This window comes from Elephas maximus, chromosome 7, assembly GCF_024166365.1.
Source record: "Elephas maximus indicus isolate mEleMax1 chromosome 7, mEleMax1 primary haplotype, whole genome shotgun sequence".
Taxonomy (NCBI): Eukaryota; Metazoa; Chordata; class Mammalia; order Proboscidea; family Elephantidae; genus Elephas; species Elephas maximus.
In genome coordinates, this window is record NC_064825.1 from 119,841,792 (window position 1) to 119,913,880 (window position 72,089).

At 39.5% G+C, this 72,089-nt stretch overlaps 4 protein-coding genes across 4 annotated transcripts; all 4 read right to left on the reverse strand.

Annotated features, from left to right (window-relative positions):
• Positions 1 to 18,061: 18,061 nt before the first annotated feature.
• LOC126080833 (olfactory receptor 5B12-like) lies at positions 18,062 to 19,006 on the reverse strand. The gene has a single exon (XM_049892019.1). It carries the CDS (start codon positions 19,004 to 19,006, stop codon positions 18,062 to 18,064), a length of 945 nt encoding a protein of 314 aa, XP_049747976.1.
• A 13,862-nt stretch (positions 19,007 to 32,868) lies between these two features.
• On the reverse strand, positions 32,869 to 33,795 carry LOC126080596 (olfactory receptor 5B12-like). Its single transcript, XM_049891790.1, has one exon. The coding sequence runs from the start codon at positions 33,793 to 33,795 to the stop codon at positions 32,869 to 32,871; it is 927 nt and encodes a 308-aa protein (XP_049747747.1).
• A 22,520-nt stretch (positions 33,796 to 56,315) lies between these two features.
• LOC126080836 (olfactory receptor 5B12-like) lies at positions 56,316 to 57,257 on the reverse strand. Its single transcript, XM_049892022.1, has one exon. It carries the CDS (start codon positions 57,255 to 57,257, stop codon positions 56,316 to 56,318), a length of 942 nt encoding a protein of 313 aa, XP_049747979.1.
• A 10,604-nt stretch (positions 57,258 to 67,861) lies between these two features.
• Positions 67,862 to 68,806, reverse strand: LOC126080832 (olfactory receptor 5B12-like). Its single transcript, XM_049892018.1, has one exon. It carries the CDS (start codon positions 68,804 to 68,806, stop codon positions 67,862 to 67,864), a length of 945 nt encoding a protein of 314 aa, XP_049747975.1.
• Between the last annotated feature and the right edge of the window lie 3,283 nt (positions 68,807 to 72,089).

Here is a 72,089-nt window from a genome sequence, read left to right on the forward strand (position 1 = left end):
AACATTTTGCTGGAAGTCCTAGCCAGAGTAATTAAGCTAAGGAAATAAAGGGTATCCAGATTGGCGAGGAAGAAGTAAAAGTATCTCTATTTGCAGATGACATGATCTTATACACAGAAAACCCTAAGGAATCCTCCAGAAAACTACTGAAACTAATAGAAGAGCTCAGCAGAGTATCGGGATACAAGATAAACATACAAAAATTGTTTGGATCCCTCTACACCAACAAAAAGAACATCGAAAAGAGGAAATCACCTAATCAATGCCATTTACAGTAACCTCCAAGAAGATACAATACTTAGGAATAAATCTTACCAGAGATGTAAAAGACTTATACAAAGAAAACTACAGTACACTTCTGCAAGAAACCAAAAGAGACTTACATAAGTGGAAGAACATACCTTGCTCGTGGATAGGAAGACTTAACATTATAAAAATGTCTATTCTACCAAAAGCGATCTATACATTTAATGCAATTCCGATCCAAATGCCAAAGACATTCTTTAATGAGATGGAGAAACAAATCACCAACTTCATATGGAAGAGAAAGAGGCCCCGGATAAATAAGGCATTACTGAAAAAGAAGAACAAAGTGGGAGGCCTTACTTTACCTGGTTTCAGAACCTATTATACTGCCACAGTAGTCAAAACAGCCTGGTACTGGTACAGCAACAGACACATGGACCAATCTTCAGGATTTCTGGGACATAGAACAGAAATGTTTTTTAACTTTATAAGAACTACCAAACAGTTTTCTAGAGTGGTTGTACCATTGTCACTCCCATCAGCAATATCTGAGTGGTCCATTTGCTCCACATTCTCACCAGCACTTGGTATTGTCACTCGTAAATTATAGGTGTTTTAGGGCCATGTGGTTGCTTCTTATTGTAGTTATAATGATGACTAATCATGTTGAAAGCTTTCTTATGTGAATATTGGACATTTCTGTATCTTCCTTTATGAAATGTCTGGGCAAGGTTTTGCCCATTTTTATTGGTTTGTTTATCTTTTTACTATTTTTAATTATTTATTTTTTATATATTCTGGGTACAAGTTCTTTTTCAAACACATGTATTGCTAATATTTTTTGCCATTATTGATTATTCATTTTCTCAATGGTGTCATTTGATGATGTATAATTTATTGATTTTTTTTTTTCTTTTGTTGTTAGGCCTTTCTGTGTTATATCTAGAACAGCTTTGCCTCCTCCTAGTAGATATATCCCATGTTCATGGATTGGAAGATCCAATATTGTTAAAATTTTAATTCATCTCAAATTGATCTATAGAATCAATGTAATCTCAATAAAACCACATCAGGTTTTTTGCTTGTTTGTGTTTTTTAAAAACAAATAATCCTAAAATTTATGTGAAAATTCAAAGGATTTATACTACCTAAAGAGTCTTGAAAAACAACATTGTCGGAAGATTTATATTACTCGATTTCAAGACTTACCATAAAGCTACAGTAACCAAGATGGCTAGGTATTGAAGTATAAATAAATATATAAATCAGTGGGACAGAATAGAGTGACTCTTATGTAGTTAATTAATTCTTAAGAAAGCTTCCAAAACAATACCATGAGAAAAAGCAGGTTTTATCCCAAATGCTACTGAAACAACTGAATATCCATATGGAAAAAACTAAACCTTGACTTGCTACCTTACAGCTTACAAAAATATTAATTTGAGATGGATTATAGACTACAAAGTAAACACTGGAATGCTAAATGTTATAGCATAAAACCTAAATTTATTATTTAAGTCTAATTTACCTATGGAAAACATAAATCACTAGATTTTTTTTTTGTGTGTCAAATAAAGGATACAACTTTTAGGAATGCAGCATTTGTAGTAAATAACGATAACAATAAAAACAATTCCAAAGAAATGAAGATTAAAAGAGTTTCTACTGGTTTTCTCCAGAAATATGATTCCTCATACATGGAGTTCAATTTTATTGACATGACTGATGGTGAGGTAGTAAAAACCATAGTGTGTTATTTGCAGAGAAGGCCTGGCTAAGAAAGTAAGAGAGCCATTGAAACATCAGCAATATACAAATCATAAAGAAATAATTTCAAAGAATTCTTTGAAAGAAAAAATATCAAATTAAAAAACTGGCAGAAAAAAAAATTGGACACACAGACACAAAAGCAGAACACCATGTGATAATGGAGGCAGAGATTAGAGTGATACATCTACAAGCCAAGAACAACCAAGAATTGCTGATAACCACTAGAAGGTAGGAAGAGACAAGGAAAGATCCTCCCCTAGAAACTTTAGAGGTACTATGGCTCTGCCAACACCTTGGTTGCAGACTTCTAGCCTCCAGAACTGTGAAAGAATAAATTTCTGTTGTTTCAAGCAAAAAACAAACAAACAAAAAAAAAGAGCCTGACAGAAACAGATGTTCAATATCTTACTCATAAATACCTTATTCATCAATACCTTACTCATAAATATTAGTGCTTTATGGGATTCTTACAAAAGGGAGGATTGCACGTTGTCAGGACTAAAAAAAAAAAAAACTGTGCAATTGTTGAGATATTAGCTAAAGACTGCATCTGAGATATTTGTCTGGAAATGGTGTACCTGTGACCAAAATAGTAGATCAAGGAAGATAGATCTTTTTCCAATAACAGCATACTTTTATGTGTTCAGGAACTGTCTAATAATATGAAAGACCAATTCATAAAAAAAACGTTGGCAAGGAATTTTTCATTGCAACTTGCCAAATGTCCAGATGTTGGTAATATGGAAATTCTTTCAGTACGTATATGGACAATTTAAACATGATGGTGCTATGAAAGATACACTTTTCAGCTCCATTGCCAAGAAACAGAGGTAGCTCAGGTTATATAAAAACATGAAAAACTACATTGCCAACTAAATTGTGAAGACATATGTTTTGAAAGAGACTCTACAAAGACAGGAAACAATATTGGAGTAGTTACCTACGGCATTTTCACCATTATGCAAATTAATGCACTCCTCCAGTCATTAAGAAATTCTTGCTCAAAAAAAAAAAAAAAGTCAGATGAACTAAACAGTGTGCTTGGTAATAGTAAAAATTGGAAATTGGATAAGGGTAGTGTTTTAAATGTGAGATTTTTCTGTTTATAACGTGATAATATGGAAATTGAAGGAGCCCGATGGTTAAACGCTTGGCTGCTAACCAAAAGGTTGGCAGTTCATACCTGCCAGCTCCTCTGGGAGAAAGATGTGGCAGTCTGCCTCCATAAGGATTATAATCTGTCCACTGTGTCCTACAGGTCACTATAAATTCGAAACGACTCAACAGTACACAACAACAATATGGAAATTGATATTAAATGATCACTATTGCCTACTTGATTATACTAGTTACTGAAGGAAAAGTTCTATAGATATTGTTAGAATTGTTGAACAAACTCTTAGTGTTTCTGCAGCAGAAGGAACCAGTTTGATCCTGATTTTTAAAAGATGTGAATTAGACAGCCAATCTTGTTTAGCTGTGTAATATCTTTGATATTTTTAATTTTCTTAATATTTCCATGCAAAGAATGAATACAACATGTTTTTCATGAATGATAAGATCAAAGGGCAAAAACAAAAGTTAAAAGCTTGGCAGATGAGAGTTTCTAAAGATTGTGGTTATGACACACACACACACACACACACACACACACACACACACACACACAAAATCAAGCCTATGGCCATGAAGTCAATTTCAACTCATAGTGACCCTATAGGACAGAGTAGAACTACCTTGTAGGGTTTCCAAGGCTGTAAATCCTTATGGAACCAGACTGCCACATCTTTCTCTGGCAGACAGGCTGTTGGGTTCACACTGCCAACCTTTTGGTTAGCATCTGAGCACTTTAACCACTGTGCCACCAGGACTCCTTCATATACTCCATATTTAAACAGCATTTATCAGTCTAGTCATTGATGAGCTTGCTATTACTCTCTTCGTAAAGCTGTTACCTTATAAAATTGTCCATAAAGAATATTTTGAATTTTATTTTTCATAAAAAAGCGATGCATTGGAAATTCATGAACTGGGAATCCATTTCTTTCATACAAAGGTAATTTAGATTTGACATTTTAGAGAACAAATGATTAGAAATGACTACTGATGAAAGAGTGAAGGTTAATTTTGAAGATGCCGCATCGCTTCTTTAATTTTGGATAAAGGTTTTTAAAATAAATATTCTAAATTTGCTGATGCTGTCTTAACATCTCTTCTTAAATTGCTTTCAATACACATCTAAGAGGTATTTCTACTATAAGTGTTATTAAAACTAAACACAGCAAATACTCTGGGAGTAGCATTGTCACCAGTTCAATCTAGATATACATGTTAACAAACAAGAGGCAAATACATTTGACTCATTAAAAACTTTAAATATATTATATATATATATATATGTATATACACACACATATATATATATCCCTGTGTGGTGCAAACAGTTAAATACTCCACTACTAGCTGAGGGGTTGGTGATTTGAACTCACCCAGAGGCTCAGAAGGCAGGCCTAGAGACCTGTTTCTGAAAGGTCACAGCCTTGAAAACCCTACTCTGCACACATGGAGTAGCCATGTCTTGATGACAATAGTAAATGGAGTTGTTTCCTTAATTTCCTTGTCAGAACGCTCATTGCTGATATATAGAAACCTGAATGATTTTTTTGTGTTGACCTTGAATTCTGTCTGTTTGTTGAATTCACTAATTAGCTGTAGTAACTTTCTTGAATAACCACTTATTTTTGCTTCACTTGTTCCTTATTCTTGTTTTATGAATGTACACCCTCCACTAACTTATGAGCATTTTAGCATATTTGCTATAAAGTTTTCATATTGCTGTATTATTAATTTTCTTTTTGCATACAATATTTATCTTTTCTTGAGCTTGACTTATTGAGTTTCTTGGCTGTATTTCATGGATTTGATTCTCCTATATTTAAGATTCTCCTTTTTATTTGAGAGCTCATCTCGTGTCAGGGTATTTTGTTTTCTCTTACTTGTGTAGGCCCTCTCTGTCTGGTAGTTTTGCAATCTTAATGGCCATAATGCCTGGGGTTCATGTATCTTACATTAGTGATTCACATATTTCAGAAGTGGATGTCTTGGCTCTGTTCTTCATCAAATGGGTGACTCCAGTTCTTTCCTTTCCTTAGGCAAGCAGATGGTTCTGGAGAGAAGCCAAACAGATGTCCATAGATTTCTTTCAGTCTCCACTTATGGGCAGGAGGCACATCCTGATTTCCTGTTTTTTGCAAGGAGCGTATCTCTGGTACTCACTGGTTATATTTGCTCTTGTTTCCCTAGGGATATCGATATCAAGGGCTTCACAGATTATTCTAGTCCCAGAGCTCAACAGATCACAGGGTCATCTCTCACTCACTACTGTGGCTTCCTGCACTTTCTGGACCACAGATATTTGTATATATATATTTTGAGCACAAGTATATATTTCTAAATACAATATATATAATTTCTCTGTGTTTATAGTACTGGAGGGAGACTTTTCTCATTACTTTCTTCTCCAATGGGAATCTTTCTAAAGGAATTTATTTCAGTCCTTAAAGAAAATATTGAAATACACCCAGTAGATTAACTTCTAAATGTTCTAATCCCTAGTATTCTAATCCTTGAATAACAAGGCATTTTTTCAAAAGTATTTGCCTGTGTGATGCTGACACCCACACTCATGACTGAATCAAAAGTGGGCATACACTCTACGTGATGGATTCATCAGAAAACTCCGTAGAAGAGATTTCCACACATTGGAAAAAAGCAATTCCTCTCATGATATGAGTGGAATATTCTGTCATGTACACATGTGCTCAATATCTTCTCTGCATTGCCCTTTCTCTCCTTTTTACCCTCTGCCTCCTTTCTCAAGGAGGAAGTCTTGGATAAGCTACTGATAAAATACACATATGCTACTGCAAAGCACAAATGTCTCTCTCCCATTAGAACATTATGTTGTTGTCGTTGTTAGGTGCCATCCAGTCTGTTCTGACTCACAGTGGCGACCCTATGCACAACAGAATGAAACAATGCTTGGTCCTACACCATCCTCACAATCGTTATGCTTGAGCCCATTGTTGCAGCCACTGTGTCAATCCATCTTGTTGAGGGTCTTCCTCTTTTTCGCTGACCCTCTACCAAGCATGATATCCTTTTCCAGGGACGGATCCCTCCTGATAACATGTCCAAAGCATGTGTGACATAGTTTTGTCATCCTTGCTTCTAAGGAGAATTCTTCTTGTACTTCTTCCAAGAGAGATTTATTTGTTCTTTTGGCAGTCCATGGTCTAGTCAGTGTTCTAGAGCATTAAAAGCATTACAGAGGCATAATTTTATTACCTAGCAAAAGAGAGGAAGATCCTGAACAAGATGGATTGACACAGTGGCTGCAACAATGTGCTCAAGCATAACAGCAATTGTGAGGATGGCACAGGCCTCGGTGGTATTTCATTGTGTTGTATATAGGGTTGCTATGAGTCAGAATCGACTCTATGGCACCGAACAACAACAGCTCACAGAGAACCTTGAGACAAGAAGAGATTATATGCTGTGTTTTTTTTTTTTTTTTAATATGTGTTTCAGAGACAGGTGTCACATAAGATTACCAATATCAGTATTATTTGAAGTTTTTTTTTTTCCATTTATACTTTAGTTCTACTGATGAGAAGTAGCAGTCCTACATAAAAGTCCTCCATATTCAACGTATTTCCTGTACACATCAATCGAATGAAACGATTCTGTCTATGGCTCTGGTTACGTTACAATGTTAAACATGTTTTGGCTGACTGGGCTAAACAAAGGCAGAGAAATTCTGTCCGTGTTGTGGTTTTCCAGAAAGGTCCTTGGACCCATAAAGGTGCCTCTCAGGTGCAGGGAGAACAAAAGCACTTTTCCAGTTTAAAAAGCTCAAGCACTTGCATGAGGGGAGGAAAAAAGGAGGCCCTGAAGTGGAAGAAGACCAGAAGGATGGTTCCTCTGTCTTCATTACTTTTGCAAACAGAATAATAAAAATATGTAACCTTTACTGATTTCTTAAAAGTACACCAGGCACTATACTAAGTGTCTAAACTGTGGTATCTCATTAAACTTCACTGTAACCCTATGAAGCAGGTACTGTCAGTGTGCCCATTTTGCAGAAGAGGAAGCTGAGGCACAGAGAAATTAGTAGAATTCAAACCCATGTTTTTTCCTATTGGGGCATTTGCTCTTATCATTACACTTGTACAACTTAAATATATTTTTTCAGCATGAATTCTTCATGCTGATTGTATGATTTCCACAACTTAGAAGTATTTTAAGCATGTTCACTGTAAAGTTTTCTTTATAGTTGTAAAGATCTCTTTTCTGGATGTTTGTTATTCTAATGAAAAATGATTAGAAAAAAGCGGCCTTGTTCTTGCGATCTGACTTTGCAAGGAATGACACTTCAATATGTGAAGCCCCCATGAGAAGAAAAGCGCCCACTATCATTTTTTTTTATCATTTAGATGGAGCCCTGGTGGTGCAGTGTTTAAGAGCTAAGACATGCTATGGCTGCTAACCGAAAAGTAGGCAGTTTGAATCCATCAGGACTCCTTGGAAACCCTATGGGGCAGTTCTACTCTGTCCTATAGGGTCGTTATGAGTCAGAATTGACTTGGCACCAATTTTTTTTTTTTGAGTCATCTAGATAGGGAATATCTAGCACTATGCCTGGCACACAGTGAGTGCTCTCAGTGGTTGCCAGTTCCCATCCCCTCTGCTTACATTTCTAATCCTCAGGCCAATCGAAATAGACCTTTATGAATAGAGATGTTCCGTAAGAATTTAAGACACCATATTCTGTATTCTCTTGATCAGACTCAAACTGATTGTTTTTATTTCCTGAAATTGCAATGGGCCAGAAATATCTCCAAAAAGTCTGCTGGATGGCAGCTGGGCTTCATCCTGAGATTTAAGCATGAGGTTTAATTGGTGAAAAGATACATGGTGCCTATCTCCACGAGCTGTGGGAGGAAGGAAGGTTGCTCTGGGCACATAGAATGAACAGCTCTTCAATCTTGTGATCAAGCATTAGAACTCCAGCTTGGTGCTGACATATCCACTCATTTCAGTTCCCCTTCCTCTCACACATTCATTCATTATTTGCTCACTCATCTAATCATTTAGTCACTCATTTCCTCATTCATTTTTTATTCAATAAGCATTTAATATCTCCTATAAAAAAAAAAAACAGAGGAGGGGCCAAGATGGCGGACTAGGTGGACGCTACCGCGGATCCCTCTTGCAACAAAGACTCGGAAAAACAAGTGAATCGATCACATACATAACAATCTACGAACTCTGAACAACAAACACAGATTTAGAGACGGAGAACGAACAAATATGGGGAGACTGCGATTGTTTTCAGAGCCAGGAGCCAGCGTACCAGTCAGGTGACCTTCGGAGCCCGATTTGGGGCAGAGCCCAGAGGGGCAGACGGCACAGACAAGGGGCCCAGCCCTAGCCCCCGAACTCATCCCGGGAGGGAGCCCAGCCGGTTGGCGCGGGCGGCGTGGCAGCGCAGCCGGTGGGAGAAGTCCCCGGGAGGCAGTGGCTGGTCTTGGAGCGGGGACAGCAGCGTTCCAGCCGGGACGCGCAGTCGAGGCTCAGGCCCGGGGAGCTGCTCCGCTCTCCTGAGCTGACCCCGGGGGGGGGAGCCCACCCGGTTCGCGGGAGCGGTGCGCAACGCGGCTGGCGGGACGGGGAGTCCCCGGGAGGCAGCGACTGATTTTGGAGACGGGAGTGCACCGTCCCAGTAGGGGAGCCCTAACCTTGGGGGTGGGGCTGACAGCAGAGGATCTGACCGTGAGGCCAGCGGGCCAGACCCCCCGGGGGGCAATCTCCACACAGCCGGTACACATAGGCGACGCACCCTGTGGAAATCTCAGATATAAGAGTCATTCCAAGTAAGACAAACAACTCTGGCTATATTCTGAGGTGCTACAATCCTAGCTCACTGATCCCTCCCCCACCCTCCCCAGGCGGCTCCATTAACATCTGAATAGCCTGAGCCAGAGGGAGAACTCTGATAGGGATCTGACGGCATTTTTTTTTTAGCGGATTTTCTGGAAAAACTAGTTTCCCAGTGATGGCTCGGAGACAGCAGTCCATATCAAACCACATAAAGAAGCAGACCATGACAGCTTCTCCAACCCCCCAAACAAAAGAATCAAAATCTTTCCCAAATGAAGATACAATCCTGGAATTATCAGATGCAGAATATAAAAAACTAATTTACAGAATGCTTCAAGACATCTCAAATGAAATTAGGCTAACTGCAGAAAAAGCCAAGGAACACACTGATAAAACTGTTGAAGAACTCAGAAAGATTATTCAAGAACATAGTGGAAAAATTAATAAGTTGCAAGAATCCATAGAGAGACAGCATGCAGAAATCCAAAAGATTAACAATAAAATTACAGAATTAGACAATGCAATAGGAGGTCAGAGGAGCAGACTCGAACAATTAGAATGCAGACTGGGACATCTGGAGGACCAGGGAATCAACACCAACATAGCTGAAAAAAAATCAGATAAAAGAATTAAAAAAAATGATGAAACCCTAAGAATCATGTGGGACTCTATCAAGAAGGATAACTTGCGAGTGATTGGAGTCCCAGAACAGGGAGGGGGGACAGAAAACACAGAGAAAATAGTTGAAGAACTCCTGACACAAAACTTCCCTGACATCATGAAAGACGAAAGGATATCTATCCAAGATGCTCATTGAACCCCATTTAAGATTGGTCCAAAAAGAAAAACACCAAGACATATTATCATTAAACTCACCAAAACCAAAGATAAACAGAAAATTTGAAAAGCAGTCAGGGAGAAAAGAAAGGTTTCCTTCAAGGGAGAATCAATAAGAATAAGTTCAGACTACTCAGCAGAAACCATGCAGGCAAGAAGGGAATGGGACGACGTATACAGAGCACTGAACGAGAAAAACTGCCAATCAAGGATCATATATCCAGCAAAACTCTCTCTGAAATATGAAGGAGAAATTAAGATATTTACAGATAAACACAAGTTTAGAAAATTTGCAAAAACCAAACCAAGGCTGCAAGAAATGCTAAAAGAGATTGTTCAGTCAGATGACCAATAATATCAGGTACCAGCACAATACAAGGTCACAAAACAGAAAGTCTTGATATCAACTCAAATAGGGAAAGCACAAAAACAAACAAATTAAGATTAATTCTAAAAAATAAATAAATAAAATAAAATAATACACATAACAGGGAATCATGGAAATCAATAGGTAAAAGATCACAATAATAAAAAAGAGGGACTAAATATAGGAGGCATTGAACTGCCAGATGGAGAGTGATACAAGGCGATATAGAACGATACAAGTTAGGGTTTTACTTAGAAAAATAGGGGTAAATAATAAGGTAACCACAAAAAGGAATATCAACTCCATAACTCAAGATAAAAACCAAGAAAAACGTAACGACACAACTAACATAAAGTTAAACATTATGAAAATGAGGATCTCACAATCTACTAAGAAAAATGTCTCAGCACAAAAAAGTATGTGGAAAAATGAAATGGCCAACAACACACATGAAAAGGCATCAAAATGACAGCACTAAAAACTTATTTATCTATAATTACGCTGAATGTAAATGGACTAAATGCACCAATAAAGAGACAGAGAGTAACGGACTGGATAAAGAAACACGATCCATCTATATGCTGCCTACAAGAGACACACTTTAGACTTAGAGACACAAACAAACTAAAACTCAAAGGATGGAAAAAAATATATCAAGCAAACAATAAGCAAAAAAGAAGAGGAGTAGCAATATTAATTTCTGACAAAATAGACTTTAGACTTAAATCCACCACAAAGGATAAAGAAGGACACTACATAATGATAAAAGGGACAATTGATCAGGAAGACATAACCATATTAAATATTTATACACCCAATGACAGGGCTGCAAGATACATAAATCAAATTTTAACAGAACTGAAAAGTGAGATAGACACCTCCACATTTATAGTAGGAGACTTCAACACACCACTTTAGGAGAAGGACAGGACATCCAGTAAGAAGCTCAATAGAGACACGGAAGACCTACTTACAACAATCAACCAACTTGACCTCATTGACTTATACAGAACTCTCCACCCAACTGCTGCAAAATATACTTTTTTTTCTAGCGCACATGGAACATTCTCTAGAATAGACCACATATTAGGTCATAAAATAAATCTTTGCCGAGTCCAAAACATCGAAATATTACAAAGCATCTTCTCAGACCACAAGGCAATAAAACTAGAAATCAATAACAGAAAAACTAGGGAAAAAAAATCAAATACTTGGAAAATGAACAATACCCTGCTGAAAAAAGACTGGGTTATAGAAGACATCAAGGAGGGAATAAGGAAATTCATAGAAAGCAACGAGAATGAAAATACTTCCTATCAAAACCTCTGGGACACAGAAAAAGCAGTGCTCAGAGGCCAATTTATATCGATAAATGCACACATACAAAAAGAAGAAAGAGCCAAAATCAGAGAACTGTCCCGACAACTTGAACAAATAGAAAGTGAGCAACAAAAGAACCCATCAGGCACCAGAAGAAAACAAATAATAAAAATTAGAGCTGAACGAAATGAATTAGAGAACAGAAAAACAATTGAAAGAATTAACAAAGCCAAAAGCTGGTTCTTTGAAAAAATTAACAAAATTGATAAACCATTGGCCAGACTGACTAAAGAAATACAGGAAAGGAAACAAATAACCCGAATAAGAAACGAGAAGGACCGCGTCACAACAGAGCCGAATGAAATGAAAAGAATCATTTCAGATTACTACGAAAAATTGTACTCTAACAAATTTGAAAACCTAGAAGAAATGGATAAATTCTTGGAAAAACACTACCTACCTAAACTAAAACATTCAGAAGTAGAACAACTAAATAGACCCATAACAAAAAAAGAGATTGAAACGGTAATCAAAAAACTTCCAACAAAAATAAGTCCTGGCCCGGACAGCTTCATTGCAGAGTTCTACCAAACTTTCAGTGAAGACTTAACACCACTACTACTGAAGGTATTTCAAAGCATAGAAAAAGACGGAATACTACCCAACACATTCTATGAAGCTACCATCTCCCTGATACCAAAACCAGGTAAAGACATTACAAAAAAAGAAAATTTTAGACCTATATCCCTCATGAACATAGGTGCAAAAATCCTCAACAAAATTCTAGCCAATAGAATCCAACAACACATCAAAAAAATAATTCACCCTGATCAAGTGGGATTTATACCAGGTATGCAAGGCTGGTTTAATATCAGAAAAACCATTAATGTAATCCATCACATAAATAAAACAAAAGACAAAAACCACATGATCTTATCAATTGATGCAGAAAAGGCATTTGACAAAGTCCAACACCCATTTATGATAAAAACTCTTACCAAAATAGGAATTGAAGGAAAATTCCTCAACATAATAAAGGGTATGCAAAGCCAACAGCCAACATCACTCTAAATGGAGAGAACCTGAAAGCATTTCCCTTGAGAACGGGAACCAGACAAGGATGCCCTTTATCACCGCTCTTATTCAACATCGTGCTGGAAGTCCTAGCCAGGGCAATTAGGCTAGACAAAGAAATAAAGGGTATCCGGATTGGCAAGGAGGAAGTAAAGCTATCACTATTTGCAGATGACATGATCGTATACACGGAAAACCCTAAGGAATCCTCCAGAAAACTACTGAAACTAATAGAAGAGTTTGGCAGAGTCTCAGGTTATAAAATAAACATACAAAAATCACTTGGATTCCTCTACATCAACAAAAAGAACACCGAAGAGGAAATAACCAAATCAATACCATTCACAGTAGCACCCAAGAAGATAAGATACTTAGGAATAAATCTTACCAAGGATGTAAAAGAACTATACAAAGAAAACTACAAAGCTCTACTACAAGAAATTCAAAAGGACATACTTAAGTGGAAAAACATACCCTGCTCATGGATAGGAAGACTTAACATAGTAAAAATGTCTATTCTACCAAAGGCCATCTATACATATAACGCACTTCCGATCCAAATTCCAATGTCATATTTTAAGGGGATAGAGAAACAAATCACCAATTTCATATGGAAGGGAAAGAAGCCCCGGATAAGCAAAGCATTACTGAAAAAGAAGAAGAAAGTGGGAGGCCTCACTCTACCTGATTTCAGAACCTATTATACAGCTACAGTAGTCAAAACAGCCTGGTACTGGTACAACAACGGGCACATAGACCAATGGAACAGAATTGAGAATCCAGATATAAATCCATCCATGTATTAGCAGCTGATATTTGACAAAGGACCAGTGTCAGTTAATTGGGGAAAAGATAGTCTTTTTAACAAATGGTGCTGGCATAACCGGATATCCATTTGCAAAAAAATGAAACAGAACCCATACCTCACACCATGCACAAAAACTAACTCCAAGTGGATCAAAGACCTAAACATAAAGACTAAAACGATAAAGATCATGGAAGAAAAAATAGGGACAACCCTAGGAGCCCTAATACAGGGCATAAACAGAATACAAAACATTACCAAAAATGATGAGGAGAAACCAGATAACTGGGAGCTCCTAAAAATCAAACACCTATGCTCATCTAAAGACTTCACCAAAAGAGTAAACAGACCACCTACAGACTGGGAAAGAATTTTCAGCTATGACATCTCAGACCAGCACCTGATCTCTAAAATCTACATGATTCTGTCAAAACTCAACCACAAAAAGACAAACAACCCAATCAAAAAGTGGGCAAAGGATATGAACACACATTTCACTAAAGAAGATATTCAGGCAGCCAACAGATACATGAGAAAATGCTCCCGATCATTAGCCATTAGAGAAATGCAAATTAAAACTATGATGAGATTCCATCTCACACCAACTAGGCTGGCATTAATCCAAAAAACACAAAATAATAAATGTTGGAGAGGCTGCGGAGAGATTGGAACTCTCATACACTGCTGGTGGGAATGTAAAATGGTACAACCACTTTGGAAATCTATCTGGCGTTATCTTAAACAGTTAGAAATAGAACTACCATACAACCCAGAAATCCCACTCCTCGGAATATACCCTAGAGATACAAGAGCCTTCACAGAAACAGATATATGCACACCCATGTTTATTGCAGCTCTGTTTACAATAGCAAAAAGCTGGAAGCAACCAAGGTGTCCGTCAACGGATGAATGGGTAAATAAATTGTGGTATATTCACACAATGGAATACTACGCATTGATAAAGAACAGTGACGAATCTCTGAAACATTTCATAACATGGAGGAACCCGGAAGGCATTATGCTGAGCGAAATGAGTCAGAGGCAAAAGGACAAATATTGTATAAGACCACTATTATAAGATCTTGAGAAATAGTATAAACTGAGAAGAACACATACTTTTGTGGTTACGAAGGGGGGAGGGAGGGAGGGAGGGAGGGAGAGGGCTTTTTATTGATCAATCAGTAGATAAGAACTGCTTTGGGTGAAGGGAAAGACAACACTCAATACAAGGAAGGTCAGCCCAATTGGACTGGACTAAAAGCAAAGAGGTTTCTGGCATAAAATGAATGCTTCAAAGGTCAGCGGAGCAGGGGTGGGGGTCTGGGGAACATGGTTTGAGGGGACTTCTAAGTCAATGGGCAAAATAATTCTATTATGAAAACATTCTGCATCCCACTTTGAATTGTGGCGCCTGGGGTCCTAAATGCCAACAAGCGGCCATCTAAGATACATCAATTGGTCTCAACCCACCTGGAGCAAAGAAGAATGAAGAACACCAAGGTCACATGACAACTAAGAACCCAAGAGACAGAAAGGGTCACATGAACCAGAGACCTACATCATCCTGAGACCAGAAGAACTAGTTGGTGCCCGGCCACAATCGATGACCGCCCTGTCAGGGAGCACAACAGACAACTCCTGAGGGAGCAGGAGATCAGTGGGATGCAGACCCCAAATTCTCATAAAAAGACCATACTTAATGGTCTGACTGCGACTAGAGGAATCCTGGCGGCAATGCTTCCCAGACCTTCTGTTGGCACAGGACAGGAACCATCCCCGAAGACAACTCATCAGACATGAAAGGGACTGGTGGGGCGGGGAGAGATGCTGATGAAGAGTGAGCTAATTAAATCAGGTGGACACTGGAGAGTGTGTTGGCAACTCTTGACTGGAGGGGGGATGGGAAGATAGAGAGAGAGGGAAGATGGCAAAATTGGCATGAAACGAGAGACTGAAAGGGTTGACTCAATAGGGGGAGAGCAAGTGGGAGAAGGGAGTAAGACGTATGTAAACTTACATGTGACAGACTGATTGGAATTGTAAATGTTCACTTGAAGCTTAATAAAAGTTAATTAAAAAAAAAAAAAACAATGGGCCCACGGGTAGCACACATGGTTAAGTGTTTGACTACTAACTAAAAGACTGGAGGTTCAAACTCACCTAGAGGTAGCTCAGAAAGAAATCCCTAGAGATCTGCTTCTGAAAGATTACAGCTATGAAAACCCATAGGGAGCACAGTTCTACTCTGACACACTTGGGTTTGCTGTGAGTTGGAATTGATTCTGCTCAAGAGAAGCAGGTAGTAGTAGTATTTGTTGTTGTTGTTAGGTGCCATTGAGTTCTTTCAACTCATATGACAGAGTAAAACTTCTCATAGGGTTTTCTTGGCTATAATCTTTACGGAATAAGATCACCAGGTCTTTCACCCACAGAGCTGCTAGGTGCATTTGAATTTCCAACCTTTTGATTAGCAGCTGAGCACTTAACCGTGTGCACCACCAGGGCTCCACATAGTCGTAGTAGTCATAGTACTAAACCTGCTGCTGTCGAGTCAATTCCTACTCATAATGACTCTACAGGACAGAGTAGAACTGTCCCATAGGGTTTCAAAGGCTTGAGCTATTTTTGCCTTTCCTGATGCTTGCATTCCTAATAAATAATCCAGAGAGAAACTTCTAGTTGTAAAATTCATTGATCATTTTTACCAAGAAGTGGCAGAAGTGCATTTAACAGGATGTGTTTAAGTTGTTACATTATTCTGTTGCTGTCCAACACAGGGTGTTAAAAAAAAATTCTTTTTGGTGTTAAAAAAAAAAAAAAAAATTAGAGCTGATTAAATCCCTGACTAAATTTTCCTGCTGTGTGTGCTGCTCAACTCCATGTGACTAACACCTCACACCCACCCATCACGACTGGAAAGGCCAGGGCAGGGAGGCTGTCAGGGCACATATACATCTTTTAATATCCCCTTCCTGTTTCTTCTCAGTGAAGCAATGGGACATTTGGGATTTGATGATGGTGAGCACATCAGATTTTAAGGTTTATTCCTAAAAGTGGATGTTCACTGGAGCATGCAAATTTTCCAGCTTGGCTTCTTTATTCAAGTGAAGATTCCCATTATGTAGCAGAAAGCTTCTAGAAAACAAGGATAACAAGCCTTCCCAAATAACGAATGCTTCATTGTAAGTAATGGAAACACATGGACAGAACAGGAGGGCTCCAGGCCCTCCTATATTCCTGTGACAGCCTCAAAAGTTAGAATTGTTTAATATGCTCCTACTTAGAGCTGTGATGAAAGGGTAAGGATTTGGGACAGCTTCGCATTATCAACAATGAAGGAGATTTAGAAAGCTCAAGGAAAATACAAGGTCAATAACATTCAGATTCTGTCATGTTCCTTGCAGCCCTTCTAATGCTTTAATTACAAACATAATTGTGTTATATTGAGAAGTCTAGTGGTCCTTGAAAAAGTGGATTTTTTTAATCTTAATATTGTTTACGCCCACTGCAGTGCATTGTGGACATTCAGCAATTGTTAGCTGAACTAAACTGGAAAGGATGTGTTTTGGAGTCCCAAAGAATTGGGCTCAAATTCTGGGTCTGTCAGCTTCTACCTATGGAATTTCACATCTGAACCTCTTTTTCCTCCTCCCTATGTGGTTGCCCATCTCATAGTTAGTGTGGGAATGGAATAAGACAGCATATGCAAATAATTTAGTAGCCACTAGGTAATAAATGAAGTCTGTGGGTGGCATAAATGGTTAAGCTCTAGGCTATTAACTAAAAGGCTGGTAATTCAAAATTACCCAGAGGCATCTTGGAAGAAAGGCCTGATGACCTGCTTCCAAAAGGTCACAGTCGTGAAAATGCTATGGAGGGCAATTCTACTCTGCAACACAGGGGGTCGCCATGAGCCAGGTAAGCAGCTGAACATTTAACTGTTTGCACCACTCAGATAAGGAACAGATGTGGATACATTTTTGGATGGACGAAACCCTTGCATTCTGAACTTTGTTATCTGAAATTCAGGAACTAAATAGATTTAGATTACATGGCATCCCTCATCACCCAAACTCACCATTGGAATTATTGCTGTATAAGTTCAGGATCCAGGTAGATGTTGACAATTAGGGATAATTCTACAGATTTCTGGGCTCCATCACAGATACACTAAATCAGGTGATCTGGAATTAGTTCCTAGGAATGTGCATTTAAATATTATCTCACAGTGATTTTTTTGAGCACTAATATCTAAGAGCCACAGCTCTATGCTCTGCACAAGAATCACGGAGTTCTTTTGAATTCTGAATTGCAAATGTAATTCCGGAGTCATACACTTATAACGTTTACCTCCAAATCACTTTAGACCAATAGAGTAACACAGTGTGGAATCCTATAGCACTTAGGATAATAATTTTGATGTTAAGGTAGAAGTAGAATCCTATTTCTGGAAAAAGACTTCAAATTTTCTCCAACCTAGTCGTATTACCAAATATGAATAGAACAGACCTCATGTGGGAAGTAATTTCTCAGAGATATTCAAGAAAATAATTAAGCTTACAGCCCCTGAAAACCCTATGGAGTACAGTTCTACGCTGACACACACGGCATTGCCATGAGTTAGAATTGTCTCAATGGTAGCAGGGTAGAGGTCCAATAGAAGCTTTACATGGTTGGCATGCTACTTCTCATTAAGAGGCTCAACCCAATGAAGACTTTACTTTTTCAACAACCTTTTTGAATGCGCTCTTGACTTCCTTGTTCCTCAGGCTGTAAACCAGAGGGTTCAGCATGGGGATGATCATGGTGTAGAACACAGATGCCATTTTGTCTGTGTCCATGGAATGACTGGAACTTGGCTGTAAGTACATGAAGATGATTGTCCCATAGAGGATGGTAACAGTGGTAAGGTGGGAAGCACAGGTGGAAAAGGCCTTCTTTCTTCCCTCAGCTGAGTGCATTCTCAGGATAGCAATAAAAATGAACAGGTAAGAGTTCAAGATAACCAAGAGAGTAAAAAAGACATTGCAAGCTGCCAAGGTGAAGAGTACAATCTCATTTGTGTAGGTATCAGAACAAGAGAGAGCCAGCAGTGGGGGGATGTCACAGAAGAAGTGATTAACCACATTGGAATGACAGAAGGAGAGGTGGAATGTGAAGGCCACATGGATGGAGGATTGCAGGAGTCCACAGACGTAGGAGCCAGTGACCAGTAGAGCACACACAGTACTTGTCATGGTGGTGGTGTAACGTAGGGGTTTACACACTGCTGCGTAGCGGTCAAAGGCCATTGAGGTCAGGAGGAAACTTTCAGTAATAGCAAAGGCTACAAAGAAGAACATCTGGGCAGCACATGCATTGTAGGAGATGATCTTATCTCCTGTGAGGAACCCCACTATCACCTTGGGAGTGACTGCCGAGGCATAAACACAGTCCACCAGGGAGAGGTTACTGAGGAAAAAGTACATGGGGGTGTGGAGACGAGAGTCTAACAGAATGAACACCATCATCCCCAGGTTCCCAACCAGAGTGATGAAGCAAAAGAGTGTGAAGATTAAAAACAAAGGGACCTGCAGCTCTATGGCATCTGTTAGGCCCACAAAAATGAATTCAGTCACTTCTGATAAGTTCTCCATCAACGCCATCGGTGAATCAGCATATGAAGTACCTACGGCTAGATGAGATAACACAAGATAATGCTGTTTGAGCATTACCTTGAGAACTGAAGTGTGGCCAGAGTCTCTCCCCACTAAATCTTTATTTTTCTCAGAGGCTGACGTTTTCCTCTCCCAACTTTACCTGTGCTTTATTTCTGAGGAGGAAGAGTAGAGGGAGGCAGAAGAGTTACTGTTATACTCCCCCAGAGACCGGCACGAGAGAGAAGTCCCTAGGTGGTGCAAACTGTTAATATGCTCGGTTGCTAACTGAAAGGTTGGAAGTTCGAGTCCACCAGAGGCACCTCAGAATAAAGGCCTGGAGATCTATTGCTGAAAAATCAGCCATAGAAAATCTACTCTGACACACGAAGGGGTTGGCATGAATCAGAGTTAACTCACTGGTACCTGGTTTTTTAGAGGCTCCGGATCCCCAACCATGCCACATGCCCCCAGCCATGTCACGGCAGGTTCTGTTGTGCTTACCTCCAGCTCATGGCTTATTGTGGCTGTCATGATTATAGAATGAGAGTCCATCTCAATACAAAAGCTACTTCTGGTCCTTGAATCTTGAATCTTTCACTTCTCCTTGATCAACAATCCTTCACATTCAAGGCAGGCTATGATATGACCCTTGTTTTTAAGGGCAGCCTAGTGGGAAAAACCTGTATACAAACAGGTATGTTAATCATAATGCATTGCCTCAGGAGAGGTATGCCCAGGGTGCTTTGAGCAGAAAGCAGGCATTTTTAGACCAGTTTAGGGGCACAGGAAGACATTCTGGAAATGATACCTTCTGAGCTGTGGCTTGGACAGCGAAGAAGTAACAATAATGATGATTAGTTAATATAATAACAAATATTTTATAAAGTACTTACTAGATGCTGGGAAACTGATCTAAGTTGTTCACATATATTAGCTCATAAATACATTTAGCACCTCTGTGAGGAAAAGGGGGGTACTATTATTATTTCCCATCTCAAAATAATGGGGTAAGATGCTTAACCTTTCTGTGTTTCCTCATCTTTCAAATGGGATCAATACTCAGTAGCAATACTCAACAGCAAGTACTCAATAGTGTAAGCTATTATTACTGCTACTGCTATTAATATTGTTACACCAGGCAGAGGAAACTCCATGGATAAAGGCATGAGCTGATAAGCACAGTGGTAAAAGCAGGAAACTACATGTAGACAGGTGTGATTTATAAGCAAGATTCTTCACAAGATCCAAATCTTTATTAGGGGCCAAGCAACATGCAACAGTAATTGGTAGAAATAAAATGGACAGGATTGAATCCTAAGATAAAGAGTTGGAGGAAATAACGTATCAGATTACAGATATAATACAACCATTTAGAAGAAGAGTGTAAAGTGATCATTTGGCCAAGTATAATACAAGGATATACTTTTTCTACTTGTGTGAGTGTCACTCACTGAATAACAATTTAGATGAGATATAGCCTTAGGAATATTAGATTCACTCCTTGAATCTCAGTTGCATTCTCTGTGAAATATCACGTACCTTTATTATATCTGTTTACCTATTTCAGAGTGTGGTAAAGATTAAATTAAGATGTTGGAAGAACTAAAAGATACAAGATTCATACTAACACAAGGCCTGGCATACAAATATATTCAGCACTAGTTCCCTTTCTAGATGACTTTACAAATACTTCAATTATATACCAGGCCCTTGTATTACAAAATGAATATCATAATTCTTGACTCTTTAATGAAGGTAGAGATGGCCAGCTCTTCAAACAGTTCCCCCCAAAGTGACAAGTGCTGCAATAAAGATATCTGTAAAGTATTATAATTATCATCATGGAAGTGCCAAGAATTAGCCAGACCATACAGTTACTTCTTGGCTCATTAATTGTTAGAGGTCTATGTTCGTTAGAATTTCCAGATTGAGCCCAACACGGAAACATGTGTGTCTGTTTACTTTTTTTTTTTTTTTTAAAGTTAATTGCCTTATCATGCTGAAACACTGAGAGTGGCCAATGCATTGACCAGCTCCTTTACCTATCTTCTATATAAAGGAACACAAAAAGGCTCCTTTTAAGCCAGGAATTCAGAGGTAGAGAGCTGCTAGGATAGGAGAGCACTATAAACACAAGACTAATTTTAATCCTAATTTATTGATAATCACTTGGTATTTTTTTTTTTTAGGCCGACCACTGACACGATCTTTTTAATTCACAAAATAAAATACTTCTTTCAACTCCTTGAGAGGGTGCTATCATGCTCAGATGTGACAATGAATATGAAGTTATTTGAAAGTTAATGATTTTTTGAACCAGGCCATCTGAGCCATCGTTTCCTGGTTACTGCAGGATATTCAGCCAGCAGAACTGAAAGCCCAAACTTTGATGTTACCAAAGAAAATGGTTAAAAAATTGAGATCCCCTAGAGATGGTGGCAGTGCTATAGCTCCTGAAATTCAGAGAGGGAGGTATGACATTTGCCTGCTACTCTTATAGCATGTTCTGAACTGAGTGCAGTTAGGAGGCACTGTCTTTCTGCCTTGGAGTAAAATCTCCTTTCATTTCAACCATTTATTTGAGGACATATGATAGCAATGAGCATGTACATCTGGGTGAAAGAGAGCAGCGTGTTAGAGGGGGAAGAGCAACGGACTAGGAGTGAGGGGACAACAAGCTAACAGGGTGTCATTGGTCTAGTCACTTAGCTTTCATTTTTCTCATTTGTAAAATAAAATGATGGGATCTTCTAGAATCCCTTTATACTTTAATTGGCTATGATTTTATATTTTCCTAACACTTACTTGTTTCCTAGGAATAGTCGAATGAAGTCCCAAAGGTGTGGGTATAGAACACCTTCATGCCTAGTTGACTTGAAGTCCACATCCAGGAGAGCATCATTCTGGAGAAATGACTTCCCTAATTCTGGAGCTCCAGGTCGTACAGCAGAATCTGGGCTTCTGCTCTTGCAAATATCAAGGCAGAGACAGTGATCTGTTTACACAAGTCTCCAGGGAAACTCTTGGTGTCAAGTGGGTGGATATCTCACGAGGTTCCTGATTCCAGGTTGGCCCTCATAACCTGTCCTCACCTGGAGCTATCAGAGACTAATGTTTGCATCATGGCTGGGAACGCTTATGAAGACACGAGGGAATAGAAGCTTATAGGAAAGAGCCTCCAGGGGTCACAACAGCAGCCACAGACAACTTGGGTGCTAAAAATAAAAATTTCACTGAAATCTACGGCTTAGGTGACATCGAGAGCTCATGTAAGCTTTTTCGTATCTAATTATTTCTCACAGACTTACAGAATCTGTCCAGAATGACAAAGTTTTTTATTTACTTATAAAATATCTACCTGACTTACTGCTGAAGAGCTGCTCTTTGAATACTTTTTCCTTTTTACAACTAAGTTGGTGAATCCTTTCTTTCTTCTGCACAGCCACATCTGACCCCTAAATTATCCTCCATTTTAATCATTTCTGTAGGAGAGAATTATCACTCCTATTTCAAATTTTATTTTATTTTTTATTGTTGTAAATGCACACAGGAAAACACACACAAACTGAAAAATTCCTACACTTACAGTTTGCTGACATCTATTATATTCTTCAGGTTGTGCAACCATTTAACACTGTTTTCTGAATTATTCCTTCACTGTTAAACTCACTGCAGCTAAGATTCCTATGTAAACTTTCAAGTTGCTGTTATCAATTTGATCTCATACAGATAGTTCTTTAAAAGAGACAATGCTCAAAATGGGCATTCTTTACTAATTAAGCTAAGTATTGCTTGGCTTAAAGAAAACTTTAGGGGATGTTTTTTGGTTTAAGGTTTAAAAAATAACCTCAGGACAATAGTTTTGAGGGTTCATCCAACCCCAATGGATCCAGGAAGTTTGTATTTTATGAGAATTTTAAATGCTGTTTCACATTTCTCCCCATTTTGACCAGAGTTCTTGTATAGAATCTTCGATCAAAACATTCAGCAATGATAACTGGGCACCATCAAGGTCTTGTGGTCACTCCTTTCTCAATGTAGTCATGGAGTCAAGTATCAAAGTTTGAGTGGAGTGATCATGTGGCCTGGTTTCTAATCCCAGTTCTGTCATCTTTTACAGTGTGACTCCGGCCAAATCATTTATTCTCTCCATTATATCACTTATAAAAAACTATATTGCATATCTCTCATAGGAGAATAATAAAGATTAAATTAAATGCCATATATGCACAGCTGAGCATGATGTCTGGCACATAACAAAAGATCAATATGTTTAAATAAATGGTTGGTGGTTCAATCCCACTGACACTGTGGAAGAAAGGCCTGGTAATCTAGTTCTCTAAAGATTATAGTGAAGAAAACCCTGGGGAGTAAATCCTTCCCCATAGCTAGGTGTTGGAATCGACTTGACAGAAACAGGTATTGCTATTTATTTTTTATTGTTCTTTAGGTGAAAGTTTATAGCCCAAGCTACTTTCTCATTCAAAAACTTATATACATAATATTTTGTGACATTGGTTGCAATCCCCACACTGTGACAGCACTCTTCCCTACCCAACCAGGGTTCCCATGTCCATTTGTTGAGTTTTTCTGTCCATTCCCCAGGTGTCTACTAGCTTGTTGTACCATGGGAGTTGTGAGAAATTGATCAAAGTTCAACCATTTCAGGAGGTAGCATATGATCAAAAACCAATGGTACTGAAGGAAGAAGTCCAAGCTGCACTGAAGGTCCTGATGAAAAATAAGGCTCCAGTCATTGTGGAATACCAATCGAGATGTTTCAATATATGGATTCAGTGCTGGAAGTACTCACTCGTCTATGTCAAGAATTTTGAAAAACAGCTACCGGGCCAAATGACTGGAAGAGATCCATATATATGTCTACTCTAAATAAAGGTGATACAACTGAATGTGGAAATTATTGACCAATATCATTTATATCACAAACAAGTAAAATTTTGCTGAAGATCATTCAAAAGTGGCTGTAGCAGTACTTCGGCAGTGAGCTGCCAGAAATTCAAGCCAGATTCAGAAGAGGACATAGAATCAGGAATGTCATTACTGATGTCAGATGGATCCTGGTTTAAAGCAGAGAATACCACAAACATGTTTACCTGTGTTTTATTGACTGTGCAAAGGCATTCAACTCTGTGGGTCATAACAAATTATTGATAATGTTGCAGAGAAAGAAATTCCAGAACACTTAATCGTACTCATGAGGAACCTGCACAGAGATCAGGGGGCAGTCATTTGAACAGAATAAGAGGATACCATGTGTATTAAAGTCAGGAAAGGTGTGGGTCAATGTTGTATCATTTCACCTATTCAATCTGTATGCTGAGCAAATAATCCAAGAAGCTGGACTATGTGATGAAGAACAGAGCATCAGGATTGGAGGAACTCATTACCAACCTGTGTTATGCAGATGATACAATCTTGCCTACTGAAAGTGAAGATGACTTGAAGCACCTACTGATAAAGATTAAAGACCACAGCCTTGAGTGTGGATTACACCTCAACATAAAGAAAACAAAATCCTCACAACTGTACCAATAAGCAACATAAAAATAAATGGAGAAAAGGTTGAAGTTGTCAAGGATTCCATTTTATGTGTATCCACAATCAACGCCCAAGGAAGCATCAGTCAAGAAATCAAATGATGCATTGCATTGGGTGACTCTGTCATAAAAAGCCTTTTAAAAAGGATATAAAGCAAAGATGCCACTTTAAAGAATAAGTTGCTCCTGGCCCAAGCCTTGGTGTTTTCAATTCCCTCATATGCATGTGAAGTCTGGGTAATGTATCGGAAAGACCAAAGAAGAATTGACACCTTTGAATTATGGTATTGTTGAGGAATATTGTTTTTTTTTTATTGAATGTACCATGGACTGCCAAAAGAACAACAAATCCAAAAAGTCAGTAGGATTCCTCTACACAACAAAAAGAACATCGAAGAGGAAATCCCCAAATCAATACCAATTACAGTAGCCCCAAAGAATATAAAATACTTAGAAATAAATCTTACCAGAGGCATAAAAAACCGATACAAAGAAAACTACAAGACAATACTGCAAGAAATCAATAGACCTACATAAGTGGAAAAACATACCTTGCTCACGGATAGGAAGACTCAGCATTGTAAAAACATCTATTCTACCAAAAGTGATCTACGGATACAATGCAATTCCGATCCAAATTGCACTGATTTTTTAATGAGATGGAGAAACAAATCACCAACTTCATATGGAAGGGAGAGAGACCCAGGATAAGTAAAGCATTACTGAAAAAGAAGAACATGCTAGGAGGCCTCACTCTGCCTGATTTTAGAACCTGTTATACTGCCACAGCAGTCAAAACAGCCTGGTACTGGTACAACAACAGATACATAGACGAAAGGAACAGAATTGAGAATCCACACATAAATCTATCCACATATGAGCGGCTGATATTTGAGAAAGGCCCAAAGCCAATTAAAAGGGGAAAAGACAGTCTTTTTAACAAATGGTGCTGGCATAGCTGGATATCCATCTGCAAAAAAATGAAACAAGACCCATACCTCACACCATACACAAAAATGAACTCAAAATGGATCAAAGACCTAAATATAAAATCTAAAAAGATAAAGATCATGGAAGAAAAAATAGGGACAATGCTAGAAGCCCTAACACAAGGCATAAAAAGACCCAGTGGAAAAAAAAAACTGTTTTTTTTTTTTTAAGCCTTATATTACGGCTCCTAGCATTGTCCCTATTTTTTCTTCCAATCAGTATACAAAACATTAAGTAACAAGGCAGAAGAGAAACTAGATAACTGGGCGCTCCTAAAAATCAAACCCCTGTGGTAGTCCAAATACTTCATCAAAAGAGTAAAATGATTACCCACAGACTGGGAAAATGTTTTTAGCTATGACCTTTCTGATTGGCGTCTGATCTCTAAAATCTGCATGATAGTGTAAAAACTCAACTACAAAAAGACAACCCAATTAAAAAATGAGCAAAAGATATGAACAGACATTTCACTAAAGAAAACATTCAGGTGGCTAACAGATACATGAGGAAATGCTCACGGCCATTAGCCATTAGAGAAATGCAAATCAAAACTACAATGAGATTCCATCTCACTCCACCAAGGCTGGCATTAACCCAAAAAACACAAAATAGGAAATGTTGGAGAGGTTGTGGAGAGACTGCAACACTTATACACTGCTGGTGGGAATGTAAAATGGTACAACCACTTTGGAAATTGATTGGTGCTTCCTTAAAAAGCTAGAAATAGAACTACCTTAGGATCCAGCAATTCCACCCCTTGGAATATATCCTAGAGAAATAAGAGGCGTTACACAAACAGATATATGCACACCCATTTTCATTATAGCACTGTTTACAATAGCAAAAAGATGGAAGTAACCAAGGTACCCATCAAGGGATGAATGGATAAATAAATTATGGTATATTCACACAATGGAATAGTACATATTGATAAAAAGCAATGATGAATCCTTGAAACATTTCATAACATGGAGAAATCCAGAAGGCATTATGCTGAGTGAAATTAGTCAGTTGCAAAAGGACAAATATTGTATGAGAAAACTATTATAAGAACTCAAGAAATAGTTTAAACAGTAAAGAAAATATTCTTTGATGGTTAGGAGAGTGGGGAGGAAGGCAAGGAGAGAGAGGAGTTTTCACTAATTAGATAGTAGATAAGAACTATTTTAGGTGAAGGGAAAGACAGCATACAATACAGGGGAAGTCAGCACAAATGCATTAAACTAAAAGCAAAGAAGTTTCCTGAATAAACTGAAAGCTTCCACAGCCAGCATAGCAGGGGTGAGGTTTTGGGGACCATGGTTTCAGGGGACATCTAAGTCAATTGCATAATAAAATCTATTAAGAAAACATTCTGCATCCTACTTTGGAGAGTGGCATCTGGGTCTTAAACACTAGCAAGCAGCCATCTAAGATGCACCAATTGATCTCAACCCACCTGGAGCAAAGGAGAATGAAGAACATCAAAGACACAAGGTAATTATGAGCCCAAGAGACAGAAAGGGACACATAAACCAGAGACTACATTAGCCTGACAGCAGAAGAACTAGGTGGTGCCCGGCTACAACTGATGACTGCCCTGACAAGGGAACACAACAGAGAACCCCTGAAAGAGCAGGACAGCAGTGGATACAGACCCCAAATTCTCATAAAAAGACCAGACTTAATAGTCTGACTGATATTAGAAGGAGCCCAGAGGTCATGGTCCCCAGACCTTCTGTTAGCCCAAGACAGGAACCATTCCCAAAGCCAACTCTTCAGAGAGGGATTGGGCTGGACTATGGGATAGAAAATGATACTGGTGAAGGGCGAGCTTCTTGGATCAAGTAGATACATGAAACTATGTAGGCATCTCCTGTCTGGAGGGGAGATTGAGAGAGCAGAGAGGGGCAGGAGCTGGCCACATGGACATTAAAAGACAGAGTGGAGGGAAGGAGTGTGCTATCTCATTAGGGGGAGAGGAATTAGGGATATATAGCAGTATTAGAGACTGGCTTGATTTGTAAACTTTCACTTAAATAAAAATTAAAAAAAATTACTACTGTCTTGGAAAAGCTACTGATAAAATACACATATGCCACTGCAAAGCACAAATGTCTCTCTCCCATTATAACATTATGTTGTTGTTGTTAGGTGCCATCCAGTCAGTTCTGACTCACAGTTGTGACCCTACATACAACAGAAAGAAACACTGCGTGGTCCTGCGACATCCTCACAATCGTTATGCCTGAGCTCATTGTTGCAGCCACTGTGTCAGTCCATCTTGTTGAGGGTTTCCTCTTTTTCACTGACCCTCTACTTTACCAAGCATGATGTCCTTCTCCAAGGACTGATCCCTCCTGATAACATCTCCAAAGTGTGTGAGACGTAGTCCCACTATCCTTGCTTCTAAGAGGATTCTCTTTATACTTCTAAGACAGATTTGTTTGTTCTTTTGCCAGTCCATGGTCTATTCAATATTCTAGAGCATTATAGAGGGATAATTTTATTACCTAGGGAAAGAGAGGAAGATCCTCAAGAAGATGGATTGACACAGTGGCTGCAACAATGTGCTCAAGCATAACAACAATTGTGAGGATGGTACAGGACTGGATGGTGTTTCATTGTGTTGTATATAGGGTTGCTATGAGTCAGAATTGACTCTATGGCACCTAGCAACAACAGCTCACAGAGAACCTTGAGACAAGAAGAGATTATATGGTGTGAGTATGTGTTTCAGGGACAGGTGTCACGTAATATTATCAATATCAGTATTATGTGAATTTTTTTTTCTTTTATACTTTAGTACTACTGATGAGAAATGGCAGTGCTACATAAAAGCCCTCCATTCTCAACATATTTCCCATACACATCAAAGAGAGAGGAGTGAAACGATTGTGTCTATGGCCGAGATTATTACACAATGTTAAACATGTTTTCACTGACTGGGTGGAACTAAGTCAGGCAGAGAAATTCCGTCCTTCTTGTGGTTTCCGGGTAAGGTCCTTGGACCCATAAAAGTGCCTCTCAGGTGGAGGCAGAACAAAAGCCAGGTCCAGTTTAAAAAGTTCAAGCACTTGCATGAGGGGCGGAAAAAAGTAGGCTCTGAAGTGGAAGAAGACCAGAAGGATGATTCCTCTGTCTTCGTTACTTTTGAAAACAGAATAATAAAAATATGTAACCTTTATTTATTTCTTAACAGTATACTAGGCACTATACTAAGTGTCTAAACTGTAGTATCTCATTAAACTTCTCTGTAATCCTATGAAGTAGGCACTGTTAGTACACCCATTTTGCAGAAGAGGCAACCGAGGCACAGAGAAATTATTAGAATTCTAACCCATGTTGTCTCCTATCAGAGCATTTGCTCTTAATCATTACACTTGTACAACTTAAATACATTTATTCAGCATGAAGAATTCACGCTGGATGTATGACCTTCACAGCTTAGATGTGTTTTAAGCATGTTCACTGTAAAGTTTTCTTTATGGTTGTAAAGATCTCTTTTCTGGATGTTTATCAATCTAATGAAAACTGATTAGAAAAAAAGCAGCCTTGTTCTTGCGATCTGACTTTGCAAGGACTGACACTTCAATACGTGAGGCCCCCATAAGGGAGAAAAGCTCCCACTGTTATCTAGACGGAGCCCGGGTGGTGCAGTGGTTAAGAGCTATGGCATGCTATGGCTGCTAAGCAAAAAAGTCAGCAGTTTGAAACCATCAGCCACTCTTTGGAAACCCTACGGGACAGTTCTATCCTATAGGATTGTTATGAATCAGAATCAACTTGATGACAATTTTTTTTTTTTTTTGAATCGTCTAGGTAGGGACCATCTAGCACTAGCCTGGCACACAATGAGTGCTTTCAGTGGGTGCCAGTTCCCATCCTCTCTGCTTACATTTCTAATCCTCAGGCCAATCGAAATAGATCTTCACTAGTAGAGATGTTCCTGTAAGAATTTAAGACACCATGAGCTATATTCTCTTGATTGATCAGACTCAAACTGATTGTTTTTATTTCCCACATTTGTGATGGGCCAGATACCCCCCAAAAGTCTGCTGGATGGCAGCTGGACTTTATCCTGAGATTTAAGCATTAGGTTTAGTTGGTTCATCTCCATGAGATGTGGGAGGAAGGAAGATTGTGGGGGGGTGATAAGAGAGATGCCCTGCCTCTGGGCACATAGAACGAACAGCTCTTGAATCCTGTGATCAGGCATGAGGAATCCAGCTTGTTGTTGACCTATCCACTCATTTCAGTTCCTCTTCCTCTCACACATTCATTCATTATTTGCTCACTCATCCAATCATTTAGTCACTCATTTCCTCAGTCCTTAATTCACATATTTATTTAATTTTTCTTTGAATAAGGACTTAATGACTCCTATAAAAAAACAATGAGTTCATGGGTAACATACAGGGTTAAGTTCTTGACTACTAACTGAAAGATTGGTGGTTCAAACTCACTCAGAAGCAACTTGGAAGAAAGCCCTAGAGATCTGCTTCTGAAAGGTCACAGCTATGAAAACCCATAGGGAGCACAGTTCTACTCTGACACACTTGTGTTTGCCATGAGCTGGAATTGATTTGGCTGAAGAGAAACAGGTAGTAGTAGTATTTGTTATTCTTGTTAGGTGCCATTGAGTTATTTCAACTCCTAGTGACTCCATATGACAGAGTAGAATTGCCACATAGGGTTTTCTTGGCTGTAGTCTTTAAGGAAGAAGATCATCAGGTCTTTCTCCCACAGAGCTGCTGGGTGGGTTTGAGCTGCCAACCTTTTGGTTAGCAGCTGAGCACTTAACTGCTTGCACCACCAGGAATTCACATAGTTGTAGTAGGAACAGTAGTAGTAAAGCCATTGTTGTCAAGTCAATTCCAGCTCATAGCGGCCATATAGGAAAGAGTAGAACTGTCCCATTGTGTTTGCAAGGAGCAGCTGGTGGATTTGAACTGCTGGCCTTTTGGTTAGCAGACCAGCACATAACCACTGTAGTACCTGGTAGAGGATGAGAACGATGAGTATTGCTTAATGCCCATCCTCAGGAGCTTACAATTCCCATCAGATGGCATTGTAGAGTTCCTTTTTTAGCTTGAAGAAAACCCCATCTTGGCTTTATGGTTTTGGTTATGCCTGAGTGAACCACTTTGGGTGACCAAGGATATTATTTCATGTCTCTGGCACATAGGAAAGGATTCCTTCTTACTATTCATCTTGCTTTTGCTACCTTATTAGAATTCAAGGTCATAGCTAGCACTTTAGAGGAGGGCTAGAGCTCATTTTGCTGTTCCTGATGCTTCCATTCCCAGAAAATAATCCAGAGAGAAACTTCTAGTTGTAGGATTCATTGATCATTTTTACAAAGAAGTGACAGAAGTGCATTTAACAAGCTGTGTATAAGTTGTTACATTATTCTATTGCTGTCCAACACAGGGTGTTAGAGCTGATTAAATTCCTGACTAAATTTTCCTGCTGTGTGTCCTGCTCAACTCCATGTGACTAACACCTCACACCCACCCATCATGAGTGGAAAGGCCAGGGCAGGGATCTATCAGGGCATATATTCATCTTTTAATGTCCCTTCCTCTTTCTTCTCAGTGAAGTAATGGGAGAGTGAGGATTTGGTTAAGGTAAGGACATCAGATTTTAAGGTTTGTGGTCTTCACCATCCCTAAAAGTGGATGTTCACTGGAGCTTGTAAATTGCCCAGCCTGGCTTCTTTATTCAAGTGAAGATTACCATTTTGTAGCAGAAAGCTTCTAGAAAAGAAGGATGAAAAGTCTTCCCAGATAACAAAGGCTTCACTGTAAGTAATGGAAACACATGGACAGAACACAAGGGCTCCAATCCCTTCTGTATTCCTCTGACAGTCTCAAAAGCTAGAATTGTTTAATATGCTCTACTTAGAGCTGTAATGAAAGGGTAGGGATTTGGGATAGCTTCAGATTATCAACAATGAAGATTTAGATAACTGAAGGAAAATACAAGGTCAATATCATTCAGATTCTCTCATGTTCCTTGCAGCCCTTCTAATGCTTAAATTACAAACATAATCGTGTTATACTGAGATATCTAGTGGTCCTTGAAAAAGTGGATGTTTTTTCATCTTAATATTGTTTATTCCCACTGCAATGTGTTGTGGATATTCAATACTTTTGAGCTGAACTAAACTGGAAAGGATATGTTTTGGAGTCCCAAAGAATTGGGTTCAAATTCTGGGTCTGTCAGCTTCTACCTATGGAATTTCATGTCTGAACCTCTTTTTCCTCCTCTTTATGTGGTTGCCTATCTCATAGTTAGTGTGGGAATGGAATAAGATAGTGTATGCAAATAATTTAGCAGCCACTAGATGATAAACGAAGTCTGTGGGTGGCATAAATGGTTAAGCTCCAGGCTATTAACTAAAAGGCTGGTAATTCAAAATTACCCAGAGGTGCCTTGGAAGAAAGGCCTGATGCCCTGCTTCCAAAGGTCACAGGCATGAAAATGCTATGGAGGGCAATTCTACTTTGCAACACAGGGGGTCGCCATGAGTCAGGGTAGCCACTGAACATTTAACCGTTTGCACCACTCAGATAAGGAATAGATGTGGATGTATTTTTTGGACAGAGGAGTTCCTTGCATTCTGAACTTTGTTTTTTGAAATTCAAGAACTTAATAGATTTACATTACATCATGGTATCCCTCATTATGCAAACTCACCATTGGAATTCTTGCCGTATAAGTTCAGGATCCAGGTTGATGCTGATAATTAGGGGTAATTCTGCAGATTTCTGGGCTCCACCATAGGTATACTAAATCATGTGATCTGGAATTAGTGCCTAGGAATGTGCATTTAAATATAATCTCAGAGTGATTTTTTTTGAGCACTAATATCCAAACTGCAGCTCTATGCTCTGCACAAGAATCACGGAGTTCTTTTGAATTCTGAATTGCCAAGGTAATTCTGGAGTCATACACTTATGAGGCTTATCTGCAAATCACTTTAGACCATTAGAGTAATGCATTGTGGGATCCTATAGCACCTAAGATAATAATTTTGATGTTAAGATGGAAGTGGAATCCTATTTCTGGAAAAAGACTTCAAATTTTCTCCAACCTAGTCTTATTACCAAAGCATGAATAGAACAGACCCCATGTGGGAAGTAATTTCTGAGAGATATTAAAGACAAGAATTAAACTTATGACCATTGAAAACCCTGTGGAGTTCAGCTCTACTCTGACACATATGGAGTTGCCATGAGTTAGAATTGTCTCAATGGTAGCAGGGTAGAGGTCCAATAGAAGCTTTACATGGTTGGCATGCTACTTCTCATTAAGAGGCTCAGCGCAATGAATACTTTACTTTTTCAGCAACTTTTTGAATGCGCTCTTGACTTCCTTGTTCCTCAGGCTGTAAACCAGAGGGTTCAGCATGGGGATGATCATAGTATAGAACACAGATGCCACTTTGTCTGTGTCCATGGGATGACTGGAACTTGGCTGTAAGTACATGAAAATGATTGTCCCAAAGAGGACAGAAACAGTGGTGAGGTGGGAAGCACAGGTGGAAAAGGCCTTCTTTCTTCCCTCAGCTGAGTGCATTCTCAGGATAGCAATAAAAATGAACAGGTAAGAGTTCAAGATAACCAAGAGACTAAAAACTATAGTGCAAGCTGCCAAGGTGAAGACCACAACCTCATTTGTGTAGATATCAGAACAAGAGAGAGCCAGCAGTGGTGGGATGTCACAGAAGAAGTCATTAACCACATTGGAATGACAGAAGGAGAGGTGGAATGTGAAAGCAACATGGATGGAAGATTGCAGGAGTCCACAGACGTAGGAGCCAGTGACCAGTAGAGCACACACAGTACTTGTCATGGTAGTGGAGTAATGCAGGGGCTTACACACTGCTGCATGGTGGTCAAAGGCCATTGAGGTCAGGAGGAAACTTTCAGTAATAGCAAAGGCTGCAATGAAGAACAGCTGGGCAGCACACGCATTGTAGGAGATGCTCTTATCTCCTGTTAGGAGCCCCTCCATCACCTTGGGAGTGACTGCTGAGGCATAAACACAGTCCACCAGGGAGAGGTTGCTGAGGAAAAAGTACATGGGGGTGTGGAGACGAGAGTCTAGCAGAATTAAGATGATCATCCCCAGGTTCCCAACCAGACTGTTAAGGTAAATGAGTGTGAACATTAAAAATAAAGGGACCTGCAGCTCTATGGCATCTGTTAGCCCCACAAGAATGAATTCGGTCACCTCTGAGATGTTCTCCTTCAAAGTCATGGATGAATCATCAACATGTGAGGTACCTACGGCAAGATGAGAAAACACAAGATAATGCTATTTGAATGCTACCATGAAAATGAAGTGTGACCTGTGTCTCTTGCTCACATGCACCAGCTTCCTGTCCAGGGCAGGATCTTGTGTCCGAGAAGCTGGAACAAATTCTGGGCACGGGTGGGGTGAGTGAGGTTATTCATTTGGAAGGGGCATGGAGAGGGTCTAGAATGTCTCTTCTGTCCGTGGTTGCCATAGAGATCCAGATTTTGACTTGTGGGCACATTCCGCCTTGCTTGGTGTATGACATACTTGGGAGTACATACTAAAGAAGGAACTTTTTCACTACTTGCAATGTCTTGCAAGCATTCTTATCCTTTGAAATATTTTATTTCTTGTTGATAATAGAAAGTTTAATCAACAGAAAGTAAAATGCAGCAAATGTTTGGCCAGTCAGTGATATAATGGTGACAAGCCCTGTCAAACGAATTTCCCATGTATTCGGGCCCCTTACCGCCTTGTGCATGGTAGCTGAAGATACACAGCAACTTGTGGTCACGATTTAGGGACACACACAGTTTTCTCTCTAATCCATGAAGGCCTTTAATTGGGTGCTTCACTTCAGCCACTGGGGCCTGAAGGAAGTTTAGCAATCTCTTGCATACCTTTAGGGGTGTGTTGGCCTTTTGCAGTAACTCTAAAACTAAATGAGCAGCTTTGCAAAACCTAGAGGCCAAATTTTAGATTTTTTTCTCTCCCCACTAAGATCTTTATTTTTCTCAAAGGCTGATGTTTTCCTTTCCCAACATCACCTATGCTTTATTTCTGAAGAGGGGGAGTAGAGGAAGGCAGAAGGGTTACTATATACTCCCCTAGAGAGTTGCATGGGGAAGGAGTCCCCTGGGTGGTGCAAATAGTTAACACTGTCAGCGGGTAACTGAAAGTTTGGAAGTTTGAGTCCACCCAGAGACACATCAGAATAAAGGCCTGGAGATCTCTTTGTGAAAAATCAGCCATCGAAAATCCTGCAGAGCACACTTCTACTCTGACACAGGAGGGGGTTGCCATGAATCAGAGCTGAGTCATTGACAACTGGTTTTTTAGAGGCTCCGGGTCCCCAACCATGCCACAGGCCCCCAGCCATGTCCCAGCAGGTTCTGTTGTGCTTACCTCCAGCTCGTGGCTTTTTGTGGCTGTCATGATTATAGCATGAGAGGCCATCTCAACACAAAAGCCACTCTTGGTCTTTGAGTCTTGAGTCTTTCACTTCTCCTTGATTAACAATCTTCACATTCTAAGCAGGATATGATAGGACCCTTGTTTTTAAGGACAGCCTAGTGGGAAAAACCTGTATACAAACAGGTATGCTAATTGTAATGCATTGCCTCAGGAGGGGCATGCCCAGGGTGCTTTGAGCAGAAAGGAGGCATTTTTAGCCCAGTTTATGGGCACAGGAAGACCTTCTGGTAGTGATACTTCTGAGCTGTGGCTTGGAGACTGAAGAAGTAAAAATGAAGATGATTAGTTATTTTAATAACAAATATTTTATAAAGAACTTACTACGTGCTAGGTAACTGTCGTAATTTGTTCCCATATATTAACTCTTAAATATATTTAGCAACTCTGTGAGGTGGGTCCTATTATTATTCCCATTTTGCTTAGAAGGGAACTGAAGTTTAAAGAGGTAAATCGCTTCCTCAAGTAAGGAAGCTGTTGGTAGAACTGGGATTTCAGCACATGAAGCATGGTCTAAAATCCATAATCTTAAGCACTGGTCTCAAAATAATTGGAGAGTTACTTAACCTTACTGTGTTTCCTCATCTTTCTAATGGGAATGATAATAGTTTTAACCTTTTAAGATGGATGGACACAATATACAGTAGCAATACTCAACAGCACATACTCAATAGTGTAAGCTATTATTACTGCTAGTGCTGTTAATAGTGTTATACCAGGCAGAGAAAACTCCCTGGATAAAGGCATGATCTGATAAGCACAGAGGTATAAGCAGGAAACTACATGGGGACAGGTGTCATTTATTGGTAAGATTCTTCTCAATATCCAAATCTTAATTAGGTGCTAAGGTGCAACAGTAATTGGTAGAAATAAAATGGACAGGACTGAGCCCTAAAAGAAAGAGTTGGAGGAAACTACGAAGAAGATTATAGATACAACGCAACCATTTAGAAGAAGAATCTAAGTGACGATTTGGCCAAGTATGATACAAGGGTATAGTTTTTCTAATTGTGCAAATAAGTGTCACTCCCTGAACAGCAACCTAGGTGAGATATAGTCTTAGGAATATTACATTCACTCCTTGAATCTCAGTTTCATTCTCTGTGAAATACCAAGTTCATATAATATCTGTGCCCTATTTCACAGGGTGGCAAAGATTAAATTAAGATACTGGAAGAACTAAAAGATACAAGAATCCTACTAACACAAAGCTTGGCATACAAGTATATTCAGCACTAGTGCCCTTTCTAGATGACTCTGCAAAGATGTCAACTATGTACCAGGACTTTGTATTACAAAATGAATATCATGATTCCTGACTCTTTAACGAGGGTAGAGATAGCCAGGTCTTCAAACCATTCCCCAAAAGTGATAAAGGCCATAACAAAAGTATCTCTAAGAAATTATAATTAATTTCAGGGAAGTGGCAAGAATTTCCTAGACCATGAAGTTACTTCCTGGCTCATCAATTCTTAGAGGTCTATGTTTGTTAGAATTTCCAGATGGGGCCCAAACAAGAAATGTGTGTGTGTTTACATTTCTTTTTCTTAAAGTTGATTTCTGTATCATACTGAAACACTGAGAGTGGCCAGTGCACTGATCAGCTTCTTTATCTATACTTCTATATAAGAAAATGCAAAAAACTCCTTTTAATCCAGGAATTCAGAGATATAGAGATGATAGGTTAGGAGAGCACTATAAACACGAAGCCAATTTGAATCCTAATTTATGGATAAACACTTGGGTATAGACCTACGACTGACTCGATCTTTTTAATTCAAAAAATAAAATATTTTCTTCAACTCCTTGATAGGGTGTTATCATGCTCTGAAATGACAATGAATATGAAAGTTATTTCAAAAGTATGAAACAAGAATAATTTTTTTAAACCAGGCCATCTGAGCCATCCTTTCCTGGTTTCTGCAGGATATTCAGGCACCAAAATTGAAAGTCCAAACTTTGATATTACCAAAGAAAATGGCTCAAAAATTCAGATTCCCTATAGATGTTTTTTTTATATATGTTGGCAGTGTTACAGCTTCTGAAATTCCAGGAGGGAGGCAGGACAATTGCCTACTACTCTTATAGCATGTTCTAAACTGAATGCAGTTAGGAGGCACTGTCTTCCTGCCTTTGAGTAAAATCTCCTTTCATTTTAAACCATGTTTATGAGGACATGTGATAGCAATGAGCATGTAAATCTGGGTGAAAGAGAGCAGCGTGTTAGAGGGGAAAGAGCAACAGACTAGGAGTGAGGGGACAACAAGCTAACAGGGTGTCATTGGTCTAGTCACTTAACTTTCATTTTTCTCATTTGTAGAATAAAATGATGGGATCTTCTAGAATCCCTTCATATGCTAATTGGCTATGATTTTATATTTTCCTAATACTTACTTGTTTCCTAGGAACAGTTGAATAAAGTCCCAAAGGTGTAGGTATAGAACACCTTCATGCCTATTTTTTTTTTTTAATAACTTTTATTGAGCTTCAAGTGAACGTTTACAAATCCAATCAGTCTGTCACATATAAGTTTACATACATCTCACTCCCTACTCCCACTTGCTCTCCCCCTCTTGAGTCAGCCCTTTCAGTCTCTCCTTTCATGACAATTTTGCTGGCTTCCCTCTCTCTCTATCCTCCCATCCCCCCTCCAGACAAGAGTTGCCAACACAATCTCAAGTGTCCACCTGATATAATTAGCTCACTCTTCATCAGCGTCTCTCTCCCACCCGCTGACCAGTCCCTTTCATGTCTGATGAGTTGTCTTCGGGGATGGTTCCTGTCCTGTGTCAACAGAAGGTCTGGGAAGCATGGCCGCCGGGATTCCTCCAGTCTCAGTCAGACCATTAAGTTTGGTCTTTTTATGAGAATTTGGGGTCTGCATCCCACTGATCTCCTGCTCCCTCAGGGGTCCTCTGCTGTGCTCCCTGTCACGGCAGTCATCGATTGTGGCCGGGCACCAACTAGTTCTTCTGGTCTCAGGATGATGTAGGTCTCTGGTTCATGTGGCCCTTTCTGTCTCTTGGGCTCTTAGTTGTCGTGTGGCCTTGGTGTTCTTCATTTTCCTTTGCTCCAGGTGGGTTGAGACCAATTGCTGCATCTTAGATGGCCGCTTGTTAGCATTTAAGACCCCAGACACCACATTTCAAAGTGGGATGCAGAATCATTTCATAATAGAATTATTTTGCCAATTGACTTAGAAGTCCCCGCAAACCATGTTCCCCAGACCCCCGCGCTTGCTCCGCTGAGCTTTGAAGCATTCATTTTATCCCGGAAACTTCTTTGCTTTTGGTCCAGTCCAATTGAGCTGACCTTCCATGTATTGAGTGTTGTCTTTCCCTTCACCTAAAGCAGTTCTTATCTACTGATTAATCAATAAAAAACCCTCTCCCACCCTCCCTCCCTCCCCCCCTCGTAACCACAAAAGTATGTGTTCTTCTCGGTTTATACTATTTCTCAAGATCTTATAATAGTGGTCTTGTACAATATTTGTCCTTTTGCCTCTGACTAATTTCACTCAGCATAATGCCTTCCAGGTTCCTCCATGTTATGAAATGTTTCACAGATTCGTCACTGTTCTTTATCAATGCGTAGTATTCCATTGTGTGAATATACCACAATTTATTTACCCATTCATCCGTTGATGGACACCTTGGTTGCTTCCAACTTTTTGCTATTGTAAACAGAGCTGCAATAAACATGGGTGTGCATATATCTGTTTGTGTGAGGCTCTTGTTTCTCTAGGGTATATTCCGAGGAGTGGGATTTCTGGGTTGTATGGTAGTTCTATTTCTAACTGTTTAAGATAATGCCAGATAGATTTCCAAAGTGGTTGTACCATTTTACATCCCCACCAGCAGTGTATGAGAGTTCCAATCTCTCCGCAGCCTCTCCAACATTTATTATTTTGTGTTTTTTGGATTAATGCCAGCCTTGCTGGTGTGAGATGGAATCTCATCGTAGTTTTAATTTGCATTTCTCTAATGGCTAATGATCGAGAGCATTTTCTCATGTATCTGTTGGCTGCCTGAATATCTTCTTTAGTGAAATGTGTGTTCATATCCTTTGCCCACTTCTTGATTGGGTTGTTTGTCTTTTTGTGGTTGAGTTTTGACAGAATCATGTAGATTTTAGAGATCAGGTGCTGGTCTGAGATGTCATAGCTGAAAATTCTTTCCCAGTCTGTAGGTGGTCTTTTTACTCTTTTGGAGAAGTCTTTAGATGAGCATAGGTGTTTGATTTTTAGGAGCTCCCAGTTATCGGGTTTCTCTTCATTATTTTTGGTAATGTTTTGTATTCTGTTTATACCTTGTATTAGGGCTCCTAGAGTTGTCCCAATTTTTTCTTCCATGATCTTTATCGTTTTAGTCTTTATGTTTAGGTCTTTGATCCACTTGGAGTTAGTTTTTGTGCATGGTGTGAGGTATGGGTCCTGTTTCAATTTTTTGCAAATGGATATCCAGTTATGCCAGCACCATTTGTTAAAAAGGCTATCTTTTCCCCAGTTAATTGACACTGGTCCTTTGTCAAATATCAGCTGCTCATACGTGGATGGATCTATGTCTGGGTTCTCAATTCTGTTCCATTGGTCTATGTGTCTGTTGTTGTACCAGTACCAGGCTGTTTTGACTACTGTGGCTGTATAATAGGTTCTGAAGTCAGGTAGAGTGAGGCCTCCCACTTTCTTCTTCTTTTTCAGTAGTGCTTTGCTTATTCGGGGCTTCTTTCCCTTCCATATGAAATTGGTGATTTGTCTCTCTATCCCCTTAAAATATGACATTGGAATTTGGATCGGAAGTGCGTTAAATGTATAGATGGCCTTTGGTAGAATAGACATTTTTACTATGTTAAGTCTTCCTATCCATGAGCAGGGTATGTTTTTCCACTTAAGTATGTCCTTTTGAATTTCTTGTAGTAGAGCTTTGTAGTTTTCTTTGTATAGGTCTTTTACATCCTTGGTAAGATTTATTCCTAAGTATCTTATCTTCTTGGGGGCTACTGTGAATGGTATTGATTTGGTTATTTCCTCTTCGATGTTCTTTTTGTTGATGTAGAGGAATCCAAGTGATTTTTGTATGTTTATTTTATAAACTGAGACTCTGCCAAACTCTTCTATTAGTTTCAGTAGTTTTCTGGAGGATTCCTTAGGGTTTTCTGTGTATATAATCATGTCATCTGCAAATAGTGATAACTTTACTTCTTCCTTGCCAATCCGGATACCTTTTATTTCTTTGTCTAGCCTAATTGCCCTGGCTAAGACTTCCAACACGATGTTGAATAAGAGCGGTGATAAAGGGCATCCTTGTCTGGTTCCCGTTCTCAAGGGAAATGCTTTCAGGTTCTCTCCATTTAGAGTGATATTGGCTGTTGGCTTTGCATAGATGCCCTTTATTATGTTGAGGAATTTTCCTTCAATTCCTATTTTGGTAAGAGTTTTTATCATGAATGGGTGTTGGACTTTGTCAAATGCCTTTTCTGCATCAATTGATAAGATCATGTGGTTTTTGTCTTTTGTTTTATTTATGTGATGGATTACATTAATGGTTTTTCTGATATTAAACCAGCCTTGCATACCTGGTATAAATCCCACTTGATCAGGGTGAATTATTTTTTTGATGTGTTGTTGGATTCTATTGGCTAGAATTTTGTTGAGGATTTTTGCATCAATGTTCATGAGGGATATAGGTCTAAAATTTTCTTTTTTTGTAATGTCTTTACCTGGTTTTGGTATCAGGGAGATGGTGGCTTCATAGAATGAGTTGGGTAGTATTCCGTCATTTTCTATGCTTTGGAATACCTTTAGTAGTAGTGGTGTTAACTCTTCTCTGAAAGTTTGGTAGAACTGTGCAGTGAAGCCGTCCGGGCCAGGGCTTTTTTTTGTTGGGAGTTTTTTGATTACCGTTTCAATCTCTTTTTTTGTTATGGGTCTATTTAGTTGTTCTACTTCTGAATGTGTTAGTTTAGGTAGGTAGTGTTTTTCCAGGAATTCATCCATTTCTTCTAGGTTTTCAAATTTGTTAGAGTACAATTTTTTATAATAATCTGAAATGATTCTTTTAATTTCATTTGGTTCTGTTGTGATGTGGTCCTTCTCATTTCTTATTCAGGTTATTTGTTTCCTTTCCTGTATTTCTTTAGTCAGTCTAGCCAATAGTTTATCAATTTTGTTAATTTTTTCAAAGAACCAGCTTTTGGCTTTGTTAATTCTTTCCATTGTTTTTCTGTTCTCTAATTCATTTAGTTCAGCTCTAATTTTTATTATTTGTTTTCTTCTGGTGCCTGACGGATTCTTTTGTTGCTCACTTTCTATTTGTTCAAGTTGTAGGGACAGTTCTCTGATTTTGGCTCTTTCTTCTTTTTGTATGTGTGCATTTATTGATATAAATTGGCCTCTGAGAAATGCTTTTGCTGTGTCCCAGAGGTTTTGATAGGAAATATTTTCATTCTCGTTGCTTTCTATGAATTTCCTTATTCCCTCCTTGATGTCTTCTATAACCCAGTCTTTTTTCAGGAGGGTATTGTTCATTTTCCAAGTATTTGATTTCTTTTCCCTAGTTTTTCTGTTATTGATCTCTAGTTTTATTGCCTTGTGGTCTGAGAAGATGCTTTGTAATATTTCGATGTTTTGGACTCTGCAAAGGTTTGTTTTATGACCTAATATGTGGTCTATTCTAGAGAATGTTCCATGTGCGCTAGAAAAAAAAGTATATTTTGCAGCAGTTGGGTGGAGAGTTCTGTATAAGTCAATGAGGTCAAGTTGGTTGATTGTTGTAATTAGATCTTCCGTGTCTCTGTTGAGCTTCTTACTGGATGTCCTGTCCTTCTCCGAAAGTGGTGTGTTGAAGTCTCCTACTATAATTGTGGAGGTATCTATCTCGCTTTTCAATTCTGTTAAAATTTGATTTATGTATCTTGCAGCCCTGTCATTGGGTGCGTAAATATTTAATATGGTTATATCTTCCTGATCAATTGTCCCTTTTATCATTATATAGTGTCCTTCTTTATCCTTTGTGGTGGATTTAAGTCTAAAGTCTATTTTGTCAGAAATTAATATTGCTACTCCTCTTCTTTTTTGCTTATTGTTTGCTTGATATATTTTTTTCCATCCTTTGAGTTTTAGTTTGTTTGTGTCTCTAAGTCTAAGGTGTGTCTCTTGTAGGCAGCATATAGATGGATCGTGTTTCTTTATCCAGTCTGTGACTCTCTGTCTCTTTATTGGTGCATTTAGTCCATTTACATTCACGGTAATTATAGATAAATAAGTCTTTAGTGCTGTCATTTTGATGCCTTTCTATGTGTGTTGTTGACAATTTCATATTTCCACATACTTTTTTGTGCTGAGGCGTTTTTCTTAGTAAATTGTGAGATCCTCATTTTCATAGTGCTTGACTTTATGTTAGTTGAGTCGTTACGTTTTTCTTGGTTTTTATCTTGAGTTATAGAGTTGTTATACCTTTTTGTGGTTACCTTATTATTTACCCCTATTTTTCTAAGTAAAAACCTAACTTGTATTGTTCTATATCGCCTTGTATCACTCTCCATATGGCAGTTCAATGCCTCCTGTATTTAGTCCCTCTTTTTGATTATTGTGATCTTTTACCTATTGACTTCCATGATTCCCTGTTATGTGTATTTTTTTTTTAATTAGTCTTAATTTGTTTGTTTTTGTGATTTCCCTATTTGAGTTGATATCAGGACGTTCTGTTTTGTGACCTTGTGTTGTGCTGATATCTGATATTATTGGTTCTCTGACCAAACAGTATTCTTTAGTATTTCTTGTAGCTTTGGTTTGGTTTTTGCAAATTCTCTAAACTTGTGTTTGTCTGTAAATATCTTAAGTTCGCCTTCATATTTCAGAGAGAGTTTTACTGGATATATGATCCTTGGCTGGCAGTTTTTCTCCTTCAGTGTTCTGTATATGTCGTCCCATTCCCTTCTTGCCTGCATGGTTTCTGCTGGGTAGTCAGAACATATTCTTATTGATTCTCCCTTGAAGGAAACCTTTCTTTTCTCCCTGGCTGCTTTTAAAATTTTCTGTTTATCTTTGGTTTTGGCGAGTTTGATGATAATATGTCTTGGTGTTTTTCTTTTGTATCAATCTTAAATGGGGTTCGATGAGCATCTTGGATAGCTATCCTTTCGTCTTTCATGATGTCAGGGAAGTTTTGTGTCAGGAATTCTTCAACTATTTTCTCTGTGTTTTCTGTCCCCCCTCCCTGTTCTGGGACTCCAATCACCCGCAGGTTATCTTTCTTGATAGAGTCCCACATAATTCTTAGGGTTTCTTCATTTTTTTCAATTCTTTTATCTGATTTTTTTTCAGCTATGTTGGTGTTGATTCCCTGGTCCTCCAGATGTCCCAGTCTGCATTCTAATTGCTCGAGTCTGCTCCTCTGACTTCCTAGTGCGTTGTCTAATTCTGTGATTTTATTGTTAATCTTTTGGATTTCTACATGTTGTCTCTCTATGGATTCTTGCAACTTATTAATTTTTCCAGTATGTTCTTGAATAATCTTTTTGAGTTCTTCAACAGTTTTATCAGTGTGTTCCTTGGCTTTTTCTGCAGTTATCCTAATTTCATTTGTGATATCATTAAGCATTCTGTAAATTAGTTTTTTATATTCTGTATCTGATAATTCCAAGATTGTATCTTCATTTGGGAAAGGTTTTGATTCTTTTGTTTGGGGGGTTGGAGAAGCTATCCCAGTCTGCTTCTTTAAGTGGTTTGATATGGATTGTTGTCTCCGAGCCATCACTGGGAAGCTAGTTTTTCCAGAAAATCCACTGCGTCCAGTCCAAATCCCTGCGGGACGGTTCCCCGGCTCGGATGCTGGTCTTACGGCTCCAAGACCAGTCACTGCCTCCCGGGGACTTCTCCTACCGGCTGCGTCCCACGCCGCCCATGGATCCGGCTGGTCCCCCTCCCGGGGTTAGTTCAGGGGGGTGGAGCAGGTCTCTGTGCTTGTGCCGTACCTGACTGGTGCGCTGGCTCCAGGCTCTGGAAACAATCGCTGCTTCCCCGTATTAGTTCGTTCTCCGTCTCTAAATCTGTGTTTGTTGTTCAGGGTTCGTAGATTGTTATGTATGTGATCAATTCACTTGTTTTTCCGTGTCTTTGTTGTAAGAGGGATCCGAGGTAGCGTCTGCCTAGTCCGCCATCTTGGCTCTGCCCCCCCTTCATGCTTATTTTGTTGACTTAAAGTGCACATCCAGGAAAGCATCACGCTGGAGAAACTCTTTCCCTACCTCTGGAGCTCTAAGTTGTGGAGGAGAATCTGGACTTGTGCTCTTGCAAATATCAAGGCAGAGACAGTGATCTGTTTACACAAGTCTCCAGGGAAACACTTGGTTTCCATTGGGTGGATATCTCACGAGGCTCCTGATTCCAGGCTGGCCTTCATAATGTGTTCTCACCTGGAGCTCAGAGACTAATGTTTGCATCATGGCTGGGAATGCTTATGAAGACACGAGGGAATGGAAGCTTAAAGGAATGGGCCTCCAGGAGTCACAGCAGCAGCCACAGACAACTTGGATGCTAAAAATAAAAATTTCACTGAAATCTATTGCCTAGGTGACATTGAGAGCTCCTGTGAGCTTTTTTGTAGTTAATTATTTCTTACAGACCTACAGAGTCTCTCCAGAATGAGAATCTTTATTATTTATTTACAAAATATCTGCCTGACTTACTGCTGAAGAGTTGCTGTTTGAATACTTTTTCTTTTCTTATTTACAACCCTTCCTTTCTTCTGCACAGACACAACTGATCCCGAAATTAATCCTCCATTTTTTATTATTTTCATTTAAAAAAAAAAAATTCATAGGAGAGAATTATCACTCCTTTCTATTTCAAACTTTATTTTTTTATTGTTGTAAATGCACAAGGAAAACATACACAAATTGAACAATTTCTACACGTACAGTTTGCTGACATCTATTATATCCTTCAAGTTGTGCAATCCTTTAACACTGTTTTCTGAATTATTCCTTCACTGTTAACTTAAACTCACTGCAGCTAAGCTTCCTGTGTAAAGTTTTCGAGGTGCTGTTATCAATTTGATCTCATACCGATAGTTCTTTAAAAGAGACGATGATCAGAACAGGCATTCTTTACTAAGTATTGCTTGGTTTAAAGAAGAATTTAGGGGATGTTTTTGGTTTTTTTTTTTTTTTAAAAAAATCTCAGGACAATAGTTTTGAGGGTTCATCCAGCCTCAATGGATCCAGAAAGTTTGGATTTCATGAGAATTTTAAATTCTGTTTCACATTTTTCCCCATTTTCATCAGAGTTCTTCTATAGAGTCTTTGATCAAAACATTCAGCAACAATAGCTGGGCGTCACTCCTTTCTCAATGCAGTCATGCAGTCAAGTATCAAAGTTTGAGTGGAGTGATCATGTGGCTTGGTTTCTAATCCCAGTTCTGTCATCTTTTGCAGTGTGACCTTGGCCAAATCATTTATTCTCTCCATTATATCACTTATAAAATCTATATTGCATATCTCTCATAGCAGAATCATAAAGATTAAATTAAATGGCATATACGTAGAACATTCAAAAATGACTGCAGCAGTATATCGACAGGGAACTGCCAGAAATTCAGGCTAGTTTCAGAAGAGGCCGTGGAACAAGGGATATCATTGCTGATGTCAGATGGATCCTGGCTGAAAGCAGAGAATACCAGACGGATGTTTACCTGTGTTTTATTGACTATGCCAAGGCATTCGACTGTGTGGATCATAACAAACTATGGATAACACTGTGAAGAATGGGAATTCCAGAACACTTAACTGCGCTCATGAGGAACCTTTACATAGATCAAGAGGCAGTTGTTTGGACAGAACAAAGGGATACTGTTTGGTTTAAGGTTAGGAAAGGTGTGTGTCAGGGTTGTATTCTTTCACCATACCTATTTAAACTGTATGCTGAGCAAATAATATGCAAAGCTAGACTATATGAAGATAATGGGGCATCGAGATCAGAGGAAGACTCATTAGCAACCTGTGTTATGCAGATGACACAATCTTGCTTGCTGAAAGTGAAGAGGACTTGAAGCACTTACTGAGGAAGATCAAAGACCACAGGCTTCAGTATGGACTGTACCTCAACATAAAGAAAACAAAACCTCACAACTGGACCAATAAGCAACATCATGATAAATGGAGAAAAGATTGAAGTTGTCAAGGATTTCATTTTACTTGGATCCACAATCAACAGCCATGGAAGCAGCAGTCCAGAAACCAAAAGACACATTGCATTGGGCAAATCTGCTGTAAAACACCTCTTCAAAGCGTTGAAGAGCAAAGATGTCGTCCTGAAGACTAAGGTGCATCTGACCCAGGCCATGGTATTTTCCATCACATCATATGCATGTGAAACCTGGACAATGAATAAGGAAGACCGAAGAAGAATCGACGCCTTTGAATTATGCTGTTGGTGAAAGATATTGAATATACCATAGACTGTCAAAAGAACGAACAAATCTGTCTTGGAAGAAGTACAGCTAGAATGCTCCTTACAGGCAAGGATGGACAGACTGTGTCTTACATACTTTGGACATGTTGTCAGGAGGTTCAGTCCCTGGAGAAGGACATCATGCTTGGCAGAGTACAGGGTCAGCGGAAAAGAGGAAGACCCTCAATGAGGTGGGTTGACACAGTGGCTGTAACAATGAGCTCAAGCATAAGAATGACTGTAAGGATGGCGCAGGACTGGGCAGTGTTTCTTTCTGTTGTGCATAGGTTCACTATGAGTCGGCACCTAACAACAACAATAACAATGTCCAACTGAGCTTGATGTCTGGCACATAACAAGAGATCAATACGTGAAAATAAATGGTTGATGGTTCAATCCCACTGACACTGTGGAAGAAAGGCCTGGTAACCCAGTTCTCTAAAGATTATAGTGAAGAAAACCCTATAGAGTAAATCCTTCCCCATAGCTAGGTGTTGAAATCTACTTGACAGAAACAGGATTGGTATTCATTTTTTATTGTTCTTTAGGTGAAAGTTTACAGCCCAAGCTAGTTTCTCATTCAGAAACTTATATACATAATATTTTGTGACATTGGTTGCAATCCCCACACTGTGACAGCACTCTTCCCTACCCACCCAGGGTTTCCATGTCCATTTGTTGACTTTTTCTGTCTGTTGCTCCAGGTGTCTGCTAGTTTGTTGTACTATGGGAGCTGTGAGAAATTGATCAAAGTTCAACCATTTCAGGAGGTAGCATATGATCAAGAACCGATGGTACTGAAGGAAGAAGTCCAAGCTGCACTGAAAGCCCTGATGAAAAATAAGGCTCTAGTAATTGTGGAATACCAATCGAGACATTTCAATAAATGGATTCAGGGCTGGAAGTACTCACTCATCTATGTCAAGAATTTTGGAAAACAGCTACCTGGCCAACTGACTGGAAGAGATCCATTGTATGTCTATTCCAAAGAAAGGAGATACAACCAAACGTGGAAATTATTGATCAATATAATTTATATCACACACCAGTAAAATTTTGCTGAAGATTATTCAAAAGCAGCTGAAGCAGTACATCGACAGTGAACTGCCAGAAATTCAAGCCAGATTCAGAAGAGGACATGGAACCAGGAATGTCATTACTGATGTCAAATAGATCCTGGCTTAAAGCAGAGAATACCAGAAAGATGTTTACCTGTGTTTTATTGACTGTGCAAATGCATTGAACTCTGTGGGTCATAACAAATTATGGATACTATTGCAAAAACAGAGGATGGAAATTCCAGAACACTTAATTGTACTCATGAGGAAACTGCACATAGATTAAGAGGCAGTCATTTGAACAGAATAAGAGGATACCATGTGTATTAAAGTCAGGAAAGGTGTGGGTCAATGTTGTATCGTTTCAATTATTCAATCTGTATGCTGAGCAAATAATCCAAGAAGCTGGACTATGTGATGAAGAACACAGCATCAGGATTGGAGGAACCCATTACCAACCTGCATTATGCAGATGATACAATCTTGCCTACTGAAAGTGAAGAGGACTTGAAGCACCTACTGACAAAGATTAAAGACCACAGCCTTGAGTGTGGATTACACCTCAACATAAAGAAGACAAAATCCTCACAACTGTATTAATAAAAAAATAAGCAACATAAAAATAAATGGAGAAAAGTTTGAAGTTGTCAAGGATTTCATTATATGTGTATCTACAATCAGCACCCATGGAAGCATCAGTCAAGAAATCAAACGATGCATTGCATTGGGTGACTCTGTCACAAAAGGCCTCTTAAGCAATGTAAAGCAAAGATGCCACTTCAAAGAGTAAGTTGCTCCTGGCCCAAGCCTTGGTGTTTTCAATCTGCTCATATGCATGTGAAGTCTGGGTAATGTATCAGAAAGACTGAAGAATCATTGACACCTTTGAATTATGGTGTTGTTGAAGAATATTGAATATGCCATGGACTGCCAAAAGAACAACCAAGCTACAAAAATCAGTAGGATTCTTCTACACCAACAAAAAGAACGTCAAAGAGGAAGTTACCAAATCAATACCAATTGCAGTAGCCCTCAAGAATATAAAATACTTAGAAACAAATCTTACCAGAGGTATAAAAGACCGATACAAAGAAAACTACAAGACAATACTGCAAGAAACCAAAAGGGACATATATAAGTGGAAAAACATACCTTGCTCATGGATAGGAATACTCAAAATTGTAAAAACGTTTATTCTACCAAAAGTGATCTATAGATACAATGCAATTCTGATCCAAATTCCAAGGACATTTTCTAATGAGATGGAGAAACAAATCAAATTCATATGGAAGGGAAAGACGCTCAGGAAAAGTAAAGCATTACTGAAAAAGAAGAACAAACTAGGAGGCCTCACTCTACCTGATTTTAGAACCTGTTATACCACCACAGTAGTCAAAACAGCCTGGTACTGGTACAACAACAGATACATAAACAAAAGGGACAGAATTGAGAATCCGGGCATAAATCCATCCACATGTAAGCAACTGATATTTGAGAAAGGCCCAAAGTCAATTAAAAGGGGAAACAGACAGTCTGTTTAACAAATGGTGCTGGCGTAGCTGGATATCCATCCGCAAAAAAAAAAATGAAACAAGACTCATACCTCACGCCATGCACAAAAATGAATTCAAAATGGATCAAAGACCTAAATGTAAAATCTAAAAAGATAAAGATCATGGAAGAAAAAATAGGGACAATGCTAGGAGCCCTAATACCAGGCATAAACAGTATACAAAACATTAAGTAACAGGGCAGAAGAGAAACCAGATAACTGGGAGCTCCTAAAAATCAAACACCTATCCTCATCCAAATACTTCACAAAAAGAGTAAAAAGATTACCCACAGACTGGGAAAAAGATTTTAGCTATGACCTTTCCAATTGGTGTCTGATGTCTAAAATCTGCATGAGAGTGTAAAAACTCAACTACAAAAAGACAACCCAATTAAAAAATGGGAAATGAATATGAACAGGCACTTCACTAAAGAAGACATTCAACTAACAGATACATGAGGAAATGCTCACGACCATTAGCCATTAGAGAAATGCAAATCAAAACTACAATGAGATTCCATCTCACTCCACCAAGGCTGGCATTAATCCAAAAAACACAAAGTAAGAAATGTTGGAGAGGTTGTGGAGAGACTGCAACACTTTTACACTGCTGGTGGGAATGTAAAACGGTACAACCACTTTGGAAATTGATTTGGGGCTTCCTTAAAAAGCTAGGAATAGAACTACCTTAGGATCCAGCAATTCCACCCCTTGAAATATATCCTAGAGAAATAAGAGCCTTTACACAAACAGATATATGCACACCCATGTTCATTGCAGCACTGTTTACAATAGCAAAAAGATGGAAGCAACCAAGGTACCCATCAAGGGATGAATGGATAAATAAATTATGGTATATTCACACAATGGAATAGTACATATCGATAACGGGCAATGACGAATCCTTGAAACATTGCATAACATGGGGGAATCCAGGAGGCATTATGCTGAGTGAAATGAGTCAGTTGCAAAAGGACAAATATTGTATGAGGCAACTCTTATGAGAACTCAAGAAATAGTTTAAACAGAGAAGAAAATATTCTTTGATGGTTAGGAGAGTGGGGAGGGAGGGAAGGAGGGAGAGAGAGGGGTTTTCACTAAGTAGATAAGAACTATTTTAGGTGAAGGGAAAGACAGCACACAATACAGGGGAAGTCAGCACAACGGCATTAAACGAAAAGCAAAGAAGTTTCCTGAATAAACTGAAAGCTTCCACGGCCAGCATAGGAGGGGCAGGGTTTTGGGGACCATGGTTTCAGGGGACATCTAAGTCAACTGGCATAATAAAATCTATTAAGAAAACACTCTTCATCCTACTTTGGAGAGTGGCGTCTGGGTCTTAAATGCCAGCAAGCAGCCATCTAAGATGCACCAATTGATCTCAACCCACCTGGAGCAAAGGAGAATGAAGAACATCAAAGACACAAGGTAATTATGAGCCCAAGGACAGAAAGGGACACATAAACCAGAGACTACATTAGCCTGACAGCAGAAGAACTAGATGGTGCCCGGCTACAACCAATGCCTGCCCTGACAGGGAACACAACAGAGAACCCCTGAAAGAGAAGGAGAGCAGTGGATGCAGACCCCAAATTCTCATAAAAAGTCTAGACTTAATAGTCTGATACTAGAAGGAGCCCAGAGGTCATGGTCCCCAGACCTTCTGTTAGCCCAAGACAGGAACCATTCCCAAAACCAACTCTTCAGGCAGGGATTGGACTGGACTACGGGATAGAAAATGATACTGGTGAAGGGCGAGCTTCTAGATCAAGTAGATACCTGAAACTATCTTGGCATCTCCTGTCTAGAGGGGAGATTGAGAGAGTGGAGGGGGTCAGAAGCTGGCTGCATGGGCATGAAAAGAGAAAGTGGAGGGAAGGAGTGTGCTGTCCTATTAGGGGGAGAAGAATTAGGGATATATAGCAAAAAAAAAAAAAATTTTTTTTATGTAAACTTTTGTATGAGAGACTGACTTGATTTGTAAACTTTCACTTAAAGCACAATAAAAATTAAAAAAAATTAGTACTGTCTCGGAAAAGCTACTGATAAAATACACATAGGCCACTGCAAAGCACAAATGTCTCTCCCCCATTAGAACATTATGTTGTTATTGTTAGGTGCTATACAGCCAGTTCCGGCTCACAGTGGCAACCCTACTACATACAACGGAAAGAAACACTGCCCGGCCCTGTACCATCCTCACAATCGTTATGCTTGAGCTCATTGTTGCAGCCACTGTGTCAGTCCATCTTGTTGAGGGTTTCCTCTTTTTCACTGACCCTTTACTTTTCCAAGCATGATGTCCTTCTCCAGGGACTGATCCCTCCTGATAACATGCCCAAAGTGTCTGAGACATAGTCCCGCTATCCTTGCTTCTAAGGAGCATTCTGTTTGTACTTCTTCCAAGACAGATTTGTTTGTTCTTTTGGAAGTCCAGAGGCATAACTTTGTTACCTAGCGAAAGAGAGGAAGATCCTTAACAAGATGGATTGACACAGTGGCTGCAACAATGTGCTCAAGCGTAACGACAATTGTGAGGATGGCGAAGGCCTGGGTGGTGTTTCATTCTGTTGTATATAGAGTTCCTATGAGTCAGAATCAACTCTATGGCACCAAACAACAACAGCTCACAGAGAACCTTGAGACAAGAAGAGATTGTATGGTGTGTGTATGTGTTTCAGGGACAGGTGTCATGTAATATTACCAATATCAGTATTATGTGAATTTTTTTTTCATTTATACTTTGGTACTAATGAGAAATAGCAGTGCTACATAAAAGCCCTCCATTCTCAACATATTTTCTGTACACATCAAAGAGAGAAGAATGAAATGAATTGTGTCTATGGCTGAGATTATGTCACAATGTGAAACATATTTTGACTGACTGAGTTAAACTAAGTCAGGAAGAGAAATTCCGTCCTTCTTGTAGTTTCCCGATAAGGTCATTGGACCCATAAAAGTGCCTCTCAGGTGGAGGCAGAACAAAAGCCAGGTCCAGTTTAAAAAGTTCAAGCACTTTCATGAGGGGAGGAAAAAAGGAGGCTCTGAAGTGGAAGAAGACCAGAAGGATGATTCCTCTGTCTTCGTTACTTTTGAAAACAGAATAATAAAAATATGTAACCTTTATTTATTTCTTAACAGTATACTAGGCACTATAAGTGTCTAAACTGTAGTATCTCATTAAACTTCTCTGTAATCCTATGAAGTAGGTACTGTTAGTATGCCCATTTTGCAGAAGAGGCAACCGAGGCACAGAGAAATTATTAGAATTCTAACCCATGTTGTCTCCTATCAGAGCATTTGCTCTTAATCATTACACTTGTACAACTTATATACATTTATTCAGCATGAAGAATTCATTCTGGATGTATGACCTTCACAGCTTAGATGTATTTTAAGCATGTTCACTGTAAAGTTTTCTTTACAGTTGTAAAAATCTCTTTTCTGGATGTTTATCAATCTAATGAAAACTGATTAGAAAAAAAGCAGCCTTGTTCTTGCGATCTGACTTTGCAAGGACTGACACTTCGATATGTGAGGCCCCCATAAGGGAGAAAAGCTCCCACTGTTATCTAGACGGAGCCCGGGTGGTGCAGTGGTTAAGAGCTATGGCATGCTATGGCTGCTAAGCAAAAAAGTCAGCAGTTTGAATCCATCAGCCACTCTTTGGAAACCCTATGGGACAGTTCTATCCTATAGGATTGTTATGAATGAGAATCAACTTGACAACAATTTTTTTTTTAAAGTCGTCTAGGTAGGGACCATCTAGCACTAGCCTGGCACATAGTGAGTGCTTTCAGTGGGTGCCAGTTCCCATCCTCTCTGCTTACATTTCTAATCCTCAGGCCAATCGAAATAGATCTTCACTAGTAGAGATGTTCCTGTAAGAATTTAAGACACCATGATCTATGTTGTCTTGATTGATCAGACTCAAACAGATTGTTTTTATTTCCTGTATTTGCGATGGGCCAGAAATACCCCAAAAAGTCTGCTGGATGGAAGCTGGACTTTATCCTGAGATTTAAGCACTAGGTTTAGTTGGTGAAAAGATACATGGTTCATCTCCATGAGATGTGGGAGGAAGGAAGATTGTGGGGGTGATACGAGAGATGCCCTGTCTCTGAATAGAATGAACAGCTCTTGAATCCTGTGATCAGGCATGAGGAATCCAGCTTGTTGTTGACCTATCCACTCATTTCAGTTCCCCTTCCTCTCACACATTCATTCATTATTTGCTCACTCATCCAATCATTTAGTCACTCATTTCCTCATTCCTTAATTCACATATTCATTTAATTTTTCATTGAATAAACACTTAACGACTCCTATAAAAAAAACAATGAGTCCATGGGTAACATACAGGGTTAAGTTCTTGACTACTAACTGAAACACTGGTGGTTCAAAGTCCCTCAGAAACAGCTTGAAAGGAAGCCCTAGAGATCTGCTTCTGAAAGATCACAGCTATGAAAAGCCATAGGGAGCACAGTTCTACTCTGACACACTTGTGTTTGCCATTAGTTGAGATGAATTTGGCCCAAGAGAAAGAGGTAGTAGTAGTATATGTCGTTCTTGTTGGGTGCCATCGAGTTATTTCAACTCATAGTGACTCCTTATGACAGAGTAGAACTGCCTCATAGGGTTTTCTTGGCTGTAACCTTTACAGAAGAAGATCATCAGGTCTTTCTCCCACAGAGCTGCTGGGTGGGCTTGAACTGCCAACCTTTTGGTTAGCATCTGAGCACTTAACTGCTTGCACCACCAGGGAGCCACATAGTTGTGGTAGGAACAGTAGTAGTAAAGCCATTGTTGTCAAGTCAATTCCAGCTCATAATGGCCATGTAGGAAAGAGTAGAACTGCCCCATAGTGTTTCCAAGGAGCAGCTGGTAGATTCGAACTGCTGGCCTTTTGGTTAGCAGACCAGCATTTAACCACTGTACTACCTGGTAGAGGAAGAGAGAGATGAGTACAGCCTGATACCCATCCTCAGGAGCTTACAATTCCCATCAGATGGCACTTGTGGAGTTCATTTTTTAACTTGAAGAAAACCCTATAGTGGCTTTATGGTTTTGATTGTGCCTGAGTGAACCACTTTGGGTGACCAAGGCTATTATTTCATGTTTCTGGCATATAGGAAAGGATTCCCTCTTACTATTCATCTTGCATTTACTGTCTTATTAGAATTCAAGGTCGTAGCTAGCCATTTGGAGGAGGGCTAGAGCTCATTTTGCTGTTCCTGATGCTTCCATTCCCAGAAAATAATCCAGAGAGAAACTTCTAGTTGTAGGATACATTGATCATTTTTACAAAGAAGTGACAGAAGTGCATTTAACAAGCTGTGTATAAGTTGTTACATTATTCTATTGCTGCCCAACACAGGGTGGTAGAGCTGATTAAATTTTCCTGCTGTGTGTCCTGCTCAACTCCATGTGACTAACACCTCACACCCACCCCTCATGACTGGAAAGGCCAGGGCAGGGAGCTATCAGGGCACATATTCATCTTCTAATGTCCCTTCCTCTTTCTTCTCAATGAAGTAATGGGACTTTTAGGATTTGGTGAAGGTAAGGACCTCAGATTTTAAGGTTTGTGGTCTTCACCATCCCTAAAAGTGGATGTTCACTGGAGCATGCAAATTTTCCACCTTGGCTTCTTTACTCAAGTGAAGATTCCCATTTTGTAACACAAAGCTTCTTGAAAACAAGGATGACAAGTGTTCCCAGAAAACGAAGTCTTCACTGTAAGTAATGGAAACACATGAACAGAACACAAGGGCTCCAATCCCCTCTATATTCCTCTGACAGCCTCAAAAGCTAGAATTGTTTAATATGCTCCTACTTAGAACTGTGATGAAAGGGTAGGGATTTGGGATAGTTTCAGATTATCAACAATAAAGATTTAGATAACTGAAGGAAAATACAAGGTCAATACCATTCAGATTCTCTCATGTTCCTTGCAACCCTTCTAATGCTTAAATGACAAACATAATCATGTTATATTGAGAAGTCCACTTGAAAAAGTGGAAGTTTTTTCATCTTAATATTGTTTATTCCCACTGCAATGTGTTGTGGATATTCAATACTTGTGAGCTGAACTAAACTGGAAAGCATGTGTTTTGGAGTCCCAAAGAATTGGGTTCAAATTCTGGGTCTGTCAGCTTCTACCTATGGAATTTCATGTCCGAACCTCTTTTTCCTCCTCTCCGTATGATTGCCCATCTCATAGTTAGTGTGGGAATGGAATAAGAGAACATATGCAAATAATTTAGCAGGCACCAGATGATAAATGAAGTCTGTGGGTGGCATAAATGGTTAAGCTCTAGGCTATTAACTAAAAGGCTGGAAATTCAAAATTACCCAGAGGTGCCTTGGAAGAAAGGCCTGATGCCCTGCTTCCAAAAGGTCACAGTCATGAAAACGCTATGGAGGGCAATTCTACTCTGCAACAATGGGGTCGCCATGAGTCATTTAACTGTTTGCTCCACTTAGATAAGGAATACATGTGGATTTATTTTTGGATGGATGAGTCCCTTGCATTCTGAAATTTTTATCTGAAATTCAGGCACTAAATAGATTTAGATTACATGGTATCCCTCATTATGCCAACTCACCATTGGAATTCTTGCTGTATAAGTTCAGGATCCAGGTTGATGTTGATAATTAGGAGTAATTCTGCAGATTTCTGGACTCCACCATAAGTATACTAAATCAGGTGATCTGGAATTAGTGCCTAGAAATGTGCGTTTAAGTATAACCTCAGAGTGATTTTTTTGGAGCACTAATATCCAGAACTGCAGCTTTATGCTCTGCACAAGAATCACAGAGTTCTTTTGAATTCTGAATTACAAATATAATTTTGGAGTCATACACTTACGAGGCTTATTTGCAAATCACTTTAGACCAATAGAGTAATGCAGTGTGGGATCCTATAGCACCTGAGATAATAATTTTGATATTACTATGGAAGTGGAATCCGATTTCTGGAAAAAGACTTCAAATTTTCTCCAGCCTGGTCTTATTACCAAAGCATGAATGGAACAGACCCCATGTGGGAAGTAATTTCTCAGAGATATTAAAGAAAAGAATTGAACTTACAACCACTGAAAACCCTATGGAATTCAGCTCTACTCTGACGCACATGGAGTTGCCATGAGTTAGAATTGTCTCAATGGAAGCAGGGTAGAGGTCCAATAGAAGCTTTACATGGTTGGCATGCTACTTCTAATTAAGAGGCTCAGCCCAGTGAAGACTTTACTTTTTCAGCAACCTTTTTGAATGCGCTCTTGACTTCCTTGTTCCTCAGGCTGTAAACCAGAGGGTTCAGTGTGGGGATGATCATAGTATAGAACACAGATGCCACTTTGACTGTGTCCATGGAATGACTTGAACTTGGCTGTAAGTACATGAAGATGATTGTCCCATAGAGGATAGAGACAGTGGTGAGGTGGGAAGCACAGGTGGAAAAGGCCTTCTTTCTTCCCTCAGCTGAGTGCATTCTCAGGACAGCAATAAAAATGAACAGGTAAGAGTTCAAGATAACCAAGAGACTAAAAACTACAGTGCAAGCTGCCAAGGTGAAGACCACAACCTCATTTGTGTAGATATCAGAACAAGAGAGAGCCAGTAGTTGTGGGATATCGCAGAAAAAGTCATTAACCACATTGGAATGACAGAAGGAGAGGTGGAATGTGAAGGCAACATGGATGGAAGATTGCAGGAGTCCACAGACATAGGAACCAGTGACCAGTAGAGCACACACAGTACTTGTCATGGTGGTGGTGTAATGTAGGGGTTTACAGACCGCTGCATGGCGGTCAAAGGCCATTGAGGTCAGGAGTAAACTTTCAGTAATGGCAGAGGCTGCAAAGAAGAACATCTGGGCAGCACAGGCATTGTAAGAGATGATCTTATCTCCTGTTAGGAGCCCCTCCATCACCTTGGGAGTGACTGCCGAGGCATAAACACAGTCCACCAGGGAGAGGTTACTGAGGAAAAAGTACATGGGGGTGTGGAGACGAGAGTCTACCAGAATCAACATGATCATCCCCAGGTTCCCAACCAGAGTGTTAAAGTAAATGAGTGTGAAGATTAAAAATAAAGGGACCTGCAGCTCTATGGCATCTGTGAGCCCCACAAGAATGAATTCAGTCACCTCTGAGATGTTCTTCAAAGTCATGGATGAATCATCAACATGTGAGGTACCTGCGGCAAAATGAGAAAACACAAGATAATGCTATCTGAATGCTACCATGAAAATGAAGTGTGACCTGTGTCTCTTGCTCACATGCACCAGTTTCCTGTCCAGTGCAGGATCTTCTGTCCAAGAAGCTGGAACAAATTCTGGGCACAGGTAGGGTGAGTGAGGTCATTCATTTGGAAGGGGCATGGAGAGGGTCTAGAATGTCTCTGCTGACCGTGGTTGCCACAGAGATCCAGATTTTGACTTGTGGGCACATTCCACCTTGCTTGGTATATGACATACTTGGAAGTACATACTACACTACACCGGAAGGAAATTTTCACTACTTGCAATGTTTTGCAAGCATTCTTATCCTTTGAAATATTCTATTTCTTATTGATAATAGAAAGTTTAATCAGCAGAAAGTAAAATGCAGCAAATGTTTGGCCAGTCACTGGTAGATAACGGTGACAAGCCCTGTCAAATGCATTTTCCATCTATTAGGGCCCCTTACCACCTTGTGCATGATAGCTGAAGGTACACAGCACCTTGTGGTCCTGATTTAGGGACACACACAGTTTTCTCTTTAATCCATGAAGGCCTTTAATTGGGTGCTTCACTTCAGCCACTGGGGCCTGAAGGAAGTTTAGCAATCTCTTGCACACCCTTAGTGGTGTGTTGGCCTTTTGCAGTAACTCTAAAACTAAGTGAGCAGCTTTGCAAAAGCTAGAGGCCAAATTTTAGATATTTTCTCTCCCCACTAAATCTTCATTTTTCTCAAAGGCTGATGTTTTCCTTTCCCAACATCACCTGTGCTTTATTTCTGAAGAGAGGGAGTAGAGGAAGGCAGAAGAGTTACTATATACTCCCCTAGAGAGTAGCATGGGACCGGAGTCCCTGGGTGGTGGAAATAGTTAACATTCTCAGGTGGTAACTGAAAGGTTGGAAGTTTGGGTCCACCCAGAGACACCTCAGAATAAAGGCCTGGAGATTTATTTGTGAAAAATCAGCCATCGAAAATCCTGCAGAGCACACTTCTACTCTGACACACGAGGGGGTTGCCATGTTTCAGAGCTGACTCATTGACAACTGGTTTTTTAGAGGCTCCAGGTCCCCAACCATGCCACAGGCCCCTAGCCATGTCCCAGCAGGTTCTGTTGTGCTTACCTCCAGCTCGTGGCTTTTTGTGGCTGTCATGATTATAGCATGAGAGGCCATCTCAACACAAAAGCCACTCTTGGACTTTGCGTCTTGAATCTTTCACTTCTCCTTGATTAACAATCCTTCCCATTCCAGGCAGGATATGATGGGACCCTTTTTTTAAAGAACAGCCTAGTGGGAAAAACCTGTATACAAGCGGGTATGCCAATTGTAATGCATTGCCTCAGGAGGGACATGCCCAGGTTGCTTTGAGCAGAAAGGAGGCATTTTTAGCCCAGTTTAGGGGCACAGGAACACCTTCTGGAAATGATACCTTCTGAGTTGTGGCTTGGAGACCGTTGAAGTAGCAATAATGATGATTAGTTATTTTAATTACAAATATTTTATAAAGTTCTTAGTATGTGCTAGGTAACTGTCCTAATTTGTTCACATATATTAACTCTTAAATATATTTAGCAACTCTGTGAGGCGGGTGCTATTATTATTCCCATTTTGCTTAGAAAGGAACTGAAGTTTAAAGACGTAAATCCCTTCCACAAGTAACGAAGCTGTTGGTAGAACTGGGATTTCAGCGCATGAAGCGTGGTCTAAAATCCATAATCTTAAGCACTCAGCTGAATATAATCGGAGAGTTACTTAACCTTTCTGTGTTTTCTCATCTTTCAAATGGGAATGATAACAGGTTTAACCTTTTAAGTTGGACACACACAATACTCAGTAGCAATACACAACAGCAACTACTCAATAGTGTAAGCTATTACTACTGCTACTGCTGTTAATAGTGTTATACCAGGTAGAGAAAACTCCATGGATAAAGGCATGATCTGATAAGCACAGAGGTATAAGCAGGAAACTACATGGGGACACGTGTCATTTATTGGTAAGATTCTTCTCAATATCCAAATCTTAATTAGGTGCTAAGGTGCAACAATAATTGGTAGAAATAAAACGGGCAGGTTTGAGCCCTAAAAGAAGGAGTTGGAGGAAACAATGAATCAGATTACGGATATAACACTACCATTTAGAAGAAGAATCTAAGGTGACCATTTGGCCAAGTATAATACAAGGATATACTTTTTCTAATTGTGCAAATAAGTGTTACTCGCTGAACAGCAACCTAGATGAGCTATAGTCTTAGGAATATTACATTCACTCCTTGAATCTCGGTTTCATTCTCTGTGAAATACCAAGTTCATATAACACCTGTGCACCTATTTCACAGGGTGGGAAAGATTAAATTAAGATGCTGGAAGAACTAAAAGACACAAGAATCCTACTAACACAAAGCTTGGCATACAAGTATATTCAGCACTAGTTCCCTTTCTAGATGACTCTCCAAAGATGTCAACAATTTACCAGGACCTTGTATTACAAAATGAATATCATGATTCCTGATTCTTTAATGACGGTAGAGAGAGCAAGCTCTTCAAACCATTCCTCAAAAGTGATAAAGGCCATAACAAAAGTATCCCTAAGGAATTATAAATATTTTCATGGAAATGCCAAGAATTTGCTAGACCATGAAGTCACTTCCTGGCTCATCAATTCTTAGAGGTCTATATTTGTTAGAATTTCCAGATTGGGCCCAAACACAGGAACATGTTTGTCTGTTTACATTTCTTTTTTTTAAAGTTGATTTCTGTATCATACTGAAACACTGAGAGTGGCCAGTGCACTGATCAGCTTCTTTATCTATACTTCTATATAAGAAAATGCAAAAAACTCCTTTTAATCCAGGAATTCGGAGGTGTAGAGATGATAGGTTAGGAGAGCACTATAAACACAAAGACAATTTGAATCCTAATTTATGGATAAACACTTGGGTATAGGCCTGCCACTGACTCGATCTTTTTAATTCAAAAAAGAAAATACTTTCTTCAACTCCTTGATAGGGTGCTATTGTGCTCTGAAATGACAATGAAAGTTATTTCAAAAGTATAAAACAAGAATAATTTTTTAAACCAGGCTATCTGAGCCATCCATTCCTGGTTTCTGCAGGATATTCAGCCAGCCAAATTGAAAGTCCAAACTTTGATATTACCAAAGAAAATGGCTCAAAAATTCAGATTCCCTATAGATGTTTTTTTTATATATGTTGGCAGTGTTACAGCTTCTGAAATTCCAGGAGGGAGGCAGGACAATTGCCTACTACTCTTATAGCATGTTCTAAACTGAATGCAGTTAGGAGGCACTGTCTTCCTGCCTTTGAGTAAAATCTCCTTTCATTTTAAACCATGTTTATGAGGACATGTGATAGCAATGAGCATGTAAATCTGGGTGAAAGAGAGCAGCGTGTTAGAGGGGAAAGAGCAACAGACTAGGAGTGAGGGGGTTACAAGCTAACAGGGTATCATTTCTCTAGTCACTTAACTTTCATTTTTCTCATTTGTAAAATAAAATGATGGGATCTCCTAGAATACCTTTATACTCTAATTGGGTATAATTTTATATTTTCCTAATACTTACTTGTTTCCTAGGAACAGTGGAATGTAGTCCCAAAAGTGTGGGTATAGAACACCTTCTTGCCTATGTTGTTGACTTGAAGTGCACGTCCAGGAAGGCATCACACTGGAGAAACTCCTTCCCTACTTCTGGAGCTCTAAGTTGTGGAGCAGAATCTGGACTTGTGCTCTTGCAAATATCAAGGCAGAGACAGTGATCTGTTTACACAAGTCTCCAGGGAAACACTTGGTGTCCATCGGGTGGATATCTCACGAGGCTCCTGAATCCAGGCTGGCCTTCATAACGTGTCCTGAACTGGAGCTCAGAGACTAATGTTTGCATCATGGCTGGGAATGCTTATGAGGGAAAAGAAGCTTAAAGGAATGGGCCTCCAGGCGTCACAGCAGCAGCCACAGACAACTTGGGTGCTAAAAATAAAAATCTCACCGAAAGCTATGGCTTAGGTGACATTGAGAGCTCATGTAAGCTTTTTCTTACCTAATTATTTCTCAGACCCACAGAGTCTCTCCAGAATGACAGTCTTTCTTATTAACTTATTTATTTACAGAATATCTACCTGACTTACTGCTGAAGAATTGCTGTTTGAATACTTTTCTCTTTTCTATACAGCAACACCTGACCCCTAAATTAATCCTCCATTCTTATCATTTTCATAGAAGAGAATTATCACTCCTTTCTATTTCAAATTTTCGTTTTGTCATTGTTTGAAATGCCTGCAGCAAAACATACACAAATTCAGCAATTTTTACCTGTACAGTTTGTTGACATCTATTATACTCTTCAAGTGGTGCAACCATTCTCACACTGTTTTTCTGAATAATTCCTTCACTGTTAAACTCACTGCAGCTAAGCTTCCTATCTAAACTTTCAAGTTGCTGTTGTCAATTTGATCTCATACAGATAGTTCTTTAAAAAGACAGTGTCAAAACTGGCATTCTTCACTAATTAAGGTAAGTATTGTTTGGTTCAAAGAAGACTTTAGGGAATATTTTTGGTTTAAGGTTTAGAAATAATCTCAGGACAATAGTTTTGAAACGTTCTTTTTGACAATGAATGAATGCCATTGCTCTTCGAGTTGTTATTCCCAGCATAGTAGACTATATGATTGTCTGATTCAAAAAGGCCAATTCCAGTCCGTTTCAGCTCAATAATGCCTACGATATCGATGTTTATGCTTTCCATTTCATTTTTTACGATTTCCAATTTTCCTAGATTCATACTTTGTGTATTCCAGGTTCCGATTATTAATGGATGTTTATAGCTGTTTCTTGTCATTATGAGTCATGCCACATCAGCAAATGAAGGTCCCGAAAGCTTTACTCCATCCACGTCATTGAGGTCGACTCTGCCTTGAGGAGGCAGCTCTTCCCCAGTCATCTTGTGAGTACCTTCCAACCTGAGGGGCTCATCTTCCAGCACTATATCAGACAATGTTCCACTGCTATTCATAAGATTTTCACTGGCTAGTGTTTTCCGAAGTAGACTGCCGGGTCCTTCTTCCTAGTCTGTCTTAGTCTGGAAGCTCAGCTGAAACTTGTCCTCCATGGGTGACCCTGCTGCTATCTGAACACTGGTGGCATAGCTTCTAGCATCAAAGCAACACGCAAACCCCACAGTATGACAAACTGACAGACATGTTGGGGAGGGATATATAGGAAGATGTATATAAATTTTTGTATGAGAGACTGACTTGATTTGTAAACTTCCACTTAAAGCACAATAAAAGTTAAAAAAAAATTTAGTACTGTCTTGGAAAAGCTAGCGTTAAAATACACATATGCTACTGCAAAGCACAAATGTCTCTCTCCATTAGAATATTATGTTGTTGTTGTTAGGTGCCATCCAGTCAGTTCCGACTCACAGTGGCGACCCTACATACAACAGAAAGAAACATTGCCCGGTCCGGCACCATTCTCACAATCATTATGCTTGAGTGCATTGTTGGGGCCACTGCGTTAATCCATCTTGTTGGGGGTCTTCTTCTTTTTCACTGACCATCCACTTTACCAAAGAGGATGTCCTTCTCTTCGGACTGATCCTTCCTGATAACGTGTCCAAAGTAAGTGAGACATAGCCTTGCCATCCTTGTTTCTATGGAGCATTCTGTTTGTACTTCTTCCGAGACAGATTTGTTTGTGTTTTTGGCAGTCCATGGTTTATTCATTATTCTAGTGCATTACAGATAATGCTATTACCTAGGGAAAGAGAGGATGATCCTCAAGAAGATGGATTGACACAGTGGCTTCAACAATGTGCTCAAGCATAACAACAATTGTGAGGATGGTGCAGGGCTAGGTGCTGTTTCATTCTGTGGTATAAAGGTTACTATGAGTCAGAACTGACTCCATGGCACCTAACAACAACAGCTCTCGGAGAACCTTGAGACAAGAAGAGACTATATGATGTGTGTATGTGTTTCAGGGACAGGTGTCAGGTAATATTACAATATCGTTATTTTTTGAAGTTTTTTTTTTTCCATTTATACTTTAGTAGTAGTGAAGAGAAGTAGCAGTCGTACAGAAAAGTCCTTCATTCTCAACAGATTTCCTGTACACATCAAATAGAGAAGAATGAAATGATTGTGTCTATGGCTGAGATTATGTCACAATGTGAAACATATTTTGACTGACTGGGTTAAACTAAGTCAGGCAGAGAAATTCCATCCTTCTTGTGGTTTCCTGGTAAGGACCTTGGACCCATAAAAGTGCCTCTCTGGTAGAGGGAGAACAAGAGCACTTTTCCAGTTTAAAAAGTTCAAGCACTTTCATGAGGGGAGGAAAAAAGTAGGCTCTGAAGTGGAAGAAGACCAGAAGTATGGTTCCTCTCTCTTCCTTGCTTTTGCAAAGAGAATAAAAAAAAAAAATGCAACCTTTATTTATTTTCTTTACAGTATACTAGGCACTATACTAAGTGTCTAAACTGCAGTAACTCATTAAACTTCTGTGTAATCTCATGAAGTAGGTACTGTTAGTATGCCCATTTTGCAGAAGAGACAACTGAGGCCCAGAGAAATTATTAGAATTCTAACCCAAGCTGTCTCCTGTTGGAGCATTTGCTCTTAATCATTACACTTGTACAACTGAAATATATGTGTTCAGGATGAAGAATTCATGCTGGATGTATGACCCTCCCAACTTAGAAGTATTTTAAGCATGTTCACTGTAAAGTTTTCTCTACGGTTGTAAAGATCTCTTTTCTGGATGTTTATCAATCTAATGAAAACTGATTAGAAAAAAGCAGCCTCGTTCTGGAGATGTGACTTTGCAAGGATTGACTCTTCAATACGTGAGGCCCCCATAAGGGAGAGAAGCTCCCACTGTTATCTAGACGGAGCCCGGGTGGTGCAGTGGTTACGAGCTATGGCATGCTATGGCTGCTAAGCAAAAAAGTCAGCAGTTTGAATCCATCAGCCACTCTTTGGAAACCCTATGGGGCAGTTCTATCCTATAGGATTGTTATGAATCAGAATCAACTTGACGACAATTTTTTTTTTTTTGAGTCGTCTCGTCTAGGTAGGGACCATCTAGCACTAGCCTGGCACACAATGAGTGCTTTCAGTGGGTGCCAGTTCCCATCCTCTCTGCTTACATTTCCAATCCTCAGGCCAATCGAAATAGATCTTCACTAGTAGAGATGTTCCTGTAAGAATTTAAGACACCATGAGCTATATTCTCTTGATTGATCAGACTCAAACTGAAAGTTTATATTTCCCAAATTTGTGTGGGGATAGAAATACCCCCAAAAGCCTGGTGGATGGTACGTGGGTTTTATCCTAAGATTTAAGCATTGGGCTTATTTGTTGAAAAGGTACATGGTTTATTTCTCCATGAGATGTGGGAGGAAGGAAGGTTGCTCCAGGCACATACAATGAACAGCTCTTGAATCCTGTGATCAAGCATTAGGAATCCAGCTTGTTGTTGACATATCCACTCATTTCATTTCCCCCTTCCTCTCACACATTCATTCGTTATTTGCTTACTCATCCAATCATTTAGTCACTCATATCCTCATTTATTAATTCACATAATCATTTAATTTTTCATTGAATAAGCATTTAATGACTCCTATAAAGAAAACAATAAGTCCATGGGCAGCATACATGGTTAAGTGCTTGACTACTGAGTGAATGATTGGTGGTTCAAACTCACTCAGAGGCAGCTTGGAAGAAAGCCCTAGAAATCTGCTTCTGAAAGGTCACAGCTCTGAAAACCCATAGGGAGCACAGTTCTTCGCTGACACACTTGTGTTTGCCATGAGCTGGAACTGTTTTGGCTCAAGAGAAACAGGTAGTGGTAGTATTTGTCATTCTTGTTAGGTGACATTGAGTTATTTCAACTCACAGTGACTCCATATGATAGAGTAGAACTGCCCCATAGGGTTTTCTTAGTTGTAACTTTTACAGAAGAAGATCATCGGGTCTTTCTCCCACAGAGCTGCTGGGTGGGTATGAACTGCCAGCCTTTTGGTTAGTAGCTGAGCAGTTAACTGTTTGCATCGCCAGGGCTCCTCATAGTTGTAGTAAACCCATTGCTGTTGGGTCAATTCCAACTCATAGCGTCCCTATAGGACAGAGTAGAACTGCCCCATAGTGCTTCCAAGGAGCAGCTGGTGGATTCGAACTGCTGACTTTTTGGTTAGCAGACTACCACTTAACCACTGTACCACCAGGTAGAGGATGAGAGAGATGAGTATGGCCTAATGCCCATCCTCAGGGGCTTACAATTCCCATCAGATGGCACTTGTAGAGTTCATTTTTTAGCTTTAGAAAACCCCATCTTGACTTTATGGTTTTGATTGTGCCTGAGTGAACCACTTTGGGTGGCCAAGGATATTATTTCATGTTTCTGGCACACAGGAAAGTGTTCCCTCTCACTCTTCATCTTGAATTTACCATCTTATTAGAAGTCAAGGTCATAGCTAGCAGTTTGGAGGAGAGCTAGAGCTCATTTTGCTGTTCCTGGTGCTTCCATTCCCAGAAAATAATCCAGAGAGAAACTTCTAGTTGTAGGATTCATTGATCATTTTTACTAAGAAGTGACAGAATTGCACTAAACAAGATGCGTATAAGTTGGTACATTATTCTATTGCTCTTCAACACAGGGTGTTAGAGCTGATTAAATCCCTGACTAAATTTTCCTGCTGTGTGTGCTGCTCAGCTCCAGGTGACTAACACCTCACACCCACCCATCAGGAGTGGAGAGGCCTGGGCGGGGAGCTATCAGGGCATATATTCATGTTTTAATGTCCCCTTCCTCTTTCTTCTCAGTGAAGCAATGGGACAGTGAGGATTTGGTGATGTTGAGCACATCAAATTTTACGGTTTATTGTCTTCAACATTCCCGAAAGTAGATGTTCACTGCAGCATGCAAGTTTTCCAGCTCGGCTTCTTTATTCAAGTGAAGATTCCCATTTTGTAGCACGAAGCTTCTAGAAAACAAGGATGACAAGCCTTCCCAGATAACGAGGGCTTCATTGTAAGTAATGTAAACACATGGACAAAACGCAAGGGCTCCAATCCCTTCTATACTCCTCTGACAGCCTCAAAAGCTAACCTAGTGCCTTCTAGAAGTGTTAAATATGTGGCTACTTAGAGCTGTGATGAAAGAGTAAGGATTTGGGATAGCTTCAGATTATCAAGAATGAAGGAGATTTAGAGAGCTCAAGGAAAATGCAATATCATTCAGATTCTCTCATGTTCCTTGCAGCCCTTCTAATGCTTTAATTACAAAGATAATTGTGTTATATTAAGAAGTCCAGTGGTCCTTTAAAAAGTGGATTTTTTCTTCATCTTAATATTGTTTATGCCCACTGCAAAGTGTTGTGAATATTCAACACTTGTTACCTGAGCTAAACTAGAAAGGTTGTTTTGGATTCCCAAGGAATTGGGTTCAAATTCTGGGTCTTCCAGCTTCTACCTATGGTATTTCATGTCTGAACCTCTTTTTCCTCTTCTCTATGTGGTTGTCCCTCTCATAGTTAGTCTGCGAATGGAATAAGATAGCATATGCAAATAATTTAGCAGCCACTAGGAGATAAATGAAGCTATTAACTAAAAGACTGTAGTTCCAACTCACCCAGATGTGCCTTGGAAGAAAGGCCTGATGACCTGCTTCCAAAAGATCACAGCCATGGAAAAGGTGTGGAGTATGAGTCTTCTCTGCAACACATGGGGTCACCATGATTCATGTTAGCAGGGGAACATTTAACTGTTTGCACCACTCAGGTAAGGAACAAGTGTGGATACATTTTTGGATGGAAGAGTCCCTTGCATTCTGACCTCTGTTATTTGAAATTCAGGAACTAAATAGATTTAGATTACATGGCATCCCTCACTATCCAAGCTCACCACTGGAATTCTTGCTGTATAAGTTCAGGATCCTGGTAGATGTTGACAACGAGGGATAATTCTGCAGATTTCTGGGCTTCATCAGAGATGTGCTAAATCAGATGATCTGGATTTAGTTCCTAGGAATGTGCATTTAAATATAATCTCAGAGTGGTTTTTTTGGAGCACTAATATCTAATCACAGCTCTATGAATCTAGAATCACAGCACAAGAATCACAGAGTTCTTTTGAATTCTGAATTGCAAAACTAATTCTGGAGTCATGCCTTTATGAGGTTTACCTGCAAATCACTTTATACCAATAGAGTAACGTAGCGTGGGATCCTATAACACCTAGGAAAATAATTTTGATGTTAAGATAGAAGTAGAATCCTATTTCTGGAAAAAGACTTCAAAATTTCTCCAACCTAGTCATATTCCCAAATCATGAATAGAACAGACCTCATATTGGAAGGAATTTCTCAGAGATATTAAAGAAAAGAATTGAACTTACAACCATTGAAAACCCTAAAGAGTATAGCTGTACTCTGACACTCCTGGGGTCGCCATGAGTTGGGATTGTCTCAATGGTAGCAGGTTAGAGGTCCAATAGAAGCTTTACATGGTTTGTATGCTACTTCTAATGAATGGGCTCAGTCCAATGAAGACTTGACTTTTTCAGCAACCTTCTTGAAGGCACTTTTGACTTCCTTGTTCCACAGGCTGTAGACCACAGGGTTCAGCATAGGGATGATCATGGTGTAGAACACAGATGCCATTTTGTCTGTGTCCATGGAATGACTGGAACTTGGCTGTAAGTACATGACGATAATTGTTCCATAGAAGATGGAGACAGTGGTAAGATGGGAAGCACAGGTGGAAAAGTCTTTCTTTCGTCCCTTAGCTGAGTGCATTCTCAGGATAACAATAAAAATGAACAGGTAAGAGGTCAAGATAACCAAGAGAGTAAAAAAGACATTGCAAGCTGCCAAGGTGAAGAGCACAATCTCATTTATGTAGGTATCAGAGCAAGAGAGAGCCAGCAGTGGTGGGGTGTCACAGAAAAATTGATTAACCACATTGGGATGACAGAAGGAGAGGTGGAAAGTCAAAGCAACAAGGATGGAAGATTGCAAGAGTCCACAGCCGTAGGAGCCAGTGAGTAGTAAAGCACACACAGTACTTGTCATGGTGGTGGTGTAATGTAAGGGTTTACACACTGCTGCGTGGTGGTCAAAGGCCATCGAAGCCAGGAGAAAACTTTCAATAGCGTCAAAAGCTAAAAAGAAGAACATCTGGGCAGCACACGCATTGTAGGAGATGCTCTTATCTCCTGTTAGGAGCCCCTCCATCACCTTGGGAGTGACTGCCGAGGCATAAACACAGTCCACCAGGGAGAGGTTGCTGAGGAAAAAGTACATGGGGGTGTGGAGACGAGAGTCTAACACTATCAACATGATCATCCCCAGGTTCCCAATCAGAGTGATGAAGTAAATGAGAGTGAAGATTAAAAATAAAGGGACCTGCAGTTCTACGGCATCTGTAAGCCCCACGAGAATGAATTCAGTCACCTCTGATATGTTCTCTATCAACGTCATTGGTGAATCATCATATGAAGTACCTATGGCTAGATGAGAAAACACAAGATAATGGTATTTGAGCTCTACCATGAGAACAGAAGTGTGGTCATAGTCTCTCTCCTCTAAAATCTTAATTTTTCTGAGAGGCTGATGATTTTGTCTCCCAACATCACCTGTGCTTTATTTCTGAGGAGGAAGAGTAGAGGGAGGCAGAAAAGTTACTTTTATAGTCCTCTAGAGACCAGAATGAGACAGGCGTCCTTAGGTGGTGCAAAGTGTTAATATGCTTGGCTGCTAACTGAAAGATTGGAACTTCAAGTCCACCAGAGGCACCTCAGAATAAAGGCCATCAAAAATCCTACGGAGCACACTTCTACTCTGACACATGTGGGGTTGCCATGAATCACAGATGACCCATTGACAGCTGGTTTTTTAGAGGCTTCATGTTCCCAACCAAGCCAGAGGTCTCCTGCCATGTCCAGTTCATGGCTTATTGTGGCTGCCATGATTCTAGCATGAGAGGCCATCTCAACACAAAAGCCACTCTTGGTCCTTGAATCTTGAATCTTTCACTTCTCCTTGATTAACAATCATTCACATTCTAGGCAGGCTATGATATGACCCTTGTTTTTAAGGGCAGCCTAGTGGGAGAAACCTGTACACAAACGGGTATGTTAATCATAATGCATTGCCTGAGGAGGGGCATCCCCAGGGTGCTTTGATCAGAAAGGAGGCATTTTTTGCCGGAGTTTAGGGGCAAAGGAAGACCTTCTGGAAATGATACCTTCTGAGCTGTGGCTTGGAGACTGAAGAAGTAGTAATAATGATGATTAGTTATTATAATAACAAATATTGTATAAGGTATTACTGTGTGCTGGGAGACTGTTCAAAGTTGTTAACACATATTAACTCATAAATACATTTAGCAACTCCATGGGGCGGGTACTATTATTATTCCCATATAGTTTAGACAGGAATGGAAGTTTAATGAGATAAATTACTTCCTCAGGCAACAAAGCTGTTGGTAGAACTGGGATTTGAACCCATGAAGCATGGTGTAAAATCCATAATCTTCAGTACTCGTCTCAAAATAATCGGGTAAGTTACTTAACCTTTCTGTGTTTCCTCATCTTTCAAATGGGAATGATAATAGTTTTAACCTTTTAAGATGGATGGACACAATACTCAGTAGCAATACTCAAGAGCAAGTACTCAATAGTGTAAGCTATTATTACTGCTACTGCTATTAATATTGTTTTACCAGGCAGAGGAAACTCCATGGATAAAGGCGTAAGCTCATAAGCACAGTGGCATAAGCAGGAAACTACATGCAAACAGGTGTTATTTATTAGTAAAATTCTTCACAATACCCAAATCTTAATTAGGGGCTAACATGGAACAGTAATTTGTAGAAATCAAATGGACACGATTAAACCCTAAGAGAAAGAGTTGGAGGAAATAATGCATCAGATTACAGATATAATACAACTATTTAGAAGAAGAGACTAAGCTGACCATTTGGCCAAGCATAATACAAGGATATACTTTTCCAATTGTGCAAATAATTGTTACTCATTGAAAAGCAACTTTGATGAGATATACCCTTGGGAATATTACATTCATTCCTTGAATCTCAGTTACATTCTCTGTGAAATATCACATTCCTATAATATCTGTGTACCTATTAAACAGTGTGGTAAAGGTTAAATTTAGATGTTGGAAGAAGTAAAAGATACAAAATTCCTACTAACTCAATGCCTGGCATACAAATGTATTTAGCACTAGTTGCCTTCCTGGATGACTCTGCAAAGACGTCAACTATGTACCAGGACCTTATATTACAAAATGAATATCATAATTCCTGGCTCTTTAATGAGGGTAGAGATAGCTGGCTCTTCAAACTATTCCCCCAAAAGTGATAAGCGCCATAACAAAAGTATCTGTAAAGTGTCAAAATTATCATCATGGAAGTGCCAAGAATTTGCTAGACCATGAAGTTACTTCCTGGCTCCTCAACTGTTAGAGGTCTATGTTTGTTAGAATTTCCAGATTGGGCCCAAACAGGAGACATATGTGTCTGTTTACATTTCTTTTTTTTTTTTTTTAAAGTTGATTTCTGTGTCACCCTGAAACACTGAGAGGGGCCAGTATATTGACCAGGTTCTTTATCTAGGCTTCTATATAAAGGAATGAAAAAAGGCCCCTTTTAATCCAGGAATTCAGAGTTGTAGGGCTGCTCGGATACAAGAGCACTATAAACACAAGACCAGCTTCAATCCTAACTTATTGATAATCACTTGGGTATAAGCCTACCACTGACATGATCTTTTTAATTCACAAAATAAAATACTTTTTTCAACTCCTTGAAAGGATGCTATCATGCTCTGATGCGACAATGAAGATGAAAGTTATTTGAAAGTTAATGATTTTTTGAACCAGGCCATCTGAGCCATCGTTTCCTGGTTATTGCAGGATATTCAGCCAGCAGAACTGAAAGTCCAAACGTTGATGTTACCAAAGAAAATGGCTCAAAAATTGAGATCCCCTAGAGATGTTGGCAGTTTTATAACTTCTGAAACTCTGAGAGGGAGGTATGGCATTTGCCTGCTACTCTTATAGCATGTTCTAAACTGAATGCAGTTAGGAGGCACTGTCTTTCTGCCTTTGAGTAAAATCTCCTTTCATTTCAACCATTTATTTGAGGACATCTGAGAGCAATGAGCATGTAAATCTGGGTGAAAGAGAGCAGCGTGTTAGAGGGGAAAGAGCAACGGACTAGGAGTGAGGGGCAACAAGTTAACCAGGTGTCATTGGTCTAGTCACTTAACTTTCATTTGTAAAATAAAATGGGATCTTCTAGAATACCTTTATACTTTAATTGGCTATGATTTTATATTTTCCTAATACTTACTTGTTTCCTAGGAACAGTGGAATGAAGTCCCAAAGGTGTGGGTATAGAACACCTTCATGCCTAGGTTGTTGACTTGAAGTCCACATCCAGGAAAGCATCACTCTGGAGAAACTCCTTCCCTACTTCTGGAGCTCCAGGTTGTGGAGCAGAATCTGGGCTTCTGCTCTTGCAAATATCAAGGCAGAGACAGTGATCTGTTTACACAAGTCTCCAGGGAAACATTTCGTGTCAAGAGGGTAGATATCTCACGAGGCTCCTGATTCCAGGCTGGCCTTCATAACCTGTCCTGAACTGGAGCTCAGAGACTAATGTTTGCATCATGGCTGGGAATGCTTATGAAGACACGAGGGAATGGAAGCTTAAAGGAATGGGCCTCCAGGAGTCACAGCA

Bases quoted from the DNA above. Each gene is read 5' to 3' on its own strand.
- LOC126080596 (XM_049891790.1), bottom strand. From the start codon at position 33,795: ATGACTTTGAAGGAGAACATCTCAGAGGTGACCGAATTCATTCTTGTG.
- LOC126080833 (XM_049892019.1), bottom strand. From the start codon at position 19,006: ATGGCGTTGATGGAGAACTTATCAGAAGTGACTGAATTCATTTTTGTG.
- LOC126080836 (XM_049892022.1), bottom strand. From the start codon at position 57,257: ATGACTTTGAAGAACATCTCAGAGGTGACTGAATTCATTCTTGTGGGG.
- LOC126080832 (XM_049892018.1), bottom strand. From the start codon at position 68,806: ATGACGTTGATAGAGAACATATCAGAGGTGACTGAATTCATTCTCGTG.